Below are 71760 nucleotides of genomic sequence, written 5' to 3'. Positions count from 1 at the left end.
ATCTCTATTTTCTCTGGATGTTCAAGATCAATTATTTCTGGCAACACTGTAATAAGAACAAAGCCCGTTTCCCCAGTAACATCAGGATCTGACCTTGTACTTGGCTCCACAGGGCAGGCTGAGGTCTACTCTGGTTAAGGCCCAGAGGCAACGAGTGTCAGTGTGGGCTGAGTGGGAGACGAACTGGCTTCCCCTTGCACGGTGCCTCCCTCGAGATGCAGGATCATCAGGGGCTGATCATCAGAGGCTGAAGCAATTTCATGGGACAAGGAGGGACTGGCAGCTTTGGTTGATGAGGAAAACTCAATGAGAGTTAGGATTTTCAATGCTCTAAGTGGGCAAAGTGCTACCATATCTCCCAGTTCCAGTACTTGGGGTTAAATTCTTTCTGCTCAGTGCCCTAAATCTCACACAAGAGATCTTGGGAGGCTGTGGATTGAACATATAATTTGGCGATCCACAGAATTAAATTTTGTTGCTTTTTGACTGGCTCAGTCTTGTGGTCCTCAGAGATGAGTTTTATGTTTAAGTTTTTAATATTTTTTGTGGTAAAATATACATAAGAGAACTTTATTATTATTACTATTATGTTTATCCTCACCCAAGGACATTTTTTTCATTGCTTTTAGAGAGAGAGGAAGAGGGAATGAGAGAGAGAGAAACATCAATTGGTTGCCTCCCACATGTGCCCCAACTGGGAAGTTGAACCCTCAACCTGGGTATGTGCCCTGATTGGAATCAAACCTGCAAACTTTCGGTCTTTAGGATCATGCTCCAACCAACTGAGCCACACCAGCCAGGGATGTAACTTTACTTACTTACTTGCTTACTTACTTAATTTTAATCCTCACCTGAGGATATGTCCACTAATTTATTTATTTATTTTTTAGAGAGAGAGACATTGATAGGAGAGAGAAGCATTGGTTGCCTCCTGTAGACGCCCCAAACAAGGATCAAACTGCAAGCTAGGTATGTGTCCTTGGGAATCAAATCCGTAAAATATTGGGGTACAGGAAAATGCTTTAAGCAATTGAACCACATGGCCAGGGTAAAAACTCTATTTTTTAAGTTATATAAAGTTTGGAATTTTAGCCCCTGTTGTGCAAGCGAAATGTAAGAACTTGAGCTCCTTATTTTCTGCCTTTATTCTGCCCGGGGACATTAGAAGAAGCCACTGCGCTCCACAGTCCTCGGGGCACGGCATTCCCCAGACCGTGACTGCTTTGTCCCTCAAATCTTCCCTTCAGTGGGTTCTTCCATGCAACCATAGGGAAGAATGGAATTAGCAGAGATTCTTCATAGTTCCTGCTTCTCTGGGCACTAGCTTCTGATTCAGTTCCGGATCAGCCTATCCAATAAGTGGCCCAGGCCTCCTGCTTACTTCCTAGTTGTGAGAGAGTCTTGGAAAGTGAGTACCTGGCTTTCCAGTCTTTTAAAGGGACACATGCAGCCTTCCAACCACACTCATAAAAGGAAATTCCTCAAACGTATGCAGGGAGTTCAGATGCTGGGCAGCCTACAAACTGTCCAGGGTCTACTGCACTTCCTTATGAGGTTCTGAGGAAAATTAACAAAGATGATATGTAAATAAATATATATATCTATATATCTATATCTATATATATCTGACATCTAACATAGTACCTGGTACATATTATATCTCAATGTTATTTTCTACCATTTTCCTAGTTAATAAAATCAACAGGACTGATTCATGAAGGATGGGGCTCTGAATGTATAGTTAAACTTAAGCACTAAAATTATAATGTATGATTTAGGTCAAAGTTTACTAGGCAGGCTAGGGAAGGTTATATTAAGTCTTAGGCTTCTGGTACTTAGAAAACTTCTACTTTGGATATAAATATTGACTTTTTTTTACTCAGTTGAATTTTTTTTTAATTATGTTTTATTGATTATGCTATTACAGTTGTCCTGATTTTCCCTTTGCTCCCCACCACCCAGCACCTCCCACTCCCTCAGGCAGTCTGCCCGCCATTGTTCATGTCCATAGGTCATGCATATAAGGTCTTTGGCTACTCCATTTCCGATACTGTACTTTCCATCCCTGTGGCTATTCTGTAACTACCTATTTGTACTTCTTTTTTTTTAAGGTTTTATTTATTACTTTTAGACAGAGGGGAAAGGAGGGAGAAAGAGAGGCAGAGAAACATCAATGTGTGGTTGCCTCTCATGTGCTCCATACTGGGGACAGGGCCCGCAATCTGAGGCATGTGCCCTGACTGGGTATCGAACTGGGGACCCTTTGGTTCAGAGGCCAGCACTCAATTCACTGAACCACACCAGCCAGGGCCCTATTTGTACTCCTTAATCCCCTCATTTCTTCATCCATTTTCCCCCTCTCTCCTCCTGTCTGGCAACCATCTGGTAAGTAACTTCTTTTCTCTTGCTTTTAAGAGTCTCTCTTTATCTTTAACCTGTGGCCTTTTAATAATGATGTGTCTTGGAGTGGGCCTCTGCATCCATCATAATTGGGATGCTCTGAGCTTCCTGGATTTGCATGTCTATTTCCTTCACCAAATTAGAGAAGTTTTCTTTCACTATTTTTTCAGATAGATTCCCAATTTCTTTCTCCTCTCCTTCTGGCACCCCTATGAGGTGAATGTTGGGCCTCTTTAAAGTTGTCCCAAAGGCTGTTTATACAATCCTCATTATTTTTGGATTCTTTATTCTTCTTGTTGTTCTGCATGGTAGTCTTTTTTTTCCTTATGTTCCAAATCATTGATATGATTCTCAGCTTTATCCATTCTACTGTTGTTTCCCTGTAACTTGTTCTTTACTTCAATTAGTGTAAACTTCATTTTGGACTGGGTCATTTTTATGCTGCTGAGGTCCTCACTAAGTTCCTATAGCATCCTTATAATCAGTGTTTTGAACTCTGTATCTGATAGATTGCTTATCTCCCTTCCATCTAACTCTTTTTCTCAAGTTTTTATCTGTTCTTTCATTCGGGCCATGTTTCCTTTCTCCTCATTTCGGCAACCTCCCTGTGTTTTTTTCTATGTATTAGGTAGAGTTACTCAGACTCCATGTCTTGGAAATATGGTCTAATGAGGTAGGTGTCCTATAGTGTCTAGTGGTACAGCCTCCCCATCACCTAAGCGTGACACACGAGGTACACCCTTCGGGTGGACTGTCCCCAGTAGGGGTCATGTGAGAGGCAACCACACATTAATGTTTCTCTTCTTCTCTTTTTCCCTCCCTTCCCCTCTCTAAAATAAATAAATAAAATATGTTTTAAAAATGGGCAATGGATCTCAATAAATACTTCTCCAAAGACATACAGATATACAATAAACATATGAAAAGATGATTAACATCACTAATCATCAAGGAAATGCAAATCAAAACTAGAATAAGATATCACCTCACACATGTAAGAATGGCTATCATCAATAAATAAACAAAAAAACAAGTACTGGCGAGAATGTGTAGAAAACAGTATGGAGTTCCCTCAAAAAATTAAAAATGGAACTGCCTTTTGACCCAGAGGTCCCACTATTGGGAATGTATTCAAATAAACCAAAAACACTAATACGAAAGCATATGTGCACCCTTATGTTCATTGACCAAGATTAGAAACAACCCAAGTGCCCATCAGTAGATGAGTGGATAAAAATCTGTGTCACAAGCCCTGGCCCATATGGCTCAGCTGGTTAAAACATCGTCCTGTAAACAAAAAGGTCTTGGATTTGATTCCTGGTCAGGGCCCATGCCTAGGTTGCGGGCTCAGTTCCCTGTGAGGGTGTAGACAAGAAGCAACCAATTGTTGTTCTACTCCCTCTCTCTCCCCCTTCCTTCCTCTCTCTCTAAAAAAAAATAATAAACATGTCCTCTGGTGAGGATAAAAAAAATGCTCTGGCACATTTACGCAATGGAATACTGCTCAGCCATAAATGAGAGTATTATGCTAATCAGAGAAAGATAAATCTTATGATATCATATAACAGACAAAATAGGGACAGAAGCATAGATATATAGAACAGACTGAAACTGACAGCTGTCAGAGTGGAGGGGGTTTGGGGGGTCAGGTAAAATAAGGGTGATGTGATTAAGCAAAAATATATATGTATGTATATGTATATACACATAGACACTGACAACAGTATGGTGATAGCCAGAAGGAAAGGGGGCTGGTGGGGGTAGTTGGAGGTGGGCAAAGGGGGGATAAGTGGTGACAGAAAGAGACTTTGCTTTGGGTGATGTGCTGACAATTGTTACTTGCAGATGATGTTTGGTTGAGCTGTGTACTTGAAACCTGTATGGTTTTGTTAACTGTTGCCACCCCAATAAATTCAACAAAAAGTTAAATAATTCCACACTGTAAAAAAATAGACCGAAGAGCCCTGGCTGGTGTGGCTCAGTGGAAAGAGTGCCGGCCTGTGAACCAAAGGGTCGCTGGTTCGATTCCCAGTCAGGGCGCATACCTGGGTTGCAGGCTAGGTCCCCAGAATGGGGTGCATGAGAGGCAACCACACATTGATGTTTCTCTCCCTCTCTTTCTCCCTCCCTTCCTCTCTCTAAAAACAAATAAATAAAATGTTTTTTAAAAAGATTGAGGAGAGAAATTGATAGCAAATGGACATGGGTAAACTTTCTGCGGTGATGGACTAATTCTGCATCATGGTAGGTTTAGTCGTTGCAGGACTACATACATTTGTTAAAACTCTGAATTGCATACTTGCACTTAAAATTAATTAATTGTCTTTCTCATGAGTTATACCTCTTTAAATAAAAATAAGATATAAAAAAAACTATCTTCAGATCAATCTTAACAATTATATTGACTAAGAGAAATAAACCAGTCAGAGAAAGACAAGTACCATATGACTTCACTCATGTGTGGAAGCTAATGAACAAAATGTTTTAACAAGCAAAATAGAGACAGACTCGTAGAGAACAGGCTGACAACAGTTGGAGGGGGTGGGTTGGGGGACTTGATGCAGGGGTGGGGAGATTGAGCTAAAAAGAAATAAGAGAAAAAAACTCATGGATGTGGACAATAGTGTGTTGATGGGGGAGGGGAAGAAGTAGAGTGTAATCCTAAAATTTATATAAAAGTATAGAAGACCACAAATAGTAAAAGCAATCTTGAGACCAAAGAACAAAGCTAGAGTTATCATACATCCTGATTTCAAAATATATTATAAAGCTACAGTAATTAAAACAGTATGATACTGGCATAAAGACAGATTTATAGGCCAATGGAAAGAATAGAATCTAAAAATAAAACCAGGTATATGTGGCAACTGATCTTTGATAAGGGTGCCAAGCATATACAATGGGGAAGGAATAGTCTCTTCAACAAATGGTTTTGGGAAAACTGGATGTCCACATGCAAAAAAGAAAAACTAAAATTGAGCTTAACTTAAAATGGATTAAAGACTTAAACCTAAGACCTGAAACTAAAACTCCATAAGAACACGCAGAGAAAAGGCTTCTGGACATCAGTCTTTGCTATGATTTCTTGGCTATGACACCAAGAGCACAGACAACAAAAGCAAAAATATACAAGTGGGACTAAATTAGATGGAAAATCTTCTGTATAATAAAGGAAACAATCAACAGAGTGAAAAAGCAATCTCCAGAATGAGAGAAAATATTTTCAAACCATCTATCTGATAAGAGGCTAATATCCAACATATATAAAGAACTCATACAACTCAATTGAAAAAAGAAAAGAATAACCTGATTTTAAAATGTGCAAAGAACTTGAATGTGCCTTTCTCCAAAGAAGGCATACAAATGACTAACAGATGTAAGAAAAAGTGTTCAACAATCCTAATTATTAGGCAAATAAAAACCAAAACCAATGTGAGATATCAACTTACATCTTTTAGAATGGCTATTTTAAAAAAATAAGAGTTTGGAGGAGAATGTCAAGAAACTGGAACCCTTGTATACTGTTGGTAGTCATGTAAAATGGTGTACCCACTTTTGAAAGCATTGTAGAGGTTATTTTAAGAATTGAAAAATAGAACTGCTTTAAATATTCTTGTACAAGTTTTTATGTGGATGTATATTTTTATTTCTCTTGGAGACATATAAGGAGTGGGATTGCAGGATACTGTGGTGGCTCTATATATAATATTTAGAGGAAATATCAAACTGTTTTCCAAAATGGTTGCACCGTTTTATATTTGTACTAGCAATGTATGAGTGCTCCAATTTCTTCACAACTTTGCAAACACTTAATATTTTTTGTCTTTGCATTACAGCTATTCTAGTATAGCCATCCATATTCACACATCCAAGGTGTGAAGTGGAATCTCATTCTGACTTTGATTTGCATTGCTCTGACAACTAATTATGTTGAGAATGTTTTCAGGGGCCATTGTCCATTCATTAGATCTTCTTGTAGAAATGTCTATTCAGATTTTTTGTTCATTTTAATTGGGCTATATGTCTTCTTTTATTGAGTTGTAAGAGTTTATGTATTCTGTGTACAATCCTTTATCAGATTTATTATTTATGAATATTTTCTCCCATTCTGTGGGTTGTCTTTTTACTTTCTTAATAGTGTCATTTGAAGCATGAAAGCATTACATTTTGATGGTCCAATTTGCCTGAACATCAGCAGAGAGCCAGGTGGCAGTAGTAAAAGTAGGACATTGGCTGAAAACTCAGTTTCATGCCCTATGGCCCTCAGCTACTCTATGGCTCACTTAGCCACTTACTGAGCTGAGTAGACTGAGCAAGCTCATATTCAAGTGTCCCTTCAATCCATATTGTTTTAACAATTTATTTAACATTTCTTCAAAGAGCAGACTGGAGCATGAATGGAGACCAAAAAATAATGGGGCAGATTCATCTTTCCTGAAAGGCAGCTGAATGGCAATACATTACCATTTAGTCTTGTTCCTAAGAGGTACAAATTCTCATACCAAGCATTTTTAATCAAATGAAAGTAGTTCTGTTTAGTATACTTTTCTCCATCTACATGAATCCCAAAGGATTTTCTAACTCTGTTGCAATAGCGTGCAAAGAAAATGAAAATAATTTACATGCAGCAGAGTGAGTTAAACTAACCAGGCTGCTCATGGCCAAAACTGCTCAGCCAGGGATCCCTGGCCTTCTGGCATCTTCATGGACTGGGAGGATCCAAGTCTCACACAGTCCATGAGTCCATGATTGCACAGGGCATTTCCACTGAGAAACTGTACTGTGCACTTAACTCTCAATCAAGAGAAAGATGGAACCGATCATTTCTCATGACCCAGACAACATTATTTATAGGCTATCGTGGGATAAAAGTATCTTAATTAGATACTATCACTACGCACACACACATACACCCTATGACTACTTATATCTGGTTGTGGTATCTTTTTATCACTGGAAGTAAATGATGGTTTAGACATTTGAACTATTTAGGTCAGCATTAAGGAAACATTTATGAACCATTGCATCTGTGCCTTGGAATGCCCTTGATGAAGGGACTATTCCCAAAAATTCTGTGCTGAGCAAATCAGATAAAGATCAAGCAGGTCTTGTGACAGTAAAGAGAGTGGAATATGCTAGGCTGAATTTAGAAAGCAAAGCATCTCCAAGGGGCATAACTGAAGGATTTTCTTGGACTGCACCCCACTAGTAAGGTCAAGAATCAGAGTTCATTGCCTCACTCTTACATATGCTAGGCAATTGTTCACTGACTATGTGGCCAACTCTGGAAACATCACATGATTTAAAGAAAGATACCCTGTGCCCATCTTGACTATATTCCAGTGGACCGACAGAAGTTTGACAAGAGGAAATATACAATTATTAATTATAAATATTTAGGCGGCCAGAGCCATTGGAGATCTACAAATGGTTCTAGGAATCCCCAGTGAGACTAAACCCTGTTCCTTAGGCCTTCTCTGATGACAATTCCAAACTCCACCAGGGATGGGCACTATGCTTGTTTCGTAGCTCATTCCATCACACCTGTCTGAGGGATGTGTAAGCTGGTGGAGCTGGGTCTGGGAGATACCCTCACCCCGAGGTCCTGTGAGGGAAATACAAGGAAGACCCGCATAAGCCTCCTCTCCTGACACTGCACACGTGACAATGGGCTTCTATTTTATATGTGCATGTCCAGGGCGTAATTCACTTAGCTCTGCAGAAGGAGCCGGTGGGTGTGTTTCCCTCATCTGAACTCAGGGAAGCCTGGGCATTCCTTCACTCAAATCCTCTTCAAACGTCAACTAATTCAGCAGCAAAGACCGAGCACAAACTTGTAGGTTAATGTTGTATTTTATCGAAAGGGCATTTATGAAATAATGTTCAAATTCATGTGTTTTTTACATGAAAAGACACTCTGTATCATAGTCTCTGAAAAGACATTTTGTCTTTTAAGATGACTCTATCTGTTTTTCCTTTTACAAAATTTTCTACAGTTTTAGGAAGTATAATTTTTTGCATCTGTGTCTTAAATGTTTGATATTTCAGTGCCTCTTTGCTGGCAAGAGCTAGCTGTCACTAAAATAAATTAAGTAAAAAGAAAAGTGAGATTTCTTAAAATGTCTGTTTCATTTTTTTTTGAAAAAGAATGATATTCATTTAATAAGTCATATTTTCTGCGAGTAAAATTATTGCCAGTTTATAAGATATGGAATAAGACAATCACTATTTCAGGATTTTCTTTTTTTTCCAGTTGCTCCAGTACATTAACCTATTAAAATGTTACCAGTCTGTGTCCATGCAGGAAAGCAGAAAGCATCACTTTTTTTGACAGAAATAATAAGGAATGGCTTAAACAGGTATTGGGGGATTAAAAAGACAAATGGAGCATTCAACAACACAGAGCAGTTGCTGCCACACTTGAGACTGGAGGAGCGCAGTGAAGAGGCTGGGGTTCTTGGAACCTAGGAATTTAAAAGAGGGATCCACACAGAGCTGGAGGCCAGGCTTCTGGGGGGGCAGAACACTGAGAACTGGGTTTTATGCCGATGTAGGGACAAAGCTGGGAGACAAAGAAGTCAGTGGAGTTTTCAGCAGAAACTTGGGGCCCTCATGCTAACAGTCAATTTTCACCTAAGGATCTATACCAAGTGAGGGGCTTTGTAGGCCAATAAGATAAAACATAAGTGGGAAAGCTTTAGAATAGAGCTGCAATGCTTATGGTGGTTTATAAGACAGAGATTAGAGTTTAGGAATATATCCGTTAACTATACCCCAGAATAAAGAATGACATAATTAACAAAATGCATACTGTGATTATTTATTTAGCTCATGAGATGGCGGGTCTTCACAGTGCCGGTGTGGTTTGACCTAAATTGGGCTTAACTGGGTGGCTCAACTATGCTTTTCGTGTCTCTTTTGCCCTGTGGGGGACAGTCGGCTATCCTGGGCATGCTTTTCTCATGGGGGTGGAGGAGGCATAAGTAAGCAAATGGAAACACACAAAGCTCCTGAAGAGCTAGGGCCATGAGTTGGGATACCACCACAGCTGTCTTATTCCATTGACCAAAGCAAGACACAAGGCCAAGCCCAAGGCCAAGGTGTATGTATACAAGGGGCAAGTAAAAAAAGATTGACAATAAAGCAATCCACCATGGTGAGCCAGAGGCAAGAAACATCACTGAATACTTCAAATAAATTATAGATATATCAAGGACTTTAAAGGGGAGAAAAGTATATGTCTATATTTTAAAAAATAAAAGCATATATATGTTCTATCTTAATGCAAAAATTATTTGAAAATTTAAAATGAATGAAAACATAAATGTGTGTACACAGAAAACAATAAAAAATAAATGGTATTTTTCCAAATATGAAAAAAATTACCACAAATAAAGCAAAAATGTACATGAATTAAAACTACTGGTGAACAAATGAATTTTTATGAGTGTATAAGTTTAGTCAAAATGGAGACTGGAAATGAGAAATGTAAGTGCTCAGTTAAGATTCTTAAAATACACCAGGCATAAAGAAAGGAAAATTTTGACAGTCAATACTGCCCAGATCTCCGGTTATCCCTTTCTACAGCTCCAGTGCACTCTGCCCACCCCATCTCCACCTTTTTGCACTTTTTCCTCTCCAACAGGCAGCACCTGCAACTCTTCATCAGGGGCATGCACGGTCCCTGAGTAAGCGGAGCCACATAGTCCACACAGGCAGAGAGCCGGAGGTCCCAGGACATGGTCCACCTGTGCTAGCTCCAAATTTCCCTAGTTTTCCCTCACATGAGAATGTTTTTACTTCATTTTTCATTCCTTAAAGATATAGAATTATTGGCTAGATGTATATCTGGTTGACAGTTTCTTGTTTTGTTTTTTTCCATTTTCAAGAAAGATGTGCTATCTCCTTTCACCTCTGCGGTTTCTGATGAGGAATCAGCAGTAATGTGAATCTTTGTTATCCTTTAGCTAATGCATCATTTTTCTCTGGCTTCTTCCAAGAGTATTTATTTGTCTTTAGTTTTCAGCTGATGTGATTGTGTTCCTTTAAACCTATCCTGTTTTTGAGTTCATTCTGATTCTTGAATCTGTATGTTCATGTCTTTCACTAAATTTGAGAAGTTTTAACTAGTATTTCTTCAAAGATTTTTTTTCAGTCCCATGTTCTTTTTTCTTTCTTTGTGGAACTCTAAAGGCATAACCTCTGCCTTTAATTTTTCCACAACTCTGATGCGTTGTTAATTTTTTTCTCTCTGTTCAGATTGGGTCATTTTTCTTGATCTATTCCAAGTTCGCAGGTTCTTTCCTTTCTCATCTTCATTCTGATATTAATTCATTCAGTGATTTTTAAAATTTCCATTATTATATTTTTTAGTTCTAAAATTTCCATTTGGTTCTTCTTCATATATTTTTTGCTTGCTGAGACATTTTTTATTTTCACATTGTTTTGATAGTATTCATGATTGCTAATTTGAGCATTTCCATCTCAATAGCTGCTTTTGAAATTGTGACAGATAATTACATCTGTCATCTGGACATTGGTTTCTGATGATTCTCTTCCAATGTGAACTAAAATTTTCATAATTTTCTTATGCTAAGTAATTTTGATTTCTTTCCTGGATACCATTAACATTATGCTATGAGACTCTGGGTATCTTTTAAATCCTACAGAAAATGTTGGTATTTTTGTTTTAAATAGGCAGTCAACCTAACTCATTTCATTTCACAAGTCACAACTCATTTTCTATGTGATGTGGTCCCAATATCAATAAAATTTCCCAAAACTTTGTAGTGTTCATATCTGCCCAGAGTAAGTGCCAATCAGTAGTCAGCCATAAACTTGGGTCGTAGAGTCTCTATTAGTTAAGTTCTCGTTTTTTGTTTGTTTGTTAATTAGGATCAAATCTATGCATGTATGTCCTAGGGGTGAACCTTAGGGTACATAAGCAATTTTATGGAATCACTTTCCTAGGCCTCTCTCTGCATTCTCCCCCATACTTTATTTTTTTATATTCATTGATTTTTTTTAAGAGAGAGGAAGGGGGGAGAGAGAGAGAGAGAGAGAGAGATTGATTTATGCATTAATGGGTTGATTCTTGTATGTGCCCTGACCGGGGATTGAACTCACCACCTCAGTTCATCAGGACAATGCTCTCAGTTCCCCATATTTTTTTGATTCTCTAGGGCTCGTTTTCATGGTCTTGACAGGAACTGAAGAACTAGTTACCCTGCTCTGCCACATATTTATAAATTATATAAGGCTTATGTCCAAGCTCAAGAAGTGAGGGGACAGAGAGACATAAAGAAAACAATGGGGGTTGGCCCTGCCCTTGTGGGAACACAGCTCCACCAAAGAAAAAGGGAGGTTCTCCTTACAGTTTTGGCTCCTGCTGGCCCCTCCTCAGCTGTTTACTGCCACCGTGAAATTGCCTGAGGTATTAGGTGTAAAAAAACAAAGATAGAAAAAAATGGGGGATTTCCACATTCTCTCTCTCTCTCTCTCTCTCTCTCTCTCTGAACATTAGGATTTTCCCTTGTTTACCCTTAAGCCACAACCAGATGGCTTCTCTAAAGCTCTGTAGGTACAACGTAGTGCTCATATTCAAGTTTCCAGCTGCATTAAGTTCATGTCAGGAAATACCACAGAAAAAAAGTAAGCTCATCACCATTTCAGTTCCACTTTGAATTCTGGTGTTCTTTGCCTGCCTGCCTGCTGCTATTTCAGAGTTTTCAAATAGCTTACTCTGTGAGACTGTCCAGGTTTTATTGTTTTATGTAGTCAGAGGAAGAAATGTTTACACCACTATACTGAAATAAGAATTTCTGATTTATAGTTCTAATACCTTATTTTACTTTCCTTCTTCAGGTGCACAAATTATCTATATGTCAGATATGGAGATATTTTCTATACTTGTTACTTTCTGATCCTTTTGGTTTTACTTTCTTTGTCTCTCTTTTCATTTTTATCTTCTCCATACTGTTAGATATAGTTATTTTTCCTTGGGTATCTCATAGATAATTTTGTCTTTTTCTTTAATTTTTTCCTAAGTATGTTTATAATACATTTTAAAAAGAATATTGGTAGTCATTTCTAATACCTCTGATCTTAAAGGGATGTTTTGAAATATGCGTGATATTTATGTACTTTGTCATTTAAACCCATGAATCCATATTCCCCTGGTAAGTACTGCAGACTCTGAATGGAGATAATTATAAAGAAAATGCTCCAAACCCAAGTCTGTGTGAAGGACTGAAGGGGGTCAAGGACTCGATGGTACCCAATGAGCCCTACTTTATAATGCCCAAGCACCAGAAAGTCAACTCTTCAGGTCTGCCTCCCTGCCTTGTCCCAGGCAGAAAATATTCCCTACGCTTTATATTATAACCAGTCACCCCCTGGGGAGCTGGGGAAGGAAAGATGGGCATGTAAAACAAAAGTGAGTTAATCCCCACATTTTCTCCTAAACTCTTCATGGGAACAGGGTTACCTGTTGCCCTGACTTTACTTTGGAGGGAACTTAAGCTTCCTTTATAGTTAGTTCCCTGGCCACCATGTTCTCAGATATAAAAAGGGTTGAAATTAAAACCTGGCAAGTTTTCTCATCCTTAAAATAAGGGAAAATCTTAATTCTAGAATAAGGTAAAGTCTCTTGCAAGATTAATCTAGAATAAAAGAGAGAAAATATTAAATAATATTATGAATTAAAATGTTACATTTCTTTAGGACTATAATAAAGCAAAGACTAAAAAAATAAAAAGCACAATACTATCAATAAGTGTACTATAACAATGCTGAAAGTTTAGATATAATAGCAAATATACATGGAAGTATAATCTACCAAAATAAACTCAAGAGGAAACAAAAATATGAACACTCTTATAGGAAATAAAGAGATCTAGGGATCAGGATGGTGGAGGAGTGAGTAGAAGTTACACTGACCTCCTCCCAGGACCAAGCTGGAATTATAACTAAATTGTGGAGAAATCACATGGAACAAACAACTGAACAATAGCAATAGCCTTATAACCTTGGACAGACAGAACAATCAGCTTTAGTACAACCTAACTGGTAAGGAGTGTGGTAGAGACTTGAGAAGGTAGATGGGGTGCTCACAGGCAGCAGCCCCAGCTGGATATGGAAACGGCCAGTTGGATCCCCCTGAGAAGAGAGGCACCTAAACCATAAGCAGGGATCTCCAGCCTACAGCACCAGAACCCAAAAAGTATACAGATAACAGCCAGCTGTGAAAGCGGCAGGGTTGCTCTCTGCCAGAGACCGGTGGCTAGATACGCAAAGAGCCGTTTAAAGGGCCAACGCATAAATTTTTATTTGCAGCCACTTACCCTGGGCTCCGGCCAAGGCGGGGTACAGAGTGGGCTAGTGACACCTGAAGAGAGATTGGGGAAGGATATTCTGGGGAGAGAACTGAGAGAGTATCCAGCAGGACCCCAGTGCTGACTCATCCCCCATGCAGCAGCAGCCATCTTGCTCAGGCAGACCACTCCCCTGAGTGGCAGCAGCATGAGAGTACCCAATAACCCCGCCCCCAGGAAGGACTCTACCCTGCCCTGTGGTGTCTTTAAGCCAGTCTGCCAAGTGCAGAGTGACTAGATTAACAGCTGAAGGAGTCTGCCACGGACAGTAGATTCCTGAAAGTCTCAAACAGACTGCCTAAGGTCAGACAGAGTCAACATCTGACATTATCAGAGGCATATACAAAAAGGAAAAACAGTGGTCTCCTACCATAGAGGTTCACACCACAAAGTCAGGAAATCAAGACAGATCAATTTAAGAAGTAGAAGCAAAAGAGAAGAGCCTCACAAATAATGGGAAAACAAAGAAACACCCCCCAGTCAAAGGGAAAGGAGGAATCCCCAGGAAGAGAACTAAATGAAATAGTGGTTATTAAACTATCGAGGAAGCTCAATGAGCTCAGTGAGCTCAGAGAGAATTACCAAGAACTACAGGGAAACTATGAGGAACTTACTGAAAACTATATCAGCATGAAAAAAAGGACAATAGAAACTATCAATAAGAGACAAGAGGAAATGAAAAATACAATTTCTTAATTGAAGAACACAGTAGAAGGAATCAAAAGCAGGCTAGATGAAGCCAAGGATTGAATCAGGAGGCTGGAGGACAAGGTAGAAAAAAGCTCCCAGAAAGAGCAAGAAAAGGAAAAAAGACTCAAAAAGAATGAAGAGGCATTGAGGGAAATGCAGGACAACATGAAATGTAATAATATCCATATAATAGGGATACCAGAAGGAGAAGAAGAGGAACAAGGGATAGAGAGCCTGTTTGAAAAAGTAATGATGGAAAATTTCCCTAATTTGAGGAGAGAAAAAGTCACACAAGTCCAGGAAGCACAGAGAGTCCCATTCAAGAGGGACCCAATGAGGCCCACTCCAAGACACATCATCATTAAAATGGCAAATATCAAAAACAAGCAGAGAATCCTTAAGGCAGCAAGGGAGAAACAAGTAGTAACATACAAGGGAGCACCAATATGGCCAGCAGCTGACTTCTCAACAGAAACACTACAAGCCAAAAGGGAATGGCAAGAAATATTCCAAGGAATGCAAAGCAAAGGCCTGCAACCAAGACTGCACTACCCAACAAGGCTCTCAATTAAAATGGAAGGCAAAATAAGGGGTTTCCCAGGCAAAAGAAGGCTAAAAGAATACATCTCCGCCAAACCAGCACTGCAAAATATGCTAAAGGAACTGCTTTAAGAAGATGAAGAAAAAGAGTCTATGAATACCCAGATCCTTTCACGGTCACCAATATTTGATATAACCAATATTTTTAATACTTATTAATCTGATTGTGACCTTGATGTGTTATTTTAATTGTTACTTTATTATTTGTTAAAGCTAAATCTGTTTTGTATATTTCTTGCCTATTTCTATTATTTTTAAAAAGCTTTAAATGATTTTTTGGTATTCTTTATCCATTTTTTGATTAAATACTTATAGAATTTTTGCCCTAAAAAAAAATTAACCTTTTATTTATATGTGTTGCAAATATTTTCCTATTCTATTACTTGTCCTTTAACTATTTGTATATGTATATTATTATATAGTCTTAAATGTTTAATATGATCATATTGTCAATATTTTGCTTTATAGCTTCTGGGTTTGAATATGTTACTTCAGGGTGAAGAAAAATATTATTTTGAATTTTCTCCAAAAACTCCTTTGATTTTACATACTGATTTTAAACTCACCTGAATATATTTTGTATAATGTGTGAAATAGGGCTCTGTATTTGTTTTATTTCAAGTAATAGTGGTCCATGCACCTTATTTGTTAAATAATCCTCATTTCCCCTATTGATCTGAAATATCAATTGAATCATATATTACATTGTTAGACAGATATATACATTTGTTTCTAGAATTCTCATTTTATTTCATTGATCTATTTGATTATTTCTGTGCTGGTGTCATGTTTTAATTGCCAAGACTTTATAATGGATTTAAATTTTTAATATTTTATAATGGATTTTGACATTTAAAAAAATAAATAAAATCAATTTGTATTGGAAAAAAGAAAGAAAGAAAGAAGGAACTCCTACCTTTTGCGACATCATGGGTGGAACTGGAGAATATTATGCTAAGCAAAATAAGCCAGTCGGTAAAAGACAAATACCATATGATCTCACCTATAAGTGGAATCTATTCAACAAGATAAACTAACGCACAAAATATATCACAGGCAAGGAAACATGGAGCAGACTGAAAGTGATCAGAAGGGATGGGGAAGGAGGACAATGGTGGAAAGAAGGGGAAAGGACTAGACAAAACATGTGTGAATGACCCATGGACATGGACAACAGAGTGGGAATTGACTGTGGGAGTGGGGGTGAGGGATGGGATGGGTGGAGGAGGGCAAAGTTGGGGAGGAATTGAGACAACTGTAATAGAATAAATATGAAATTTTAAAAATAAAATTTCAAAAAAAAGAAATAAACTCAAGTACTATTTAAAAACATTCCTATAAAACAACTACAGCATAGATGGTTTTACAGGCAAGTAATATAAAACTTATAGTAGATCATTTCACATTTATTCAAGGAAGTGGCCATAAAAATTTGTATAATCATTTTTTAAAAGAGATTAACATTATCTTTTAAATTTAAATCCTTACATATTAGATACAAGTTTCAGCAATTCTCCTTCTAGAAGACATATACAAGAATGCTTACAGCATAGTAAAAACACAAAAACCATAAAAACTGACAATTTGTAAGACAGAGGATATATAAACTGCAATGTATGCACACAATGTAATTCAGCTGTTGAAATGAACTACAATGAAATACAACAATCTGAACAAATGTTAGAAGTATAACATTAAGTATACAGTGTATCTTTTATAAAATTAAAAATATTTTTTAATGAATTGGGTCAAGATGTTAAACAAAAAAAAAAGTAACTTCCACAGCTGAAGTATTCTGTGAAAGTAAAGTTTAATTGAGTCAGATGCCTGTGAAAAAAAGAGCAGTCTTGGGGCATGGAGTCCAAACCACCAGCTCGGCAGGAAAGACAGCATGTACATTACCCAGGAGTTTGCAAGCATTTTTGTACATCAAGTAAGGGGACAATGGATGTAAGCTGCCTGAAAGAATGTACACTAGCTATAGACGAAGAGGTAGGAGAAGATGAGGTGGGATAGAGGGGTGGAGCAGGCAGCTCTAGGACAGGGGCAGAGTCCACAAAAGGAAATACCTCCTCCTATGGGTTCGTCGTAGGCAGCAGTCTGGAAAGCCCATATGTAAACAAGGCTCCTGGAGTTGGGTGATGCCTGGCTGTAATTTGTAGAAATAGCCACCTGCAAATTAATCCAAAATTCCCACAGGCAATAGAAGGAATATGAGCAGTCTTTTGTCGGAGCTGGTCCACATCTCTTACCAGGTTAACTGTTCTGCCTTTTTCTCTCACTCTCTGGCCCCTGTAATTTAATTTAAAGTATCTCAGAATTTTCTCCTTGTCAGTTAAAACAATTAAACAAGAAAGGAAAAAACAATAATTAAAATAATTATTAAATAAAATATATAATAGAAGGATAGATATACTTAGAGGGATAGACAGATGAGCACATAACGAGGACCATAGGGATTAAAGATGAGAGTGTACCATGGACCAATGATTATGATAATTCCATTGTATTCACTAGGGTTCTTACAAAGAAGAAAAAAAGGAAATAAAGATCATATACTGAAAAAACTGTAGCAACAGCTAAATGTAAAGGTAGAAGGTATTCTTCTCCCTGCCTACAAAATCTGTAATGCCAAGAACCATGAGATCCTTTGGGTTCCTATTTTTTTAACATCCTTTTACCAATTGACTGTGAATCCACAGAGCAAGGAAGGAAGGGACTGGAGATCCCCTGCATGGGCCCATGAACATGAGGGGCCTTTTGGTAAGAATGGCTCAGGGCTCAGAGAGTAGTAAGGTGGCATCAGAAGAAGGTCACTGTCCACAGGTCCTGGGAGGAATCCCTTTCTGTGGAGTCTAGCTCCGTGACCTTGGATCTTAAGGTCATGGAGAGGAGCTTATTGGAGGCAAGGGGTAGAAACTAGTGCCTTCCAGAAAGCTCAGGGGAGGGTTGGGATTTTGGAGGACCCTCAGAGTGAGTGAGGAAGCTGGAAGGGAGATTGAAAATTGTGCTGAGTTTGGGGCGGAGAGGGTAGGTCACTGGTAAATGACTCTAAATGAAAAAGGAATAATAAAGACCAGTGCACAATATGCGCAGAAAATAGATTTATTGTCACTTCAAGAAAAAAATCAGAGGAAATTCAGACTGTCTAGCGAACAGTTGGAATAACGGATCAAACAAATATCTACTATTAAAATATATCAAGTTTCCTTGGACTGTTTCAGCCTCCAAGTTGCAGGAAGGAGAGGGGTGAAGAGAAAGCATTAGGCTGGAGCAGGCCCGTGATTATTTGCATATTCCTCTGTTGCTCCTCCGTGGTCTTGAGGGCCCAGCTTAGCGGCAGCCCCTAGAGCTGTCACAGCACCTGGAGCTCCCAAAGGGCTCACAGTCATTGCCGCCAGGACTCTGGTACTGGCACAGATGAAAGAGATGAGGCTTGTAAGTGGCCCAAGCAGCTCCTGCCACGCCCAGAGGTGGAGGAGACTGGAGCTGGGCATGGGGCTGGGCACTTGAGTGGCACTTTGAGAGACATTTGGGGGTGGGGCAATTGGGAGAGCACTTAGGAAGGGGCTGGCACTGCTGCTGGTTCTGCTGGCAGGACATCTCAGCTGCAGTTAAAGCAAACTTAAAGCAAAATGAGAACCAAATAAAATGCATCGAGCACAGAATAAGAATATTTTTAATTCTCAACCAATCATCACTATGCAAGTCAAGTGTTTGTAAAGCGTATTCTCATTCTAGAACAGAAGTCCCATTAATGTGTTCAGTTGACGTATTAGTTCTGCACATAGAATGTATGCTACAGACAAAGGTTGGTTTGTCACCATTTTATCCACAGGCCTCTACCTACAAGATGAATTCACAATTAAGCTGAGGCCTATCTTCTTTATTTTTTTTTAATTTTTAAAAATTTACTGATTAGAGAGAGAGAGAAAGAGAAACATCAATTTGTTTTTCCACTTATTTATGTAAACATTCGTTGATTCTTGTATGTGCTCTAATGGGGAATCAAACCCACAATCTTGGCATATCAGGACAACACTCTAACCAACTGAATTACCTGGCCAGGGCCCCATCCTCTTTAAATGCATCAAGTGTATGTGTGAAATCTGCCCAGGGGACAATTTACAGGGACTTGGAGGGGTTTCTCCCTCTCCCCCAAGCACCGTGGTCCCCAGGGTTGATTCCTACTCTCCACATACCTCCCTCTATGCTTCCACCCCTGACCCCTCCTCTTCACTCTCTCATTATTTCATCCACCGTATTTAGGATTTTCTCCATCAACCCAGAGTCCTCACTTGGGCTTGCATAGACTCACCAGGACCTGACTCAAGTGAGTTCAGGTTCCTGAGGTATCAGAGAGAATGAGGAAAAAGGGCTCAGAGACCTTTTATAGGAAGTCCCAGCATGGACTCAGAGGTGGACCTGCCTCTGGGAGGAGCAGGAGCAGCTCTTGGACAACCAAAGAATGCGTGGGGCCATTCTCCACATTCCCCTCCCCATAGCCTTCTCTTTCCCAGAAAGCCATAAAAGCACCCAGAGTTCTCACCTGTGCCCCAAAACTGGACGGCCCTTCAGCAAGTCACATCCCTTCCCTAAGATGAGCCTCCGATTCCCAAGAGCTATGATTCCCAGGAAGCTGGTCACTGGGCTGAGGCTCCAGGGTTTCGGGTCACCATGTGTCAGGCCCTTCCCATGAGATGGGTGGTCATACTTTTCACCCCCGGCTTTGTGAGGAGAATAGAATGAGAGGAGTAGGAATGAGAGGACAGAGAAGATTAAGCAAACTTTTCAGGAAGAACTGATGTTTCTTTGTATGGATACAGTAGAGAAAATGGATAAATCCAAGATTATCAAGACGTCAAGTCTCATGACCAGGGAAATGACTGTGTGATGGAGTGAGAACAAATGCTGGGCAGGGGGGAATATGGATTTGAGTTCCTAGGCAAGTATTCAGGTGGAGAGACTTAGGAGACATTTATATACCAGCCCAGAGGTAATTAATTCCCAGGTAAAAGACACTTAGAGACTCTCTTCGCTGTGGCATTATTAGTATTTATATATACATCCAATCACTTTATTTATTTAAACAACCCAGTGTGTCAGGTTTTCTGCTACACACCAGGAAAAAAAGGACTGTGTTTCTGTACTCATTGGGTCTCATATTCTGATGGGATCCTATTGAGGTAAAACTCCAAAAGCCTAAATTTCATATTTATTCCAAAGAACTGGACCAAAAACAAGTGCAAGGTGAGGGTTGTTAGACTATCTGCAAGCTCTATGATCCAAATAGTTTCTTCTTTCATTCATTTCCTTCCCCAGTTCAATCTTTCAGGCACCATAGAGCTCCTTACTCAAGAATGTAGAGAAAGCAGTCTCAGGTATCAGAAGGAAGACAAAGACAGTTCTCAGTGCCAACCAGAGAAGGACCTATGTGGGGCAAATTATAGGCTCAAATGGGCAGAGATTCTGATAAGAGTGGCTATGCCTATGATGCATCAGTCTCTTTCTTTCCATCCCCAAGGCTACCAGCCACAGCCCTTGTTTATCTCCTGAAATAGAAACTGGTTCGGTGGCCTCTGCCTGTGCACTTAGCCCAACAAACAAATCCTCCATGCTGTAAGAGTGATCATTTAGGTTTCTTTAGCAATCAACTTTAAATTTGTAAAAATAATTTGTGGCCAAAGTAAAATAGCTGTATATTATTGGAAAACAGAAAATAGGTTAATTATCCCTACATGTGCCACAACCCAGGTAATAGTACCATTGACATCCTTATTCATTGGTCCCGGAGAGCATCTGGCATTCAGCTGCCTCCCAACACATATTTCTACTTTCCCTGGACTTAAGTAGCCTTTCTCACCTTTCTCTCCATTGTTATCCTGGAATTATCAGAGTAATTCTGCGGCAGGTTAACACACTAAAACCAAAGAAAAAGCATGGCACCACACTAATAGAATTCAGGTGTCTTAGGGCCCCAAGACAGTTTCACTTGCAGAAAATGTGTATATGGATAGAGATTTAATGCATCTCAAAAAAAAAGCATGAAATATACTTTGTTTTCATCAAATCTCCTGTTTCAATTAACAGTAGTTTAAGCTTCATTTGTTTTGTTACATAACAGACTTGGCCAATAGGTCAGAGTGTTGGTTAAGATTCCTCAGAGCAGACCCCAAGACAAGAATTTCTGTGCAAGTGATAGTTTCAGGTAGGACTTCCTGAAGAAACTGGTAAGAGTGGAGAAAGTAAGATGAGGAGGAGGAAGAAGCCATGCAAGGGCAATCCCTGACAAAGTCCCTTGGAGGGTAGCTGCAGCCTCAGCTGTGAGTTTAGTCTCAGATTTTGTTTCAGTTGCAGGAATAGTCCCACACCAGTCAACTGTTGACAAATGGCCATCTTAGAGGAAGGCCCTTCTGACTGTTTATCTGAAATTTAAACTTCAGAAGGCACCTTGCACTGTATCTGGCAAGCCTGCACCAAGGCAGTGAGAATGGGTGGTGCCACAATCTGGAAATGGAGGGAAGTTAGACAGGGCTGGCCAGGTATTTCTCCTCCACGCATTTGTGGGTTCTGAAAGTGAAAGTGGTAGATAAGAAGCTGAGAGGCTGAATCCATCTGCGGGAGTCCAGAGCTTGCCAAGAAGAAAGGGGCACTGACTGGGAAGCATGAGGCCTCAATGGACCAATCTGGAAGTGATGGTAAACCAGAAATACACCAATCCTCACAAGGCTGAATCCTGTATCAGAAACCTTGCTATATGTACATTTTGCCCCGACTGGTGTGGCTGAGTGGGTTGGGCATTGTCCCACAAACAGAAAGGTGGCTGGTTTGAGTCCAGTCAGGGCACATGCCTGGGTTGCGGGCCAGGTCCCCAGTTGGGGGCGTGGGAGAGGCAACCGACTCTCTCAAATTGGATGTTTCTCTCCCTCTCTTTCTCCCTCCCTTCCCCTCACTCTAAAAAATAAATAAATAAAAGACTGTAAATAAATAAATGTATGTTTAATATTAATGTGTGGGTTATTTATTATTTTCTATGTACACCATCACATTGTCTGTGAGTAATGACCGAGACAGCCATCAAGTTCTTCTCAGCTGGATTAAACTTTAAACAGGTTTCTTTTGGACTGCAGGCCCCTGGCCTCCCTTTTCTTAGAGTATTTTCTTTAGAAAACTTGCAATTATAAATTATTTCTCCACCCCTTTGAGATGTAAATCTAATCTTCTTCTTAGCCTCTTGACAGTTTTATAACCCAAGAACATCTTTCTCAAGGACATGGAAGCCATCCCTTTGAAATGTAATCATCAAGAGGAATATTGTGAAAACTTTGCATTGAAACAGATGGTTACCAGACTTAGTGGGATCACATCATAAGGTATATAAATGTCAAATCTCTATATTGTACACCTGAAACCAATATAATATTGTATACCAACTATAATTAAATAAATTTTTAAAAATTTTAGTGTTAGAATTCTTATCTCCTAGTCTCTGTTAGTGGGTAGGAGCCTACCTTCAATAAGCACCAGTCAGCCAACACCGATGGCCTAATCACCTTGACCATCCTCCCTGCCAAAGACCTCCACTACTTTTCTGCTAACTCACCCCAGTACTTAAAAATCCTCTGGCCTTTTGTTTTGGCAGAATTCAGTTCAGTCTCACTCCTCTATTTAGTCTTAAATAAAATCTTCCTTGCCTATCCAACTTTCCGGTGCAATTTTTCCTGACAATAATGGCAGTACATATAATACTTGTTAATATTTTTGTCATATTTCACTGGCTTATGGCTATAATCTCCAATACAATACCAACAATGAATACCCGATTTCAGAAGAAAAAATTCAACATTTATTGAAACCCTTTATTAGGAAATTTTATTTCTATTTTTAGTTAGTGAAGTACTTTTTATGAATGATGTTAAATATTACCTAATCTGTGTTTCTGCATCTATTAACATGATTATATGATTTTTCTTTATTTTGTAAATGCAATAAATTATATTGGTTGATTTTTAAATGTAAATCAATGCTTCATTCCCAAAATAAAACTAATTTGGTCATTATGCTATATATTAATATTTTTAGGATTTTTAATATTTTTGCACTATATTTATGAAAACATTGGCCTGAAATTTTCCTTTCCTTGATGTTCTTGCCAGATTTTGGTATCATAATTATGCCAGCTTAATACTGTATGTTGACAGTCTCCCATTCAGAAAACTGCATGTAAAAGTGATATTTCTTCCTTAAATATTTGATAAAATTCACCTAAGAAGTCATCTACATCTGGAGCTTTCTCTCTTAATCCATGCTGTTTTCTTAGCCACACCTCCGTCAACTGATCTTCTTTCCTCCTGCTCTCTTTCAAAGAGAGATGTTTCCTAAGAAGCAACAGACACACTGAGACCTGGAGTCCCAAATTTTTAGCCCAGTGATTGGTTCCTTGGGAATCCCCAGGCTTCAGTGAGGACCCAGCCTGAGGAAAGGGTGTGGCCACACTGGGAGAAGTGGGTGAGGAGGGAGGAGAATTCCAGGAACTGCCTTCCCTCATCCTGCTCCTGTAAGAGGCTGTACCTGCTCTTTCAAGGGTCACACCACACCTCAGAGCCCAAGCCTAGGATCTCCCAGGAAAGGTGTCCTTGTCACAAGCTCTTCCTCCAGTCTGACTCCATGGGAAGGAGGTCTTATCTGAAACCAGGGAAGCTTTTCTGTGGCAGGACTCACAAGACTTAGAGGAGGTATAATTGAAGGAACAGACAAAAGGTAAGAGGATAAGGAATACAGAAATCAGGCAGAGAAGGAGCCAGCCTTGGAATTATAGCCTTGAAGGCCAATGTAAAGTGACTCTCAACCCAGCCACTCTTTAACCTGCAATGGTGGAGTTTCTGCAAGTAGCTGGGGAATCTGGTCAAGGCCATAGAGATCCAGGGCAGGGGGCTGGGGGTGGGGGGAGAGAGATGATAGATAGATGTAGATTTATGGAGAGATATATATGGACTTCATTCATAGGTAGCCCTCAGGGCCTGGGAAAGGAAGGGGAAGGTATGTATTTTGCAATTACTGTCTGGAAATAGTCCAGCCATTGTTAATATAACGAGAACAGTTTGTGGGACATCGATATAACCTGGCAGCCAAGGAGAGTGGACTATTATGCCCATGTGTGAATAACGACAACTTCACTGTACTAGTTAGAGGGGACAGTAGACGCCATTCAGTGAGCATGTGTACTATGTGGCCTTTGAATTCAAAATAACTGAGCAAGAAAAGCAATGAATCTGCATCAAATATTGCATTCAGCTTGAACATTCCTCCATGGAAACTATTCAGATGACCCAGAAGCCGCAGCTATGGGCAACTAGTGATTGGCAACCTCATCACAACAACGTATCTGCTTGCGTGTCATATTTTTTGCAGTTTTTTGACAAAATAGCAAATCACATAGGTGACTAAGCCCCACTACCATCCAAATTTGGCACCCTGTGACTCCTGGCTTTTCCCAAAACTAAAACCACCTTTGAAAGGGGAGAGATTTCAGACCATCAATGAGATTCAGGAAAATATGACAGGGCAGTTGATGGCAATTGGGACAACTGCGTAAGATCCAAAGGCACCTACTTTGAAAGGGACTGAGGCGTCATTGTTCTATGCACAATGTTTCTCATACCTTGCATCTTCTTCAATAAGTGTCACTATTTTTCATATTACTTGGCTGAATTCCTTCTGGGCAGACCACATATATATGGATATATTCCTATATGTATTTATTTAGAGAGAAAGGATCTTCTTAGAGAACTTAACCTTTTCTTTCTAACACATATATTTTACCCATATGTTGCTCACATAATGTAATTTTATAAGAATAAAAATTTGATTATTACTTGATGCACCTGAATAAGTACTGAGTACGTCCTGCCAAGATACAATGCCAATGAAACTATCAGATGTTCCAAACACCTCCCAAGTGCTCCACACCTGAGCAGCTCCCCAAGTGCCCTTCCAAGCACCCATTCTTATGTCATCTCTGTGTCCAGCTGTGGCTCCAGCTCTGGGGGCAACTGCTGCCTGAGTGGACCTTGGCCCTGCAACCCCATATTGTTGCCAGAGCTCCACTGGCATGGCAGCGCAGTGATCAGTGGCTGGGCACTCTGGCTGTTGCCAAAGGCACTGCTGATCTGGGCCTTTGCCCTTTGACACCCTTTGCCCTCAGACAGCCATCCTGAGCAGAGCACTGGCACACAGCTCAAGCCCGGCTGCCTTTGCTGGTTTCCATTGTCCCATCGCACACCGAGCACATGGGCTGGCTTCATGCTGCTGGTTTGCTCTGCACTGCCCATCCTTTCCTCCCGTCACAGCAGGTACAGAGGACACATACAACCTCATAGCCTAAGCAAGGATCGAAAGGTTCATCTCTCTTTCTGGCAGACTCCTCTAACCTCGACAAGTGGTCCTCTTGAACCTCTTCACTTGGCTGAATGGGGGAAAAGATGCTGCTCCTTTTCCCTGGGGGAGGAGAAGAAAAATGCCACACACTTTTCCCCTAAAATGATGACCCACTGTATGACAATTTCCTCTATTCCTAGTCTCCCTTCTATGGAGGCTGGAATGTGGGTGGGGGGCGGGGCAGTGAAGGCTATACCTGTATATGTTGTTTTTGGAAGAAGAGGCACTTTGGCTCCCATTGTTTTCAGTTTTGGGGGACCTAGTCAAAATCTTTATAGAACAGTTTATGGTTTTATTTTAAAAAATCCTTTTAGAGCTTGATTCAATCAGTTTTCAGTAGAAATGAGCCAGTACTCATATAAAGGAAGTAGGACCCAGGGAAAAACAAAAAACAAAGGAAAAAATCATCCTTAAATTGGAAGCCAAGGAAGATTTCCAGACTCCCTCATTCCACCATGCCTATAAATATTTTAACTGCATTCATAAGATACAGATGGTCTTGGTGGTGGTGGGGAAGATTTGAACTAGGAAGGGAATGACTGACTAGGGAAAAAGAATTCCTCACGTGTTTGCACAGTCTTTGGTTGGTTAATTAGTTTGTCACTGATGCATCTTGGTCAAAATGCTCTTCCTGTAATTAAATATACCATGTGTGCTCTAATTCAATAGTCCATTTAACAAAGACAACTAAGTGGCTGGAAGGGGCATTAAAAAAAATTTACAATTCTGCATTGCATTTTTTATTATACTAGTCAGCATAACCAGATGGTAAACTTTTCCAAAAGTTCAATCAGCAGTCAGCTAAATCAGGTTCCATCTTGACTATGGTTCCACAGGACCCCAGGGACCGCAGAGCGTCAGGACCACTAAGGATGAATCCCATGTGTGTTCCATCCTGATGCTCTGGAAGAGAATTGTTGAGGAGTCACTCTTCTGTCAGCACAGGGCATCTGCCTGTCTGCCAGTCTCTGACTCTGATGACCAAAGGGACAGGCTCTAAAGTGGGAATTATGATTCAACTTCTCCAGAATGAAAAGATGGGAGGAAATTGGCATTAAAACATCACATAGGGTATAAAGGATAAGATTAGGGAAGTGACCCAGAAATCCATTTGCATTTCAAAAAAACAACTCCTCTGAGTATCTCTGAGATGCTTTAATACCCTGGCTCTTGACCAATTTATGTGATTTGTATTATGCCCTGATTCTTGCCTGCCAAAGACCCAAAGATAGCCTGAGTTCAGACTGAAAGAGGTCTGTGTTTGTTTCTGAAAAACTATGGATGGTGGGGGGGAAAAATGTGTAAAAAATGTGTAAAAATATGTAAAAGAAGCTCCTGGAGCTTTCTGAGCTCCAGGCTAGGTTAGTCCCCCTCCCCCCACAAAGGAGCTGCATTTCCCCTTTGGGAATGTTTGTCACTGTTGTGTTTAATGCTTGTCCTGCTTGCTAGTTTCTATGCTCTCTGAGGACAGAGCCGTGTCTCTCTCCTTCACTGCTGGATCCTTGATGCTAAGTACAGTGTCTGGTGTAGAGCGGATGCCCAAAACATAGTTTTTCAATAAACAAATATGGGAATAGATGAGTAAAAACAATTCCAGGTCAGAAAGCAGGAGAAAGCTCAAGCCAAATTCTCAGATTTGTGTAACATAAGGCAAGGACAGGGTTGGCAGAAGGTGCGGGGTTCCCTGACCGCACCCCTTCCCTAGTGCTGACCGGTCCTACGAGCCATTTTCTCATGCCCAGCTGCACCAGCAAAGTTGCAGGGGCCATGTGAACACAACTATGTTTTCTTCCACTCTCTTCAGCCACACCACCCAGTCTGGCATTTAAGAAGTGCCCATTTTCATCCTTTGTAATTGTCTTATTTTATTACACTATCTCCATAACAGGGTGAAGGGTTAGGGGTAGAAACTTGATTATAAGGGCAGTATTGCTCCCAGATTAGCTCTGAGGCTAAATCAGAACACAGCACCTCATTGTGCACACAGGAAGGAGTATGATCCTGAGAACATGCATCCCGATCCAACTTTTCACCAGCTCACCCACCCATAACTCCTCCCTTCATAATGCTACAGAGTTCCTTAAAAGAGCGCATGATCACAATTGTTCAAAACAGAGTGATAGGTAGAAGGGAAGAAGGAACTAACATCCTCCCACAATGTATTTTGTGCTGAAGAACAAGTATCTGATCCTACAGACCTTTGTATACTCTGATCAAAATACTGTTTGTTTAAAAAAGAATTAGAGCCCTGGCTGGTGCGGCTCAGTGGATCGAGCACCGGCCTGCAAACCAAAAGGTTGCCAGTTCACCCAGTCCCAGCACATGCCTAGGTTGCTGGCCTGGTCCCCAGTAGGGGGTGCATGAGAGGCAACCACACATTGTTTCTCTCCCTCTCTTTCTCCCTCCCTTCTCCTCTCTAAAAATAAAATCTTTTTTTTTTTTTTTTTAATTAGAGTATATCCTTTCCACGAGGCAGCCATTGAGGAGCAGCAGGCAGGGCTTTGTCCTGCCCCACGGCCCTGAGCCTCAGCAAGGGCCACAAGGTGAGCAAGCTACGCTCTCAGCACAGCCCCAGCAGAGGGCGCCTCACCAAGTGCACCAAGTCTGCAGGATTGATCCCAGAGGTGTGTGCGTTTGTCCCCCATGAACGGCGCACCATGGAACTGCTCAAGGTCTCTAAGGACAAGGGGATCCTGCAAGTCTTCAAGAAAAGGGTGGGAACACATATCCACAATAGCAGCGAGAGGCGGGGAAGCAGGGGGGCGAGATGGAGAGGGAGAGGGAGAGGGAGGGAGGGAGGGAGGGAGGGAGCGCACGCGCTGAGCAATGTCTTACAGCCATAAGGGAGGAAACAGCCTCGGATTGAGCTCCATCCCCTCAGTGTGTAATAAAACCTGTTCAGAAAAAAAAAAGAATTACAATATAACTTAAATTCTTGACTATATAAACTTAATACCATCTAAGTTGTGATTAGTTTCTTTAGAAACATACTTTTAAAAATTTGTCACAGTGTTTGGAGGTTATAACATATTATTACAGAAGAATTTAATGATGAATTTATCACTAATATAATGAAATCCAAATGGGAAATAATATTCAATTTATACAAATTCACCATATACAAACCTCAAGCGTTATCACAGTTACTCAGTAAGTGGAATGCATACAACCCCATCAACCTCATCATCAACCACAAAATCTTTATTGACATAATAAAAAGAATTAGAGTCAGCCTCACACATCCCACAAACAGCCACAAACAGATACCTTTTGTTTTTCATTATTCTGATTTCCGTTAGACCCACAGATGGAGGTCATATTTTTGTTACAGCAGGCAGAGTTAGAATATTAACAAGGCAGAAAGGAGCCAGGCTTCTAATTAAGCCAGATTAACTAGAAAACAGCTTAACAGCCACTCCAGGGAACACTGGCATCATTTAACGTCCAAGTACACAGGAAAGACCAATTTCCAATCTCCCCAGAGAACATCCTGCAGGTTCCCCAGAGTAACCGGTGGGGGAGAGAAACAGTGAGAGGGAAAGTCCTTTATTGGGCGCACACACAAGAGGAGCCAGATGACGAAGCAGAACTATGAGGCATGCGCAGTAAGAGCCAAAATGACGACCATAAGGGGAGGGGCCCAGCCTCGCAAAAGGATAGGACAGCATTGGGGCGTAAAACCATAGAGGGCCTAGGAAAGAGGTTGGATGGGGGGAGGACACAGGCACAAACCTTTGAAAAACCAGGAACGAGGTTGGACAGTTTGAAAGAAGCCTTAGTCTATCCCAAACCCAAGGGAAAAAAGAGAAGCTTAACAAAGTCCCAAGCCTCTCATCGAGCTTTGGCCGGGGCCATGCAGGTGGAAGCAGACGGGGAAATGAGACAGAGAAGTTCTGCATCTCTCCGTCCCGACCTTCCTGGGCCTGGTGGGCGCAGGTGCAGACCGGAGGCCCCCAAAAGCTACAGTTCTGCCAGGAGACAGAGCTGAACTGCCTGGCCATGAGTGGGGCATTGCCTAAGCCCCTCCTTTGTTTTTGCTCCAATAAATCTTACCACTCCAGCCCAAATCCTCCTATGTGTATATCCCTGAAGTTGGTCCTGCGGTACACGGAACGAACCTGGTTCCTCTGCTAACATTTTGACATCATCTGCTCCTCCACCAAGACTCCTTCAGCTCCACTCTCCTCCCACCCAGAACCCATGCTTCATTAGAGGAGCCACGAGGTTCTGTTTAGGATGCTGCCAGTCAAGCCATGGTCCCAGCTCTATTCTTCCACTCCTTACTCATTCATTTCCAAGCTCCAGTTAGCTCAGCTTCCAGTTAGCTCCCTAAAACAGGAGCTAACTATTTCATCCCCTTTAGGGAGTCTACAGAGTGGAGGGCTGACACCCAGAGTGGCCTCGGAGCTGATGACTTTGCACATACTTGTGCTGCATCACTTAGCACACAGGATCTTCTTGTCCATCAGTCTCTCTGAGATGCTAGTCAAGGGCAGTTCTATTTGTTCCGCTGTTATAAGGGCCCACAAAGGATATATCCTGAAAGCAGGGCATGTGAGCTGAAAGAATAAATAAAAATGGAATGGCAGCCAGTGGGCTTGAGCCATGAATAATGGATTGTCATGGAGATTTTCTGCTTCCCTACTGTCATTCCTCAAAGTCTGTGCCTAAGAAATGCTGAAAGCCTGGTCCTGGAAGTATGTGGTACTGTCACTTTGGGTTGAGAATGAGTACACGTACTCGAGTTACGCATCATAAAACTCAGCATAAAAGGGCACTGGCCCTGGCTGGGCTCCTCCGTCCACAGTCGCCCAGCAACAGCCTTCGCCAGCCTCCACAGAATCAGGTGAGTGTCCAGCTGGGGAAAGATCCTGAATTGAAGGGGCTGAGCAGACGTGCCTGTGCTTCAGCAAGGAGAAGGGAGTAGGAAGACAGGATGGAGGTGGCAGAAAGAGGCCCATGGTGGGCAGCAGGGGAGGGGGAAGGGCAGGATTAAGAGAAAGAAGAGTTCACAGCCATGCCAGGGGTTCTGCGATACAGTGGACCTCAGGATCTCTTCTCAGTCATGCACTTGTGTCCTCCCTACACCCTCAGTGATTTTAACCCTCCTCTCATGTGTCCACAGAGATGAGAAGTCCTGGAGAGTGGTGGGGAGTTGTGGGTTGTGTGCATTGACTACCTACCGGGAATGCCATTCATGCTGGGTCTGTGTGACGGGCCTTCTGTGCGGTTGTGTGCAGTGGCCCTGGAGACCAGCCTACAAGTCTGTCAGCTTTCTTCCCTGGTAGAACAGTTAACAGAAAAAAGGACAGCTTATTAAGCCAATTTAACTCTAAATCCATTTCCATTTCTCTTCTCTTGATCTTGACTTGAGGAAAAACTGATAGTGGAAGAAAGGATCTACAGTAAAATGAGGATACATTGGCCTGAAACCTCTGCATTGTCATGCACTTTGTTTTTATTTTGCCCAGGCTCACTCACCTGCTGCCAGCAGAACCAGCAGCAATGCCAGCCCCCTCCCAAGTGCCCCCCAAAGAGCCCAGCTCAGTGCTCTCCCCCAACTCCCTCTGGCTGCGTTCTTGACTCTAGAGGCAACTGTGGCCCCAGCTCCGAGGGCGGCTGCTGCCTGAGCCACCACCAGCACTGCCGCAGGTCCCACCGATGCTGGTACCAGAGCTCCTGTGACAGTGGCAGTGGTCAGCAGCCCAGGGACTCCGGCTGTGGCCATGGTTCCGATGACTGTTGTTGACCTGGCTCATGAGATTAAGTAAAAACATCTGTAATCTTGTTACCATCCCCCGCTTTCCTGCTGAGATTTTCTTTGGAGATTTCCAAGTGCTCCCCAGAAGGTTTATTGTGCTGGTGTCCAGGAGCTCAATGCTTTCCCTCTCCGTCTCTATGTCCCTATAAAAATAATAATAAAGATTTCTCTCCCATTGCAACCTTCGTCTAACGTGTCCATGTCTTTGTCCCACCCCAGGGTGCCCAGCATTGGGCACAGAATCCTGTCTCAGGAACAGAAATGTAGCACCTCATACTCCACACAACTCACAAAGAGCCTTAGGGGGCATTTGTGTTACGATGGAGGTGGGGAAGGGAGAGGTATTGGTGGGACAGATAAGTGTGTTTTGAGTTTTTCTGTGTGAAATGAGGGATATGATCTGATACTGCATCAGGGTGTGCTCATGGAGTTCTTGTAAGAACATTGTCCTGAGCTCCCCAGCTGAATGACAGGGGTGAGAAGGACAGAGAGCGGAAAGTGGACCAGGAAGCACAAATCCAAGGAGGATGGAGGAAAATATTAAGCCAGCCATCAAAGGAAGACTGAGAAAGAGAGGAGAGGATGTAGAGCACAGCAAGTGAAGAACCTGAAACCAGGGTGGGAGGAGGAGGCAGGGAGACAAGAGTGGGACAGTGGTCTGTGCAAAGGTGCAGGACTGAGAGCCCACACCAGTGCCAGAGGAGCACTGCGGGGTGGGGGGTGGGGGGAGGTAATGTGAGGCAGCCAAGATGCCCAGTGACTGCAGGATCCTGCTCACATCAGGGTCAGAACACACCAGGCCCTTCCCTGACCATTTCGGACTTTTCACCAGACTCAGTTTCCAGAGATTCTCTTTGAGTACAAAAAAAAACCTACTTCCCCCCTCATCGGTCCTGTGGCCCCGTCACATGCAGCTCAGGGCTGTTCTCTGGGGAGGAAGAAGGGTTAATCCCTGGGTCGCCTGGAAAGGAGAGGGTGGGTAGTGAAGCGGTACTAATGCAACCTGCAGTCAAATGGAGCTCCGTCTGTAAAAATCTTTATATTCCACAAAGTCGGAGACTGGGGCTTGAGTTGGGAGTAACATAGAGTACTGTAAAGCAAAGGGAATGGGATTCACGAGCCAGTTCAGATACTTCAGAAGCTCAGCCCTAAGTGGGGCAGAGAAGGAAAGAGGAGGAGAAGCACCAGACTAGGGCAGATCCTTGCCCCTTTGGTTCTCCAGTCCTGATGTCCTGTGTTCCCCATGAGTCAGGACAACAGCAACCCCTGCCCCACCCCCGCCCCACACCAGAGCTGTGGCAGCAACTGGGGCCCCCAGAATGCTGTGACTGTGGTATCAGTGGACTCAGTGGGCTCCATGGTGGCTCAAGTAGCAGCTTCTCCCAACAGAAAGAGAAATGGCAGCAAAAAATTTAAAGGATACTTGAGTGTTAGGTAATTGGGAGGAGGCTGACACTGCCTTTGGCTTTTCCTGGCAGGACATCTCAGCTCAGTGATACTGGAGGAAATAAAGTAAAACATTGCAGAACATCTCTATCTCTATCTCTATCTCTATCTCTATCTATCTATCTCTAATATATCTATGTCTGTCTATCCTGTCCTCTTGCCCCTTTACCATCTATTACAGATCCTGCTCCCATGACCCTCAGCCCACAGTTTAGGTAACTAAAGGTAGTGGGAAAACAGAGAGGGCCTTGGGCAGAGATGACCTGACTCAAGAAGATTGCAGATCAACCCCCAAATTTTCTCCTTTCCTCCTTTGACTTATAGTCAGGAAGAAATGATGGGACATGGAGAGCACTAACAATGAAGGGTTAAATCTGAGTAGCAGATCTTTAAACTCTCTAGCCTCAGACCTTCAAAATTTCCTCAGTGGATATCCAGATACTTTTTTCTGATAGAAATTCCTAAATTGCCCAAATATGTGGCCCTGACTCTCAGGATTTTTGAAGCTAGTTGTTTATACTTTTTCTTTTGTTCATTCATTCACTCATTCATCCAAACGACATCAATTGAGGGCAAATCTCAGAAATGTGTTCAGCACAGAGTTTAGAAATGTATAAAACATGGTTTCCATCCTTGAGAATTTATAGTGTAGCAAATGTAGTAGAGACTGACAAGTAATTAAATTATTATGAGCAGGAGTGGTGCCTGCTCGAATGTCAGTGTGCAGGAAATCCATGGGAGTGGACTTTTTAAAAATTTTCATTATATTTTATATAAAATAGACATTTACATAAATTTTATTCTGTGACAGTGGCAGTGGGCTAATTGTACATAATCAGAATTACATGCAAGAAATAATCTGTAGAAGATATATTTCTAAATGACAAAGCAAAAGTGACAAAAATGTGCATTTATATACAACTGATCAAAGTAGGAGATAAAAGCATTATGAACAAAGAACATGATGCAAGTCATTTCCCCCTGAAAAAAAGGAGGGATTGGTGTGAATTACAGCAAGTCAAACGATATCCACATTAGAAAAGCAAGCCATGGCCTTTACAGATATTTTAATTCCTTAGGAGGAAATTAGTCAGAGTTATGCAAACAGTTCAGACAGATATGCTTATGTCCCATTAACCAGAGAACTTTGGGGGAAGGTGGAGATGAGATCTGAATGATAACTGATTGGAGCAATAATGATCAATTACAGTGGCAACTGATTTAGCTTCACCAATGTCTCTGGTAGATATGTATAAGTTATATAGTATTTCCCCTTACATTTTATTTCAGTTTTTAGAATGATACAAAAATTTAAGGTGACATGTAAATAACATATTTTGACAAGATATTATCGTAATAATAATTTTGAACATTCTAGTTACATGAAGGCTGTAGTAGCAGCCGTTCTCTTCAAAGCTTGAATATGCTACAACCATGGCCAAAATTTGAGTCTTTTCAAAACACTGTGAGAACATAAATTTATGTTGGGGCTTCAGGAATAGGTAGAATGAACTGGAAAGGGGATGAAGAAAGTGGTCAATGTCCCCACCATGATGGTTATAAAACATGCCTCAAAATTCTTTGACATGGCCCCTCATTGAGAGATGGTAGTCTATATTCCCTCCTCTAGAATCGGCAGGCTTGTGGCTGCTTGACCCATAGAATATGGCAGAAATGATGCTTTGTGATTTCTGAGGCCAAGTCACAAAAGGTCAGGTAGATCTCATCTGGTCCTCTTGGGAAGCTCTCTCTAAGGGAAGCCAGGAACCATGTAAGAAATCTCAGGACTACTCTGCGACCATTATTCCAGAGAGACCAGGTGTAGATGAAACTGTAGAGCCCCCAGCTGACAGCCAGCATCAACAACCACTATCTGAGTGAGTCTTCTGGGATGTCCAGCCCAGTCAACCCTTCTGGTGATTGAAGCTCCAGCTGACTTCTGATCGCAAATTCACGGAAGACTCAAACAAGAATTGCCCACCGGAGCCCTTTCTGAATTCATGAGTTACAAAATTGCGAGAAAACTAAAATAGTTGCTTTGCACCAACTTTAATGTGATTTTTTAGGTAACAGTAGTAACCAAGACACTCATTACTTTTCTCCCATTAGAAATTTATCCTCCCTCTGAAGTTTTTGGCTTTGCTGAGGAACCAGCAGTCACTAGATTCCCTTGTGAATCCCCACAAAATCAACCATTTATATGTCTTAAATTCTGCCTATGCTGGGTTTATCCTACCTACACTGGTGCCCATCACACACCAAGTGATGAGAATCCAGTTATCTATTCGGTCCACTTAAAACAATGGAAGATCATCTCTCACAGTTCTGGAAGCTAAGAAGTGGAACATCAAGGTGCCAGCTGATTCAGTGTCTGGGGAGGGCCTGCTTTCTAGATGGCAGTAGTTTCATTGTAAGCTCACATAATATAAGGGACCTTTCTGGGGTCTCTTCTAAGGGCATTAATCCCATTTGCAACAGTTCCAACTTATAACTTAATCAACTCCCAAAGGCTCTATTTTCTAATACCATCCTTTTGGAGATTAAGATTTCAACATATAGATTTGGGATGGGAGGGGACATAAATCTTCAGACCATAGCACAAATGAATTCAGAGCAAGCAAATATAAGTCCCTGCCTAGAAAGTGCCTACTTGGATGTCATCACCAAGTGAGGAGGAACTAAGTCTAGTTCCCATTGAATCCCCACTGCCTTGGATGGCACCTGGCACACAAGATGTGCTCAACAAATATATGTGTTATGAATGACTGAATAAAGAGTTAATGAGTCCCAAGATGCTTCCTAGTCAAATACAGAGAACCAATTTTTCCTTCACACACTGGGACCTCACATGCTGGGAACCACATCTACTGTCAGAACCATAGCTAATTATTTCTGACTTCCTGTGATTGTCCTGGTATCTCAGGCCTGCACTTGGCCAATAGCATGAATCCTGATGATACTTTGTGGTTAGGGGCTTAAATTTGACCTAAGTACTTCTGAACCCCAAGCTTTGTTCTTGAGTTTTCATATTAAAAGACAAATAATAAAAGCTAACATTTAAGTAATGCATACTATTTTTTGATTCCAAAACTGCCCCAAATCTGTGGTGTCTTCAGGGAACCCCGTCTCAGGAAGGTTAGTGATTTTACTACCGGTAGAACACTGTCTCTTACAGGTGGAAACTGGGTTCCTGTAGAATCTAAAGAAAAAGAATTTCCTGAGGCCCGCATGGGAGGATGTGGCCTTGTGGTATGGGTTATTGATGATGTAAATTAAGGGCGTTCCCCTCCTTGCTTCTCAGTGTCCCATCTCCATCCATCTCACCATGGGAAAAGTCCAATTTTGTTTTCAGCAGTGCCAGGATGAAGACCACTGCCCAGAGTTTATGGTCCATATCAAGGTTCAGTCCAGTCCAGCATCTGGCTAGCTTAGCAAGGGTTTCCACTTGTAGTCCATTCCAGATTCCCTTCTGGAACCTGTATGTGGAGTTGCACGGCCACGGGCCATGTGACTGTTAGGGTCACATGCCACAGAAAGAAGAGGTGAGTGCACTATGAAAGTGCAGGTCACGAGCAAGAGAGAGCTTAGTCCTTTTGGAGCCCACACTGTCTTCTGTGGGTCTAGTAGCTAGCTGCTAGACCTACATGGCTATGTTCTCCTAGGGAGAGAGCACATGAACTCATGGGTGAGTGCATCACCAGGTAGGGGAGAGAGAGAGCACTTCTTTGTTCCCCTGGGATTATATTAGCTTGATTGTGAGATAGACCAAGTGCTTTCTAAAAATGACCAATCAACTTCCCAAACTTTGATATGCTTCAGATGAGTCCACCTCCCAATCAATCCCTCCTTTCCCCAGGCTAGACTGACCGGCATCATTAGTCCAGCACTTCCTCCTGAGCCATTTGACTTCTATTGCACAGGTGTCCAGGAGAGGAATTTCTCCTCCTCCTCCCTCTAGGAATTTGGTGCCAGGCCAACAGCACTCCAAGACAGATATCCCTGTCCCCTCCAAAGATTAGGTCTCCTAGGCAGCAATCCCCTGGAGCATGTGAAAGAGTCTGTTTATGGCACAGCTTCCTAGCAAACTCAGTGGAATGCTGTCCTAGTATCTGCTTCAGCTTCCTGTTTATTAAACTCAATGTTTAGTTCCCTTTTCCCTCTTTCCTAGCTAAATATCACTGTTAACAATTTCACTGGCAGAGCAGATTGGGCTTCAACATCCAGTTAGGATTTATTTTTGACACTTTTTATTCCAGTTTCTTTAAAGCCTATATGTCCAAGAATATTGGAGCAAAACTAATGTGCAGTTATCTACTTGTTAAAAAAATGAAATGACAAAAAAAAACAACCCCAAAACAAACTTGTTTCAGGTGAATTTCCAAAGTGCCACACAATTTTTTTATCCTCTCTAGAGTTTCCATGCTCAAACTTTGATTTCTCTCAAAAATTTTAACTTTTTACTGCAGCTGCATTTATATGACATCCTTTCATCTTTCTAAAGTCATTTCAAGAACCACCACAGCCTAAGTGTAAAAAAGCCCTGATCTTCTACACCATTATTTAAAAAATCTAGTGATCCAAGCAAAACAGCACTCTTGGTTCCCATCGAGAGTGACCATTTCAGTTTGGAATATTGGTCAATGTTGAGGAATGAGCTCCCCTAGGTGGGAACCAATATAACTGTAACATGGTTGTGTCTTTTAATGTTGTTGAGATTGAAAAGTATCATTCAACAGCCATAAAATAATGAAAATGAGTTCCATTTTGTCTCACATCTCTTGGAGAAATGCACAGGTTTCCAATCTGTAATCCCATGAGACATTTCTATCTTCTTTTTCTTCTCACTTTTCTCAGAGCCTCCCTTTGCTGAATGCCCCATCCATTCTCTTGAGGAAAACCCTCAATTCCAGTTTCTTCAGAGTTTACTAACTTTGCAGCCCACCTCTCTTTCTAAAGGCAAGCATTTGTAGGTTGACTTGATCTTCCTCCCTTAGACCCTCCAAGTACTCTGCCCTCTTTGGTCTTCTTCTTCTCAATTTCTGGTCTTCTCCACCACCCCCAATGTAGAGAGGGGATCCAACATCAGAACATCCCTTCCCACCATATGACACAAGAAGTCAGCCCTTTGCTCAAAATGTTCTCAACAACCACTCTCCACATGGCCCTCCTCCCACCCTCCAAGCCCCTCAGGACCTCCCCCTGTGAGAAAAATCCAACCCATTCATGTTCCAGCCCCAGATCAGGAATGTTCCCTGGGGCTGGGATGCTGGACCTTCAGGAGCCAAAGGAGGGAAGACCCCTGAGCAGCGCCGGGTGGAGCAAAGGACAAGTGAGAGGCAGTTGGAGAGAATAGGCTTTATTGTTCTACCTAGTCCAGCGTAGGTGATAACAATGAGAGGCGGAGAGGAGGGGTAGCCCACAGGCTCGGAAAATACTTGTGTAGCATCCTCTGGGGAGTGCTCACTCCTCCTCTCTCAAGAACATTTTAGCAAATCAGCCTGGGACGACCAGAATGGGGTATCCAGGAAAGGCTGCGTCTGGCTGGGGCTCTTCCTTGGCTCTTTAGATTCTTGTTTTCTCTGAAATCGCTGGTCGCAGCATCCGAGTCCAGGTCAGCAGCAGCCCCCGGAGCTGTGGCCGCAGCCCGAGGCCCCGTCCTCGCAGGAGTCGGAGCTCTGGAGCCGGCATCGGTGGGACCTGCGGCGGTGCCTGTGGTGGCTCAGGCAGCAGCCGCCCTCGGAGCTGGAGCTGGGGCCGCAGCCGCCCCCGGAGCTGAGGGCACAGCCAGAGGGGGCTGGCGGTGAGCACTGCGCTGGGCTCTTTGGGGGGCACTTGGGGGAGGGGCACTTGGCGGAGGGGCACTTGGGAGGGGGCTGGCACTGCTGCTGGTTCTGCTGGCAGGACATCTCCCCAATAATTTGACCTGGAACAAATAAAAGACACATTTTAAGCACAAAAGGGTCAGAAATTTCAATGTCTCCTCCCCACAGGTTTTGTCAAACACTTGTCCTCCATGACCAAACTGCTTTCTAAGCCAAGCTCTGTGTGGGGGGCGGGGGGGGGGGGGGGGGGGTGGTAATGGTAGCACAGAACGGGCATGTGCATTTGAATAAAGCATCCTCAACAATGTTGGATGGACCCACGTGCATCCCTGACAACATGCTCAGAACAAGAACGGGAGGGAATCCTGAGGACCTGTGGCTTTTGGGGTTGACAGGCCCCAGCAGGTGTCTGAGTGGCTCCTTCCTTACCATCACCCTCCCCCCGCTGCCGCCCACTATGGGCCTCTTCTGCTGGTTCCATTCAGATCTGAGACCGTCTTTCTAACACTCCCAGCTGAGGTCCTGTCCTCTTCCAGACACTCACCAGATGCAGAGGAGGCAGGAGAAGGCTGCTTCTGAGAAGGCTGTGGATGAGGAGCTGAGGGCAGGAGCCCTTTTATCCTGTGCTGGGTTTGTGACACATGGCCCGAGCATGCTGCTGCTTTCACAAGCAGGGGGAGGTGGCAGCCTGGCACACCCCCAGGACTAGGCTTCCAGCCTTTTCCCTGAGCACTTGCATAATGTCCAATTAATGAGGTTCGACCAGGAAGCCTGCTGACTATCCACCTAACTCCCCTTGGCGCTGCCTGGGAGTCTGGCCCTCCCCTTCCTTCCTTCCTTCCCTCATCTGCCATGCCTTGGCTCAGCCTGTCTCAGGTACTTTTCTGGGAGCAGGGGTGGCTATGAAAGAATTCTCTTCTTGTATTCTACCAAGACAGACCCACAAAGACAAATGAATAAATCATAAAACAATTCCAAGTGATAAATGTAATTTAATGTACACAGCATCTCCAGGCTGGCCCAGTGACCATGGCCTTCAGATGTCACCTACTCCTACCTCCTGAGCGCCTGGCAATGAGATGTGGGCAAGGGATCCGGACTGGTGCAGGACCCTGGCTTGTGGAGGGAGCCCTCGGAAGACATCATGGCACCCAGGGAGCAGCACGGAGTTCCTGAAGGGAGCAGAGTGGGTGGTGTTGATGGACAAATAAGGATATTGACCAGAGTGACCAGTGTTGAAAATGTGTGTGTTTTTACTGAATTTATCTAAACTCAAAACTATGGCATGATTGAATCTATTATAATATTTAGCTATGGTCAAAAATATAAATATAATTAGGAACACAAACTTTAATAACCCATATATAATTTAAGTAATTTTTGCTATTGTGATAATATTATATTATGGTTTTACAAGGTTTGTCCAGGAGGTATCCAGCCATGTAATATGAAAAACAGAGACATTTATTGAAGAAGATACAAGATACAAGAAACATTGTACATAGAACAATGACGCCTTCAAACTAGGCACTTTGGGAACTCACACAGTTTTCCCAATTGCCATCAGATGCCCTCTTGTATTTTCCTGAATCTTATTGATGGTCTGAAATCTCTGCCCCTGCAAACATGATTTTAATGTTCGGAAAAGCTGGAAGTTGCGGGGCGCCAAATCTGGGCTGTAGTGCAGCTGAGTCACCTGTGTGATTTGATGTTTTGCCAAAAAACCCTGCACAGGATATGATGCATGAGTGGGCGTGATGTCATAAATGAAGCTGCCAATCACTGGTTGCCCATAGCTGCAGCCTTCTGAATCATCCGAATAGTTTCTGCAGAGGAACGTTCAAGCTTAACACGAAATTTGATGCAGATTTGTTGCTCTACTCACTCAGTCACTTTGAATGTGATGTCCACACAGTACATAGGCTAACTCACTGACTAGCACAGTGAAGTTGTCATTGTTCATACAGGTGCATTCCAATCCACTCTCCTTGGCTGCCAGGTTACCTCGATGTTGTGCAAACCACTGTCATTATATTAACAATGGCTGGACTTTTTCTGGATAGAGCTCATATATTTTCTTACAAAGAAAAATGTTCGTGGTCTGTTGTTAACTGGTAAAAAGCAGGTTGTAAAGGAGCACAGACAGTTAATTAAATGATTTTGAATGACCTCTTTTTTTATAAGACATGTGTTTTACTCTTTAATGACCATTAAAACCTATAAGACTGGCTTCCTGCCTTTGGTCAATTTTGTTTTTCTCACTTCACTCTAACTTCACTCTATAACTCAACCGCATTAAAGTGTAATGATCCCATGAGTGAGACCCGATGGAGGAAGGACTTATATTGGGCCTCTGCTGTTAGGCAGGAAGGAGGTGGTGCAGACAGTGGGGGAAGGAATCGCGCCCTCGCTGACATCCTCCTGTCTCCAGAAGGGGCTCTTCAGCCCCTCCCATCCCCAGGCCCCATTTTCAGTCTCAGCCTCTTTTCAGCTGTGGCAGCCATTTCCTCAGATTGTGAGAACCCCACAACAAGACGCTGGATTGGAACGGGAAAATTATGTGATGAAAAGAGAAGCTATTTTTCATGTGGACTCTGTGATGAGGATGAATGGGGAAAGATTAAAGAGAAACTCATTCCTATTTTCATCTGCTTTCCTGGATGGGGCAAGCTCAGATAATGCCACAAAAATAGGGGTACCCTCCCTCCTGGGATACCTAGAAAGTTCTAGTTTACAGCTGGTGTCCCAATGCAATTACTCAGTAGTGTCCTGCTTTGGTGATAATACAGAGAGAAGAGATGGAAGTGGTGCAAACATCACCCATGGGGCCCCTCAGAAGGCCGGGCCTGTCTTTGGGTTTGCCCTCTCCTACAGACTAGGACTTCCTATTGCCAGCTTCCTCCAGAATTTCTTCTTACTCAGTCATTAATTTCCAAGCTCCTACATTTAACAGACTTTAAATGAGCAATGGCTGTGGGTCAAGCATCCTGCTCAGAGGGGTTTAAAAAGCCTCCTCTCCCCACCTCTATCCTACTAGGAAAATCATCCTCTGCTCTGATGGTTTTCATAAAATTCCTAGCTTCGTACCCCCGCGTGATGGTGTTAATAGCAAGGTTTCTTGTACAATTTCCTAATATGCATACAGAAGATCGGGGACTCCCCTGGGGCTCTCTTTAGAGCTCTTTAGGAGTTGAGGATATTTAGGTGCTATGGTTTCAGGGCTGGACTTGAATTGAAATTCTAGTACCAAGAAAAATGACCAACTAACCCATGTTAGAGCCTGAATCTATATGGAATGTTTTCAGTGGTTGTAAGGAAGTAGTTTACTTTCCAGAAATGTTAGACACCACCTAAGAGGGAAATTGGTACATGGATGAGAATGCACAATAAACATCCTCAAAATAAGCAGTTGGGTGGTATTTCCATGCTCCCTCACTCCCTTTCCCTGAAAGAAGCTGATCCTCCTGTTCTGGAAGGTGGCTTCACACTGTCCTGCCCCTGAGATGAGGGAGAGCAGTTTTGTGTTGGCTTCATTTCTTATTATTGATGAATTGAGATTTAGCTTCTCTGAGTACATTTTAAAGAGGCATCAGAAATGAATTGTGTTTCCTCTGATATCTCCACATTACAGGTGCCAGGCTCCTGAGGACAGGCTGCTCCCAGCACTGACCCTCAGGGAGCTCCCCTCCTGGTCTGGGAGGAGGAGGAACGGCCATGGCCTCCCGCTGTGCTTCTGTCCTGGAGGACATCTGCTCAGCTCGCAGGCCTGTGAAGCAGCCGCTCTGTGAGAAATGGGAGGGGTTGTGGAGAGGGCCTCCTTGCTGCGGTGGACAGAAAATCAGGCAAGCAACAACTCCAGGACTAAAGGAGGGGCTGCGGAGACAAGGAACCTGGGACAGAGCCTGGAGGAAGCCAGAGAGGAGTCACTGCGTTTCAGAGAAGGCAGGGAAGTCTTCCCATCAAGAGCCGCCCAGAACTTTGGAGCTTACCCAACCACCGAGATGGATGTTACTCTTCAGCTGTTGTTGCCTAATTACTCAGGATTGTACCAATTTGGACCCAAAACTACAAAGTGCTTGCTTCTATTGAACCATAAGTCACAGAAGAAAACTATTTGTTTTTGCAGACATCTGAACCCCTGAACCAGTAGTTTCTTACATGCTCCACAGAATCTGTGGTTTCTCTTTAACATACACCATGGTTATAATTCACCATTTGTGTTTCTTCTCTGCTAGATTATCAGCCCTGGAGGACAGGCTGTTGTCTCCCCCGTGCTGAGCATGGTGCCCGGCCCACCGCTGATCCTCATTTAAAGTGTGTTAAATGTAGGAACTTGGGAATTAATGATTGAGGAGGAAGATCTGCCAATAGGAGAACCAGGACTGTGGGAGAGGACAGTGGGTGGTGTCCTCCTCCTAGTCACATGTCAAGGTCAGGCCGGACCTTGTGAGGGCCCCACTTCCATCTCTTCTCTCTGTTATCATCCAAACCAGAACACTACAGGTAGATTGCACTGGGACACCAGCTACAAACTAGGACATTGAGATTGTGAGCTGGCTGAGGACAGGAAGAGCTGGGTAGATGGTGTGGTGACAAGCACTGTCAGACTGGCCTTCATAACGATGTGACACTTCCCTTTGCAGATTCCAGCAAGTTAAATGGAGATAATTTGTGACTATTTGGATGGTCATTTTCAACCACTGTGATTTGGGCAAATATGTTTATTGTGATCTCATCTTGTATGTACAGGCTGAAAAAAAAAACAGCTTATATTTTGCTTAGACATTACATGAGACACTCAATATGTAAAATTATGCCATTTTTGGAAATGTAAAAAAAATCCAGACACCAAGTCTAAGAAGAATATAGCAATGGTTGAGACAACACTGCATTCACTAAAGAGAATTCAATGAAAGGAGGAAAAAACATATGATCATCTCAATAGATGCAGAAAAAATTTTTGAAAAAATCCAACATCAATTCATCATTAAAACTCTCAGAACCTGGAATAGAAGGGAACATCCTGGACCTGGTAAAGGGCATTTACAAAAACTCTACAGTTACTATCACACCTGGTAGAAAGAGTGATTGACTTCCTCCTAAGATCGGGAACAAGGCAAGAATAAATCTATGGAAAAGAACATCGAATCCAAAATGGACTCAGGATATATGACTGATTTATTTTAAACAAAAATTCAAAGGCAATTGAATGGAGGAAGTTATTTCAAGAGAGGGTGCTGAAAAAATTGGACATCCTTATGCATAAAAATGAAAGGTACCTGATATTTACATATAAAAATTAACTCAATGTATACAATGGTTCTAAATGTAAAATATAAAACTAAGAAACTTGTAGAATAAAATACAAGAAAAAAACTTTGTGATTTTGGGTTATGCAAAAAATTGTAGATTTGGCAAAAAAGAGGGCATTTCAAAAAAAGACTGACAATAATAAATTATACTTCATCAAAATTAAAAAAATTCACTTTTCAAAAGACACTTAAGAAAATACAAAGAAGGTTCACAGTCTTGGAGAAAATATTTGCAAAAGACTTATTTGATGAATTACTCGTCTATAATATATAAAAATGCTAAATGTTAATAAGAAAATAGGCAAACATTAAAAATGGACAATATATTTGAACAGACATTTCAACAAAGACATATAGATGGCAAACAAGCACATGAAAAGACATTCAACATCATTAGTCATTAGGGAAATGCAGATGGAGAACAACATGAGACACCAGTTTATGCACATTATCATGGGTAAAATAAAAAATAACAATGGTAGTAACAGACAATACCAAGCACCATCAAGATCATGGAGCAACTAGATTCTCATTGGTAGCCGGCAGGGATGCAAAATTGTACAACCTCTTTGGAAACAGTTTGCAAGTTTCTTAAAAAATGAAGCATACACTATTTGCCCCTGAAACTCTATTCTTAGGTATTTTACCAGAGAAACAAAATTTATGTTCACAGTAACACCTGTAAGTCAGTGGTAATAAGTGGCTTTACTCATAATTGCTGCAAACTGGGAGCAGCCCATGTGCTTCAGCGGGTGAATAGATAAAAAAAGGTAATACATCCATACAATGGAATGCTGTTTAGCAATAAAGAAGGAATGAACTACTAATATATGAAACAACAGAATAAATGTCAAGTGTATCATTCTGTGTGGGGAAAAAAAAAAGCCAGCCTTTGAATGCCACATAGTATATGATTCCAATTATGTGACCTTCTGGAAAAAGCAAAATTATAAAGAAAATGGATCAGTCATTGCCAAAATGTGGCATGGGGAAGGATCGGTTACATATGGTCATGAGGAAATATATTGAATTGATGGAATTGTTCTTTATCCTAATTGTAGTGGTGTTTCCACAGTGGTGTATGTTAGTCAAAACTCATAGAATTGTATACTTTAAACAGGTGATTTTTTCGGTTTGTAAACTATACCTCAAGAAATCCAACTTGAAAACAAATGATATAGTACTTTTTAGGAATACGTACAGTCAATGTGATAAAAATGTACCAAAAGGAAGCAGGCAATGATAAATACAAGGTTCAGGATGGTGGTTACATCAGCAGGAGCAGGGAAGGGATGAGGAAAAACTAAGTAGATACGTATGACTTACTACCAAAGTGCTCATTTTCACTTTTGTGGTGGATTTTTGTGTTTGTTATTTAAATAATGGAATGACAATAGATAGATAGATAAGGAGATAAATTAAGAGGGCCTTGCATGGACTAATGATAAGCATATATTACAAACCAAAGATTTGTTCATCTAAAACTATGCATTTGATATCTGATAACAAGACAAATAAATGACAAACTCCAGGAACAAATAGCTTCCTAACACACAGTTTTCAGGCTCATCTTCCCTTCCCCTTTTCATGGCATCAGTCATAAGTCACAAAGGAGAAGGGCAAGTCCTTATTTGTTGGCTCGTGTACTACTAATATGCCTTGCGCAGAAGGCTCACCCTGAAGCTGGACCTCAGACAAAGCAATTCCTTTTCCAGAGTTAACATATGTGTTATTCGGTCACACAATCCCCACTTTAGGCCAGCCAGGTGAACTTCTTCTCTGTGTCATTCCAGATTCCTCAGGATGTCAGGGCTACTAAAACATCCGTAAAGGGCCCCCCATTTGGAGCCACCTCACGCCCTGGGCCATGGGTTCAAATAACTTCTTCTGTCATCTCAGGCTCATGGTGGACTCCTCTGAGGACAGGGAGGGCTGTGACGTGGGGGAGGTTCGGTGAGGGAGGTGTGGGATGAAGGCCCTCCACCTCAAGGAGGAGAATGGGAACATCAGAAAATGGAGACAGGGCCTCAGGGCTCGGTGTGAGAGGTACTTCTGCTGGCAGGTTCTGAAATAGTTTGAGCCACACTGACCAAGCCACAGCCAAAGTGCAGCCCCAGAGCAACGGAAAGTTGCACATTCCTGGGTTTAAAAATGGCCTCTGTACTTATTTCTGGAAAACCTAGGCTTGAACTCTGAGATGGCATCAGCCCCCGTTACACCTACATTTTTGCCTTAGGGCTCGGTCTTCCCCAAAGTTGGTTGGTGTTTATCCTCTCTGCTAGGCTGTATATCCCTGAAGGCAGAGAACATGCCTTCCCTTCACTGCTGAAATCCAAGCTGAGCAGGATACTTACTGGCCCTGGCTGGGACTCAGCATGAGCTTTGCAGATGAAGAACCATGGGAATGACTCCAGCAAGAGTATTCTGGGAGATAAGACTGGGTATGGCAATTAGAAAGAAGAGAGGCTCAGAGCAAACTCGAGGCTGAGGAGAAAAGCCATGGAGTCCTGTCTCCGGCAAGGGTCCTGGAGGAGGGTCCAGGCCGAGCTGGCAGGGCTCCCAGGCTTTTCTGAGGGCACCCTTTCACGCAGGCTGTCCCATCCCTGTCTGCCTGCCTTAGGCACACAGGGCAGAGGTGGCTTCCCCCACTTCCAGCTCCTCCTCAGCCTCACCACGTAGCTGGGCATATCCTGGAACAATCACTAGAATGAGTGAATGGCTGCTGTTAGTGCAGCACTTAGACTGAAACTAAGAACACTCAGAGGAGAGCTACGGTCTTATTTGTAAGCAGAGAGGACGTGGAAACCTGCCTGGCTTTCCCCTGCCTGCTGCGAGACAGCCCGCCGCCTCGGCCCAGGATGCTTCGTGTTCCCACAGAGACCTCGAAAGAAAGTTTGGAATCGCCGATTCAAAATGAGTAAACTGTAGATTGGAAAGAAAAAGAAAACTGTAGCCTTCACTATTAAATTAGTATTTAAAAGCAGATAACCAATTCTTTAGGCTTGTAGCATATCAGAAACATTAGCTCTAATGAAGCTTTATTTAATTTCATTTAATTAAATTTAAATACGTGAATGTTAAAGTCCCGATGATCTTTTTATAGTAAATATGAAGTACTACATTTTATTATCATTATTTGAGATAAAATTTGATGAAGAACACATCTGTAATATTACATTAGACAAAAAAATGGGAAAATAGCACTCAGTTTACCTGAAACTCAGCCGTTACGAGGTCTTAGCTGTTATGAGGTCAAATGAGGCTCACAAACCACCTCCACCATTGTCAGCTTCATGATGACTAACCATGTTTGCAATTTTGCAGGTTGCATTATCGTTGTTTGCATAATTTTTTGTCACTTTTCCAAGCACATGAACCATTTCCTTATATCAGTTTCTAGAATTAATAGGGCACATGCCAGTCAGGGAGAAATGGACACATGGACCACAATGAAAAAGATCTTTTTCTCGCCATCTTACTCCTCCCCCTCCTATAGTCTTCTTCCTTCTTCTTCTTAATAATATCAATTGGGGCAAATAGTCTTGCCCCAGCTAGAGTTGTTAAGTCCCTTCTCCACTCTAACTCCTCTGCTGCTCCCATGCTGCCATGTGGGGACCATGAGGCCTGGTTAAGAATTTTTCTGTCTTAAACAGGAACAGCTTCAAACCTCCATTCCTCAGGCCACATCACATTCACACAGGACAATGATTTTGTCCAGCCATCACCACCCGGAGAACATCTGAAGGCTCCCTCTCCCTCTGCCACCTGCAGTGCGATGGAGCAGTGATCCCCAAAGCTGGACTCTAAGGCTTCAGATCTTTGTAAACACTTCTATTTTAGTACTTATTTCATCAGATCTGCTGTAGTTTCTCGCCTAAGCGATGGTCCATTCAGGCTGTGAGGTACTCAAGGGAAGAAACGTGTCCTATGTAGCTCTACATTATTACTGCTAAGTGAAGTCAAAGAACCTGTGCCAAAGCATGGAAGTGAATGAACGAACAAAGGCACAGCAGCAAACCCAAAGCAGACTGGAACGGGAAATATTTGGCAGTCCAAGGACATCCTGGTTCCATCTTATTAGAACTTTAGGTTCCTGACCAGGAAGACACTGGAGGCAGGCAACTAGGAAGTGTGTGGGGTTGTCACCTCCCCCTGGTTGTGAAAGCACAGCATGCTCAGCCCATGTATCACAAACCCAGCACAGGATAAAAGGGCTTCTGCCCTGGGCTCCCCATCCACAGCCTGCTCTGGACCAGCCTTCTCCTGCCTCCTCTGCATCCGGTGAGTGCCCAGCAGGGCACGGGGCTCCAGCTGAGGTGCTCCAGAGGAACGCCAGGGTCATAGCAGAGGAGAGGGAAACAGAGGGGTCTGGAAGGAAATCCCACAGAATGGGCCCAGACAGGCAGCAACGGGGAAGCGAGGGCAGGGGGAAGTCCCTATGGGTGGGTGCCCAGTTACTTTGGCAACATTGGGTGCTGGGTGCAGAACACAATGGCAGGCATCTTGCTTGATGAAAACTAAGCCCCTGTTAGTGGCGGTCTCCGTCCTGCAGCCTTGGCTCAGGAAGCAGCTGGTCTCAGAAATGAGGGGTCCAGGAAGCCAAGAGCCAGGAGACGTCTTGGCTAAGAAGAGGAAACTTGGCTTCAGTCTAACAAGACTGAACTGTGGGTTCCGAACTGACAAGGTGCTTCTGTTTTGTCCAGGCTCCCTCACCTCCTGCCAAGATGTCCTGCCAGCAGAACCAGCAGCAGTGCCAGCCCCCTCCCAAGTGCCCCTCCCCCAAGTGCCCCTCCGCCAAGTGCCCCTCCCCCAAATGCCCCCCAAAGAGCCCAGCACAGTGCTCACCGCCAGCCCCCTCTGGCTGTGCCCTCAGCTCCGGGGGCGGCTGCGGCCCCAGCTCCAGCTCCGAGGGCGGCTGCTGCCTGAGCCACCACAGGCACCGCCGCAGGTCCCACCGATGCCGGCTCCAGAGCTCCGACTCCTGCGAGGACGGGGCCTCGGGCTGCGGCCACAGCTCCGGGGGCTGCTGCTGACCTGGACTCGGATGCTGCGACCTGCGATTTCAGAGGGAACTGCGCTGGACGCTGCCTTCCCCAGACACCCCATCATAGTTTTCCCAGCCTGAGCTGGGATGTTCCAGGGATGGTCCCTCCAGCTCTCTCCAGAGGAGCTTGCTGTCTGCTGTCCAAGTTCTCACATCCCCCGCCCCCTGCACCTGACAATGATTGGCAGTGTCTGTGCCTGATGACCCTGTGAAAAATAAAGCTTTCTTCCTCATTACCATGGGCAGCTCATGTGTCATTTCACTCTGTCCCTCTTCTCAGTTCCTTGGCCAATACAACACAGCTGTGGGAGCAGAATCTTCACTTGAGACCAAGAAAAAATAGCAGATATCAGTCTCCCCTCCTTTGCATAGCAGGGAAATTTTAGGTTGGAATGGAAATTCAGAGAAACGTGAGAGTTGTAGTACTTTGAGTCCTTTCAACTGTCAGTGAAAGGATTGATTTTTCCTGTGAAACCTGAGTAGGTGTTGATAACAACCTGGGAATTGCCAGTGTATGATAGCAAACTTTTATTTATTTGGGTAAGTTGTGTCTGGGTCCTAATTAAGAAACAGGGAATCAGGAGTCAAGGAAACAGAAAATCACCGGAAAAAGGAGACATTTGCCTCAGGAAGAATTAACTCAGTGGACTCGACGAAAATGCAGGAGAGATGAAAGGTGAGAAGTATCTTCGTTAATGAGGTCTCCGGGAGCCATGTGGCTGGGATTTTAATCAAGGAGATAATTGGCACACCTGAAATGAAAATTTTAGAAGAAAGAAAAAGTGCTGCTGACATTATAAGTGGATGTAATCTAAGGAGTAAACATTTATTAAATTTTGAGCTCTACACAACCATGAACCTCAATAGAGTCCCATGTTTGGGCTTAAATTATAAAACTTAGATGCTGCTGAGGGTGAAATAATGTTCCTGTCTATGAACCAAGAGTAACATCTCACCTGGACTGCCAGGAAGCCAGAGCAGGTGTCGTAGAGCTCAAGCTGCAATCAAGTGGCAAATATTAAGAGAAATTGATGTTAGGGACTGAGTTTAACAGCAAATGGGGTGGGGGAGGGGGAACTGTGGATAACCTCATAAGTTCACTAACTTAAAAAAGGTTTTATCAACCCTGGAAATTATTAGAATTTAGGGATTAAAAGGACGCTAAGAGGAGCCTAATACTAGAACACAAACCGGGTCTAATAAACCGAGAAGTGATTGTTTGGAGCAGGAGCCACAGCTCTGGCCCTGGGTTTAAGTTCCATTAGAAATCACCAGACAGCGCTCAGCCAGGGGCGGGAACCGTGTGAGTCCCAGTGAAGGGGAGGGCAGGCCTGGCACCCAGGAAGGGCTATGCCCCGCCTGACAGGGCCTGCACACCTCGAACACAGGGTGTGAGCACTGCCAGCACACACACCCTATAGCGCTGTGCAGGCCTGAGACAGCACGCCACAGGCTGGGCTAACTGGAGAACCAGAGCACAGTCTGCCAGGGGCTGTAGGAAAAGAGTTGGAGGCTCAGAAGTGCCTCTAAGTGCTACTCTAAAGAACTGACAGAGTTATGGCTTATGGTTGAATCAACTCTGAATGATAAGAAAAGGGAACAGGGTCAACTTATAAAGCACCTGGCTGGGACATTGAAGAGATCTCAGGGAGCTAAAAGTCATAAAGAACATTTTGGCTATTGTAAATTGTGCTGCTATGAACATTGGGGTGCATAGGTTCTTTTGAGTTGGTGTCAAGTGCCCATCAATAAATGAGTGGTTCAAAAAACTGTGGTACATTTACATGATGGAATACCACACAGCAGAAAGAAACAAAGAGCTACTATCCTTCGCAACAGCATGGATGGAACTGGAGAGCATTATGCTTAGTGAAATAAACCAGGGCATGAAAGACAAATACCATATGATCTCACCTATAAGTGGAACCTAGTCAACAAAACAAACAAGCATGAAAAAATATAACCAGCAACATTGAAAGAAAAAGCAAACTGACAGTAATAAGAGGGGTGGAAAGAGGGGGGTAACAGGGAAAAGAAGGGGAAGGAACATGTATAAAGGACCCACGGACAAAGCCAAAGTGGGGAAGCATTGAGGGTGGGAGGTGGGGGTGGGTGGGCAGGGGAAAGTGGTGGCAGGAAATTGGAGACAAATGTATTTGAACAATAAAATAATAATAATAATAATAGCAGAGTCTTTAAGAAGGAAAAAAAAGAGAACATCTTTAAAATGGAGCCAAAAAGGGAGGTCCCAGCAGCAAAAAACATAGATTCCCCAGACCTCATCGGGGTGATGTCATGTCCTAGCCTTGGGCCTATTTACTCACTCAGCACATTTTTACTGAGAGCCTATTATGTGCTCATTTCTGGGCACTAGGGATGTAGGAGGGGATCAGACAGACAACGTTTCTTCTCTAGGGCAACAATTTTTAACTGCTGTGCCGCAAGAATTTTTAAAACACGCAATGCCTAACTATTTAATCGGGAGCACTGACTTCTCTTCCCTTAGATTATCAAATAAAAAAATGACAACAGCCAATACAATAACAGCCATCTTTGTGAATGAATTAAAATTATAACTATTTTGTGTCAGATTGGCAAAAAATATATATATTTTTGGTGTGCCAGAGAATTTTCGTAATTAGTTTATGTGTATCATGAGATGAAAAAGGTTGAAAATTGCTTCTCTGGGTACCTTACACTCAAATGCACCTATGGGTGACGGTTTCCAATTCACACACGATGCATAGTGAAACAGGGTGGCTCTCTATTCATTTGGTCTCTCACCCTCTGGGACTGAGTGAACAATGGTGTTAGTTTAAGGAACCCAGAGACGACCCCCAGCTTGGGCAATATATTGACACTTTGAGAAAATGGCTTTGGTGGTAACAAAAAAGGACATGAGTATTTGCTAGCTCCCACATCAAAAGATAACAACCAAGAAAGGCAAAGGGATAAGCTGTTCATACCCAAGGGACAATGTCGGCACATAAGCAGGCCTCTGACCCCTTGCTCTTCCCAGTCGCCACCCCCACGCCGCCCCGCCATGCCACAGCCACAGTGAAAAGACATCTTCCCAGGGGTGCTCTTTTCTTCTCATGAACATTATTTAGTTGATCACCTAATAAGGAGTAGTTACCTATAGGTCATCCTATAACAGGAAAACCAGATACATACTTTTCATCAATGTTTATAAAAAGTACTAATGCTTTGTCATTATTGTAAAGACTATTTGTGATTTAAAAGATTTGTCTCATTCTTACATGTAATGTTTCAGAGGGCAATGCATCTCTAATGTTAAAATAAAATGTGATGGAAAAATACCACACAGCTTAGGTAATGGTAGTTTCCAGAATTCTTGGTCAGTCGCTCCTACTTCAGTGTACACAAGCTTCCCCATTTCACCCTCATCATCACCACACCCATTAATACGAGTCATAGCTCAGCCAATCTCCCTAAGCCGCCTGAGCCAGCTCGAATCACTGCCTTCCCAAACGACTTGTGGAGCTCTTAGAATAAATATCACAGTCACTAAGTTACTGACACCATGGCCCTCAGATGGGTCTTAATTAGCAAACCACTTCCCTGAAGTTTCTACAAATTTTTTGTCTCTATCTGTGATTTTACTCCTCACATATCTGGTCTATGGTATATTTATCACTTTACAGCTTTTTCTTTCTCCAGATACCAGCTGTCTGCTGGAGAGGCAGGAATTCAAACTCAAGAACGTCTGACTCTAAATGAATGCTTAACAACCCCATTATTTGGCCCCCTGCATGTGCCTTAGATCCCTCCAGTGTCCCCTCAGCAACATCCCCCTCAGCACCAGTGTTACCTCTCCCTCATGGGGAGGATCCCAAGTTCTATGATTTCCTCTTGGCAATGCCATCTGGGCTGGCCACCCGTGGGCAGGCCAAGGTGCGCCTCCACTCCTGCTCCCACCACTTGTCCAAGCACTGTTCTCGCAGGCCCATGGCTTCATCCCGTCTAAAACCTCTAAATGAGAGCGTGACAACACCCATATGCATCCTCCCCCTCAGACTTACTGCAGGCAAAAAGGGACTGATACCCAAAGGCTCTCACCTGGGGCCCCTGAACAATCCCACACACACGTTACAGTACTGACCACATCAGATTATGCTTATTTAATTACTTGTGTGTTTGCCCCACTACACTGTGTGCTACTCAAGAGAAGGGACAAAATACTCATTTTGGTGTGCCACTATGGCAGTGCAACACATCCTATTGGAATAACTGAGTGGAATGATGGATGGATGGATGGATGGATGAATGGATGAAAAAATGTAAATGGCAGGCTTACAGGAAGGCTAAGGCAGAAGTATTTGAAGAGTCCTGTGACTTTCCTCACAGGATTATTGTCACTCTAATTGCTATAGTCCCTTTTTCTATACTTGCCCTTTGATCAAGCACTGACTTGACTCGACATCCGTCCTGCCCAGGGATCCTATGTTTCTTCCAAGGTGCCAGCAAATTTCTTTCTGGGACTCCACCTCTCCTGGCCTCACTTTTCCACCCATTTTCCATACACAGCTCACCCTGAATGTCCATTGTTCTCAGCTCAGGAACCACCACCAAGAACAAGAGTTGATTATATTAGGTGCCTGATTTTCCTAGAGAACATGCAGGAAAAAAAGTGGGCACCCAAAGAACAACGGACTTTGTAGTTAGTCACTTATTTTACAGCATTTATCACAGGAAATAGACTCCTCATTCACATGTCGCTCTGTCTAGCTAGACAATTATTTACTCTAGGTCAGCTTTTGTGTCACATTTTAGTATACATTCCACTGCAAAGTATGAACATGGCATGTGGCCCCTGTTAAGTACATGTGTAGGCCTAAGTAGAAGGTATCTGAGCAAGTTCCAGGGCCTCCTGAACTCTTTAGTCCAACATACTGTCTTGTGCCCAGGGCTGGGCTGGGAGTGCTAGGGGCTCTCACCCTGCCCTAGCAACACACTGGTACTATGCATCAGACAGAGTCCCTGGCCTGAGCTTCTCAGTCCACAGCCTATTCAGGATCAGCTTTCTCTGGATTTCATGAAATCATCTGAATGCCCAATGAGGTCAGGACCTGAACTAGGAGGGCTGGGAAGATAAGCCCGGGCCTCCAACAGAGGAGAAGAAAGCTGAGGGTCCAGAATACAAGCAGCAGGAAGAGTATGGGGTTAGTGAGCATCAATATGGGATGTTTCGGGGGTTCTATGGCCTACAAGGGCCATGGGTCCTCAATATATCCTCATCCTCTTCCTACACATGTTCTGAGAGATGGGTTCATCCTACTAGTTATCCTTTAAAAAGCTTTAATCAACAGGGTTTATTGTTTTCCATGATTACATGAAGACAAGATGCCATAGGAATCCAATTAGAAAAGAGTCATTGTTCTCTTCTAGCAAAAGGCCAAAGAAGAAAGAACATCTTTCTAGGTTAACTCCAAGTTCCATTTCCTTTTCAAATATCTTAGGTCAGAAGTAGAGCCCAGGGTCTTTGAAATCCATCAGAGAAGAGATGTTGGCCAGAGGCTTCTGCAATACCTTGTTTTAGTCTTTCTCAAGTCACTAACTCCTGCTGAGGTGCTCTGCTAGCAAAACCAGCAGCAGGACTGTCCTCCAAGTGGCCTCTAATGTGCCCAACCCAGTGCCCAGCCCATTGCCAGTCTCCTCCTGTAGTAGCCCCAGTCTGGCAGCTGCTTCCTGAGCCACTATGGTCCTGTCTCTCCACTAACATCGGCACCAGAGATGCAGCAGCTGTGAATGTCTCTAGAAGTAGGCTTAGAGACTCAGCAGTGCCTGTTAAGTGCCATCAGAATTCCTGCTGTTGGCAAATCTACTCAGAGGTGTAAAAAACGGGACCAGAATCAACTAATAAAATTTAGGTTTGAGACCCCAGGACCACTACAGGAAGCCAGAGGTGATGTGAGTTATGATTCTACCACCGAAAGTTGCCCCTGACAAGTGAGTTCTCAGTAACTGTAGACAAATTTTTCAGTCCTCATCTGGGATTTCCCAGGCCAAACCCAAACTCATTTGTTCAATCATTCACTCAACAAGTATTTATGTAGCACTCATCTAGATATTTGAATAAGTGAGGAAAAAATGGGCAAAGACCTGCTCTCAGGGAACTGACATCCGGTGGGTCCACTGGAGGTGTCTTCTGATTTCCTCACAAGGCAGTGGATTCAGACAAAGGTGGTTCTATATTCAGTTGGTTTCTCATCTTTGGGCATTAAACAGATACAGGTAAAAGGCTGCTAAACCCAGTGAAGACACCCATCGTGAGAAAAATTTTGAGAATAGATATTGTTGGTTTGGTGGTGACAAAAAGGACATCTAGTGTCTGCCTGTTTCCAAACCAGAGGTAAGAACTAAGTAAGGCAAAAGGATAGATGGCTGGTACTGATGATGACATGTTTGTGTGAAAGTTGTCCTGTGCTCGTCCCTCCCCAGTCTCTTGTAGTCAATCCCCAAGTCTCAGTAAAAAACCACATTCACATAAATATCTTGAAAGTTCTTCAAGTTTCTCCCTGGCTAAGATATATGGGAACAACTTTAAAAGGATGGCCACACCTACAGCCTTCCCTGTACAGAGATTATCTGAAGCACTTAACATAAAAGTGTTTTATCAAAATCTGTCATTTTAAGATACATTTGAAATGTAAATGATTTGCCCCATCCTTAGGGAGTTTTAATATATCATGATTCAGGGGAAATATAGATCTATTTTTATAATAAATGTAATGAGAAAATGCTACAAAGCTGATGGATGTTACAGTGCTTTCCACAATCTTGGTCCACGTTAGGTCAGGTGTTTACAGTCATCACCATTTTCAGACTCATTTTCAGCATTCGTATTCGGGCTAATCTCTTTTGGCCACCCCAGCCTACCTGAACTGCTCTCTGCTCTGAGTTACTACTCCTGGGTCTCTTAAAACCAATACTACAGTCACTACAATACTGGCAAACGGCCCTTACGTGATTGTTAGTTTGCAAGTTATGACACCATGGCCTTTGTAGATTTCTTATTCCAGGTCTGGTTTTACTTGTAATAGCTCTGGCTCATCATGCCTCTATATGAATAGCCTTCTTTTGCCCTCAGACACCTCTGCCTTAACAAAGCTATTAAGAGAAGAAGGAAGGAATTCAAACCTGGCAGTTTCTTTCTCCAAAGTAAATGCTCTTGATGAGCATATTATTTTTTTTCCAAGATCTTAGAAGCCTTCAGGGCTTCCCCTCATCCTCTCCTCCCTTCCACACCAACATTTTTTCTTCCTCCTGGTGGATGCCCAGGTGCCCATTGGGTACCATAAGCCCTCTTACTTGCCTCGCCTGGTTTTTTTGCACTTGGGCTCCACATCTCTGGCCAACTCATTGATCATCCCAAGTGATAGCAGGTGATAACATCTGGTGCATCATTCACTCATTCGCTGAAGAGTGACAGCGTACTGACACCCCAAAACTCTGACTTCAGGCACGAGGACTTCCCACACACACATATTACAACATCCTCACCTGGCTCATGTTTATTTCATTACTTGCTTGTCAGCCCCACTATACCATCAGCCTAAGGACAGAGTAGCATCTTCTTCATTTCTGAACCTCCTTTACCCAGCACAACATATACTACCTCAATATCAAAGGTTTGAAAGAATGAATGACTTTTATGAATAAATGAAGGGAGATTAAAAAGGGCTCCTACAGGAGTACTGAGGCACAGACATTTGGACAACCTCAGGATTTAGATCACTTATTTCCTCAAAACTCTTGACACCTGCCATGAAGCAAAGAGCCTGGGGCTAGAGAGTATAACAAACTGTCCTTTAATTAAGACTCACCCTCACCCTCTTTCAATTCCACCACTCATTTGCAGCCTGTGAAACAAAATAGGAAAAGAGCTCCAAGATTTTGTCAGTTCTCAATGGAATCAGAATTCCTCAACTTATTACTTTCTATTTCCCTACTCCTCTTTGCTCAAGAATTTCCCCTATGCTGTGGATTTTTTTTTAAGTTGATACAATCAATTGCAATTATTTGCCTTTTTATTTCATCTAGAGTTACTAAACTTCCTCCAAGATGTTCTGAAAGCAAAACTAAGAGTAGTATGAAGCCTCTCCCAAGTGTCTCCCCAAGTGCCACTCAAACATCCTGCTCAGGGCCCACCTACAGTCTCTTCCTGCTGAGCCTCAGCTCTGGGAGCTCCCTGCCTTCAACTATAAGAGGTTAATTGGGATCTACATGAGATCCTTAGGTATGTGGCACTATCTGAATATATTTTCCCATTTTCCTTAAGAATGACTCAGCTGCTTGCCATGGAATGCAGTTGGTATCGGGAGGGAGGAGACAGAACTGACAAGGAACTGTGAGTTATAAGCAAAGGGAGAGGATTTTGTGCCTTTTGATTCATCCTTGACTTCTGGTATGGAATGTCCAAAATGTACTCTAAGGAGCTAAACCTGAGATCCTGCGCTGCCCATTCCTCTAAAAGCAACTATAATGATTAAGTCATGAAATTCTCCTAAGATTCATTCAGTCAGACCAGTCTCTGTATTTCCTTGGTGTCTCAGGACTACAGGAAGCCAACACTTCTTGGGATGGGACTCCTGAGATCGGTGACTCCTAGGGAGTTGCCCTCATGCTCCAGGGAAGTGACCAGGCCATGATCTTACTGTGATTCTCTGTCATCACAGGATGGGTGCTCTGTGTGTGGCGCCTGCAGAGGAGCACCTGATCTCATGAGGAAAAGGAGGGGTGAGGGACAGGAGCAACTCATCCAGGTGGAAGTGAGATTAATGAGCTCCACCTCCAGATCTTGTGTGGAAACCTCCAAGACAGGCAGCCAGGGATGGGGCTAAGGCAAAGCCTGAGAGATATCCACTGATGTTTCATGAAGGACAGGAAAAAGGTCATTAACAAGGACATTTTGATCCTTTGAAACTATCCCATTGACGGTCATTAACAAGGACATTTTGATCCTTTGAAACTATCCCAAAGTATGCATGTGTTAATTTTTTGCAACTAGTACTTCCTCCTCTTTCCTCCACCACCCCACCCCACACCATCTTTCATCCCCACTCCTTCCACTGCCAGTGACTCAGAGTTGCAACCCATGGTGGAAAAATGGCTTCCATCCTCATGCATAAGGATAAGGCTAGCTTCTAATAATCACAAGATATGAGAAAACATTCATATCTACGACATTGTTTCACATGCCCCAAGGCACTTGAAATCTATATGGGGGCCATTCATCACAAGCGTTTAATCTTTTAGACTGTACCCCCCACCCCCGAGAAAAGATACATCTCTCCTTTTTTCTGCTCGATCCCTATTGCTGACCATGGTGCCCTGGCCCATAATCATTGCTGAGAAAAGGAAAAACAGTCCCAGATTGCTGGCAACAAGCTGGGCTGGTTCTAGTAGCAAGGCCACATTTTCTCTGATTGAATATAACCAAGTTCACGAAACTCCAACATCAGACAAGCTAACTTTGTGACCATGAGGGAGCAAGACAAAAATTAGACCACTCTGAGCACCAACGAAATAAAAGCATTGTCCAAACCACAAAAATGACCTAGCATCTCTTTTTCTCAGCTAACATGAGGCATTTTTACTTCTTTACCAATTGTAGCTTTAGTCTTGTCCATTAAATCTTGCTTTCTAGCTAAAAATTAAGATACCTGACTACAGAAATGCCCTCTGCTTTCTGAAAGCACCTAATCCGGAGCAAAACTTGACTTCCTTGAACCTTCCCCAAAATTACCGAATACAAGCCCAAATTCTATGACAACACCTCAATATTTCCCCATGGTGTACTGACTCCCTCATTTCAACAAGCCAATCAGCACAACTTTGTTCTGCTGTAGGTGTGTTTGCCAGTAGTCTTTGGATGGGAAATATTGATGATGTTCAATAGAAATTTATTAAATGAGGAATATAAGAATGAATGACTTAAGAAGGAATTTCATGGTGGGGCTGGTAGTGGCAATTAGGAAGCAGAGGGGGCTCAAGGTAAATATTGAATCTATAAGAGAAAAGGCAGAAGGCAGTGTCTCAGTCCATAGTCACAGACCAGGGACCACGCTGAACCCTTTAGAAGGTCCAGAGTTCCTCAAGAGCACACTTCCGTTAGAATGCCCGTTTCCCACCTGGCATTCTCTTAGCCTCCACTGACAGTAACTGGGAGGAGGAGCTATACACTGTTCAACACTCTATGTCCCTCTTCAGATACATACCCAGTCTGATATGAGAAAGCACCCATTTCACCCTTCATGAATAATTCCTTTCAATACAATATCAAGTGGTGGGGTCCTCAACATTACAAAGGAAATGGACACTTTAGCATAGTTCAGCATTAAACCTACAGATATCGCCTCATCAAGAGACTCCTTCTGGAAACAGAAGAATACCAAAGTAGGGTACAATGCCAGATCTAACCCTTCCCCCCTTTCTCCTTCCCAAGTCACTATTTCTTGTGACCCAGTTCAATTCATTCTCCCACAGCTATTTCAAAATAAATCATGGGATCCCCTCACTTTAAAGTGGGTAAGTCGTAAAGTACAAACCCGTGTAAGGAATTTTGTGTCTATAAGCAATAAAGTACAGAAAAGAATAACACATATTTTCCATTAAAAATTTTATTAAAAATTACCATTTAATTTAAATATAAATGATTAATGTTTGCTGTGGTACTGAATGTAATCTTTGGAAACAAATAACAAAATGCAGTAATTGTGAAAGCAGACATGAAGTCAATGAGAAATTAACTGCTAGTACTATAATAGAATCCAATGAGAAAACAAGGTTCAGATTTTATAAAAAGTCATCCTTAGAAATTATGAGATCTGTTCTATTAAATGTGATGCACATAACATCACCACCATCATCAACCTCCCCATTAGCTACACATTGAACAAATCATTTTCATGACTCCTAATAATTACCTTAAATACTTTACATTCATAGGTCATTTTTATAATCAATATTATGCATCCTAGAGGAAAATAAATATGAAAAAACTGGATTTTTTATACTAAATATGAGTCTCATGATCTCAACCATTGTATTTATATAATTCTACCTTTGCTTTGGTTCTCTTAGGAGCTCCACCTGCCCCAGGCAGGGCCTGGGTCCCGTCCCCCCTCCATTACCCAGCACGTCTCATTCCCAGGGGCCGGTGGTCTCAGATCATCAACATCCCCAGAGCTCAGGAGCTGATTATACCCAACAAATCATGACCCTTGGGACTATGCAGAGCAATAGGGAACTAATGTTCAAAAGACAGAGGTATCAAAGGACAAATCACATAGTATCAAACATAAATGTTTACTTTTCTGATGTCTGTCCAGTTAAACTTGAAATGCTCAAGGTCAGGAAATGTGTCATATGCATCTCTACATCCTCACTGCCCAGCAAAAATGCAAAGGGCAGAGCCAAAGTTAAAGCATCTGAGCTGAGTGAAAGGAGAAACAGCAGGTCCCCAGCACCCCTGGGGAGCAGTGGTCAAGATTTCCTAGTTCCCTCTTGCCAGGCATCTTGGCATGTGTGCAGGGAGAAGCTGGAGACCTGGGATGGAAGTGTGTGGAGATGTCACCTCCCCCTGGTTGTGAAAGCAGCAGCATGCTCGGGCCGTGTGTCACAAACCCAGCACAGGATAAAAGGGCTCCTGCCCTGGGCTCCCCATCCACAGCCTCCTCAGGACCAGCCTTCTCCTGCCTCCTCTGCATCCGGTGAGTGTCTGGAAGGGGACAGGACCTCAGCTGGGAGTGCTGGGAAGACAGCCCCAGACTTCAGTGCGGAGGAGGGAAGTAAAGCTGTCTGATGTGACGGCAGCAAGAAGAGAACCTTGGAGGGCAGCAGAGGACAGAACAGGGACAGTGAGCAAGGACTCTCTGAGGGATGCATCCGGGTGTGAGACATGCTGAGCCCTGGCTGTCAACATTCCCCCGGCTCTTTATCCTGAAAGATGCACACATGTCAGAGGCATTCTCCAGAAATTATTATTGGGGTGTATTTGCTTACATGTTTCTGTGAAGACAGGTGGATGTGGAGCCCAGTAAGAAGATATTAGCATTATTTTTGGAAGGAGAATTTTGGGGCAAGTACAGGAAATATCTTCTGGTCAATTTAACTCGATATCAGTTTCCATTTTCCTCCTGAACATCATAACTCAGAAAGCAGCTGGTATGAGGAGCAGGGGCTTTACAAGATGTTCATAGAGGAGACACTGTTCTGGAGCTTTTTTGCACTTTTTCCTTTAATCTATCCAGGCTCCCTCACCTCCTGCCAAGATGTCCTGCCAACAGAACCAGCAGCAGTGCCAGCCACCTCCCAAGTGCCCCTCCCCCAAGTGCCCCTCCCCCAAGTGCCCCTCCCCCAAGTGCCCCCCAAAGAGCCCAGCACAGTGCTCACCGCCAGCCCCCTCTGGCTGTGCCCTCAGCTCCGGGGGCGGCTGCGGCCCCAGCTCCAGCTCCGAGGGCGGCTGCTGCCTGAGCCACCACAGGCACCGCCGCAGGTCCCACCGATGCCGGCTCCAGAGCTCCGACTCCTGCGAGGACGGGGCCTCGGGCTGCGGCCACAGCTCCGGGGGCTGCTGCTGACCTGGACTCGGATGCTGCGACCAGCGATTTCAGAGGGAACCAAGTTTCAGGGGCCATCCTCTGCCTAGCGTGTTCCCTCTCAGTCCTTCCCCGAGCCCCGTGGTCCTTGCTGAGACGGCTCTGCAGAGCGGCCTGAAGTTTCTCAGTGTCCCCCGGCCCACTGCCCAGGGCCCCACAGGACCGCCTCAAGCTCTGCCAGGGCTTGCGATACCCACCCCATCAATTATCACCCCCGTGTCTGACCCTGTGAGAAAATAAAATTTTCTTTTCCTCAGCACCACTAGGCTGTCTTTGACTTTGTTCCAACCCAGGGTACTCTGTCTCTCTTTTCTGTTTCTCAGGCCACCACTAACTGCCTTGCAGAAGAGACAGATCCTGACTCTAGACTACAAAAAACAGTAGTTCCATTTCCTCCAAAAGGACCTATGGGGACATTTTATGTTGGGACAGGAGAAGAAAGGGAACTGGCTTCAACCCCACAGCAAAGAAATGTCCCCATAACATGATGTAGGAAACAGTCTGACTCAAACCTAGACCCTGATGAAAAGTGACCTTCACCCAGAATACAGAAGGAATCCCAGGATCCCCAACTAAAAGACAGGGATCCAGGAGGCAAAGAATCCAAAACCTACTAGGAAAGTCATTGAGAGAACAGGAGAATAGAGAAAGGCCTCAGGATGACTATTAACTCAATTTCTTCGATAAGGATCTGGGAGCACAATGATGAGAGATAAAACTGAACAGGTTGTGCCCTGGCTGGGTGGACCAGTTGGCTGGAGTGTGATCCTGTACACTAGAAATTTGCAGCTCAATTCCCAGTCAAGGCACATGCCTAGGTTGCAGGTTCGAGCCTTGGTCAGGGCATGTCTGGGGGACAACCGATCAATGTTTCCCTTGCATCGATCTCTCTCTCTCTCTCTCCCCCACTTCTCCCTCTCCCTCTCCCTCTCTCTTACTCTCTCTGCCTTCCTCTCTTTCTAAAATCAATGGAAGAAAAACCTGCCCTAGGGTGAGGATTTAAAAAAAATTTTTTTAATAAATTTAAAAAACTGAGATGCAGGGAAGAAATTTGGGCTATAAATAAGTGTTGGTGAGAAAATTGGGAAGAAAAGTGGAACTGATAAATGGGCTGGTTTTAAAAACAAAGATAATCATAAGATCAAATATTTCCTTAGCACTTGCTATGAGCCAGGCATGATTTTAATCGTTTGGCATACGGTTCCTCCATGAATCCTCCCCGCAACGCTGGGATGTGGGCACTCTTATCTCATGTTCCACACATGGAAACATAACCATCACACATTTTCTCAACGTGCCCCAGAGCAGTCAGGGCCAGAGCCATGAGTGCAACAACCATACTGTCCTGGTTTCCCTTAAATAATAGAATTCTCTCTAAACTACTTCTATTCAGCCCAGCTCAGTGTGCTCCATGTTGCTTTTTTAACTCTGTATCGCTATGATTCCAAACCACAAAAGCCATAGCTGCGATAGGACCCCATCTGAGGAAAAAGGTTGTCCCTGATTTTAGACAAAGTGATACCATCAACTGACCATATCCTGCTGGTCAGTTGTCAACTGACCGGCCCACGTGTCAACGCCCCCATGAAACCTCTTTTCCCTGGCCCTCCGCCCACTCCCCCTTCCCCAGGGCCGCGCAGAAGCCGCCCCACTGTCAGGATTGCGGCTGTTGGCTTGTCTGCCTGTCTCCTCCACTGGAAAGTGAGCCTGGGGGCCTCTAATTCCCCTCCCTGCACTCGCTTTTCTGTAAATTCCCTGCCCTGCCCACTCCTTACACGAACTTGCTCATAAGATCCACAGGACCAGAACAACCTCCACAGGCTTGGTGGCCAGCGGGGGGCTGGCGGGAGCCCTGTGTCTGTGGCCGGGCTCGGCATCCGTGCTTGGAGACCTCTGAAACCTCTGTGCCGGATAGGTCCGTCCCCACAGCCACCCAAGAACCCACATCGACTCCAAAACACAAAGGCTATTCGGAGGCGCTGAGGCCAGGGAACGGTAGCCCTGGGTCACAGACAGTAAATCCGGGAGGCGGATGAGCACAGCGCTGAGGGATCGGCCACAGCCGCAGCTCGGGCCACGCCAGCGCGCCGCGAGGCCGCCGGCTGCTGGCTGCGAGGGTGACCAGAGACACCTAGCGGCCACCTGCGGCGGTGTCCCTCAGTCTCGCCCCAGAGACCGCTTCCGAGCTGACCACGCAATCTGCAGCTCCAGGGAGCAAAACTTACCCTAACGAGGTTTTAAATAGTTTGAAATGTTTATCTTAAAAAATAAACTAACTATAAGTGTTCATAGATTTATTCAAACTTATTATTACATTAGTGCTCCATAATTCCCATATAGGGTAAATATAACAAGTCCTAATGTGTTAAGTAATACAAAATTAAAACAACTATGGGACATTTGCACAATGGAATTCTACTTGGCAATAAAAAAAAAAGAGGAAAATTTTACTCTTTGCAACAGTATGGATAGACCTGGAGAACATTACACTAAGTGAAATAAATCAGTTAGAGAAAGGCAAATACCACATGATTTTACGCATATGTGGAATCTAACGAACAACCTGACCTAACAAGCAAAACAGAGACAGACTCATAGATGGAGAATGGATGACAGCTAGTGGCAGTGGCACTGGGGGGGGGGGCCGTTGGGGGGTGGAGGGACTGAGCAAAAAGGAAAAAGGACTCATGGACAACAGTGTGGTGATTGCTGGGGTGAGGGGAATATAAGGGGTCTAAATGGTAATGGAAAAAATATAATAAAGATTATATTAAAAAATTATTTCCCAATTTCAAAAAATTGAGAAAGGACAAAAGCGATTTACAGAAGAATTGTGAATGGCCAATAAATACAGGTTCGACATTTTTAATTTTTAAAAAGTTTTTTTTTTCCACCTATCTTTTTGTAATTGTCAGATATGGGTACTTGAGGTTGTAAGGAATAAGCATAGTGGCCAATTGAGTGATGTATCCAAAAAACTTAAAAAGTCATTGGATTTAACAGAATAGTAACTTTCTAGAAGAATGCCCTGGTTCAATCATCAGAGATTTTGCGTGTGTGTGTGTGTGTGTGTGTGTGTGTGTGTGTGTGAGATTACTGAGGAGAGTAATGAGGTAGAACCTGCCTCAATGTCCAACAATAAAAGAATCATTAACTAAAATACTGTGCATCTGTAAAATGGGTGAAATACTGCTCGGTCATTAAAACTACTTTTAAGGATGGACGAATGGGAAAAAGAAGCGTAGACGGTCTGCAACTGGTGTCAATTTCATATTCACACACTCAAGTTTGTTCCTATCTCCAAAGTTTTCAAAAATTTAATAAATGTGCATTGCTTGAGTTGTAAGAAAATAACTTTGTTTTTCAAACAAAGTAATTAGGAAGGGTGAGATTACTAAGAATTGGGGTCCTGAGGAGTTTCCCTGGCCCAGGATGTAAGGGCTTAAGACATCAGTGCTGGTCAAGTCGCCCCTTTCATGTTATGCATGAAAAAACAGCCTCTCTGCTCTCCCCGGGGCACTCGAGTCAAGGACCTCCTCTCCTGACCCCTGCTGCAGGGGAAAGGGCAAAGAAGGAAAGCGAAACAGGGTTGCGGCTCAGGGCGCAGCCTCCCTGATGCCTGGGGAGGAGGGCCCTGGGCTGGGCAGGCTCACAGGCCCCGGCACTGGCCTGTTCTGCCCCAACAAACTCAGGCAGCCATGTCACGCTGGCCCTAACTAACCTCAGAAATGACTGACTTATCTGGCCTTCTTTGCAGCAGGGCTTCTCACTGCTCTCTACTGTTGTCATTGTTTTAAAAATAACAATAACAATAATAATTTTAGAGTACATGTGGGAACTACCTAGGACATTGAAATGCTCTGCTTTTGAAAGTTTATTTCAAACAAAAACTCAGCTGTTCTGGGGACAGCTTCCTAGGATTTTGTCTAAGCAGAAGAATGATTCTGGGAAAGGTCCCTCACTCTTTGGATTTATTGTGAGCCTGTGTTGGGTCGCTTTCTTTGAAGGCAGCAGGAGGGAAGCTTCTACAGGTTTTCAACATTCACCTTATAAAAAGGTTGCAGGTTTCTCTGGCCCAGCACAGGGAGCTTCACACTTTGGGTTCCCCAGGTCTCTAGAGGGTGAGGGGGGTGGGCAAGGGGGTTTGGAGGAAATCTTTTGCTGATAAACAATGCCACAGGATTTTTAGTCTCTCGTACTTGTGCACTCACCCAGTTAGGAAACTGGTAGTCTCTGTTTTGTTCCCAGTTGTCAGTACTATAGTCATTTTGAACTCATGGGACGTTTTACAAGTTTTTATTGTTAAACGTACCCAAATTACAAACTGAGACTTCACAGGCTTTACTATATTATTTTCTGAACTGCCATCAATAATTTTGAAACTACTCTCTTCTTGTAAATGGTCCCACATTTGCCTGAAGGGTGATTCCATGAATGCCATTTGTACCTCAACTCCACATCACTACAGCAGGTGTTAGCAGAAAATGACAGCTCTAGGGGATATTTGTTTCCCTAACAACAAACATACACATACACATACACATACACATACAGACATACACCAACGCTTATTCATACATATTCACCCACGTGTTTTTCTAGCTCCAGACACCAAGCGTCACTTGAAGTCCAAAAATAGCTGGCATGCTCATATCCCATAATTCTAGAGTAGGAGGAGTAATCACTGAAGCAAGCAGTCTGTTTAAGTCGGATGTGTAACAAAGGGTGACTAGATGGCAGTACTTCCTTGGTGAAATTCTTCGGGGTGGTCTGTAGAGGGCGGTATGGAACAGGAGAAGGAGCCCAGGCTTGGGATTAAACAGGGCAATGCTGCCTCCTCTGTCATGGGTACGGTAATAACAATCCATTCCTGCCTACACACAGGTGCTAAAAGTAATATTAAGAGTTAAAGAATCTGTGGGCTAAACTAAAAATTGATTAAAATGATTATGTATGAGAGAGATGGGACAAAGCAAAAAGCTGGACTTTGTTGAATATAGTTTGTTTTATAGTTTTGAATTCAGAATAATGCAAATATTTAATACATGATTAAAAACAAAAGTGTTAAATTTAAAAATCTCTAAATGCTGAAAACAAACTATAACAAATGTATCTTACTGCATATGAGGTTAATGATATAACTACAATGACAAAGAATTACTTCAAATAACTTTAAAAGCAGTATTTTGACTACATCTCTATTCCAAGGACAAAAAAGGGTCTCAAAGAAACCATTTGGAAAATATTATCACTACCTTGTAAGATAAAAAAATAAAATTTTCAAATTAAGAAAGTTCAGAAATAACATAAAGGAAGTATATATTCCAAAATGTTAATTTAAATTAAAATATCTTTATTTATTCATTATTTTTCTTTAAAAATGAATTTCCTAGCGTTGTCCATTAAAATACCCAGGAGCAATAAAAATTTAGTAGTGTTTTTCATCTATGCTGCCTATATTAAGGTCTCTAAATACCAAGTCCCACTCAAAGAAAGCAGGACTCTTTGGACAAATGCCTGAGGCTAGAGCTGAGGCAGGCGATGCTCAAGGTGAGCCTGGGACACCTTGTTTTACCGGAAAGCAAGGAAGCTATGGTAGACCACCAGGGCTTTGTCAAAAAGACACAGGAAGCTTAAAAAAGCGGGGAGGGAGGACAATTTGAGAATCAGAAAGAATAATCACTGCAATTTATCAAGGCACATCAAAAAATAGAGAAATCCATAAATCCATAATGATACTTCCTTTTTAAAAAATGGTTATCTTTGGAAAGTGCTAGGCCACCAGCCCCTTATTCTGAAATTTGGCAATAGAAAATATTTAGCATTTTTTTCAGTCTTTCCTGTCTAAGCTGTATTTCCAGTTTCCACATAGTTGATGAAGAAAGTTCTTTTGATAAAAATAATTTTACTTAATAAAAGAGGGATGACTACCAGAAAGAGAAAATCAACATTTATCAACCCTTAGAGAAATAATGGCTCTAGCAACAACCATCAGTATCTGTTTTTAGCATTAGGTGAAAGGTTTATGGGGAACTTAAAATGAATGGATGGTGCTACCACTCAAACCTACAGGTTAATGTTAACATCATTAATGTAGAACATCCAGATAACATATGCCTACCGAATGTACAGTAAGTATATCACATCACATTTGATCTTCGTTTGCCCCCCCCAAATACACACACACTTGAATTTAATTCAAGCTTCTAGGTCTAATTAGCAGTTCACAAGAAATACTGGGGAAAATAGAAATATCGCAAGAAAGTTAAATGGCTCCAGAAGGGACTAAACAGATGAAATCAAAATATGAGAAATTCTTCAAGCTAAATTATCTGGGTTCTTTTTAAAGTAAGTGATATTTCCAAAGTTTGACGATTGTAAACAATGCTGCTATGAACACAAGGATGTATATATTCTTTTGAATTGGTGTTTGGGATTCTTAGAATATATCCCCAGAAGTGGGATTATTGAGTCAAAAGGCAGTTCCATTTTTAATTTTTTGAGGAAACTCCAAGCTGTTTTCCACAGTGGCTGCACGAGTCTGCATTCCCACCAACAGTGCACTAGGGTTCCCTTTCCTCCACAACCTCGCCAGCACTTGTTCTTTGTTGATTTGTTTATGATGGCCGTTCTGACCGGTATGAAGTGATATCTCATTGTGGTTTTAATTTGCATCTCTCTGATGGCTAGTGATGCTGAGCATCCTTTCATATGTCTCTGGGCCCTGTGTATGTCCTCCTTGGAGAAGTTTCTGTTGAGACCCTTTGCCCATTTTTTAATTGGATTGTTTGTCTTCCTGGTGTTGAGTTGTATAAGTACTTTATGTATTTTGGAAATTAACCCCTTATCAGATGTATTATTGGCAAATACACTCTCCCATTCAGTAGGCTCCCTCTTCATTTGGTTGATGGTTTCTTTTGCTCTGCAAAAGCTTTATAGAAACAGAGGCGTGGATGCATGAAACACACTGACAGCTGCCAGATGGGAGTGGGAGGGGTGAACTAAATGAAAGAATGTGAAGGGATCAGCCGAAGAACACATGTGCATAATCCATAGACACAGACAACAGTGTGGTGACGGCCGGAGGGCGGGGGAGCAGGGCTGGGTGAAGGTGGGCCAAGGGGAGGGTGGGACAACGGTTGTGGGGCAACAGTAAAGATCAAGTTTCTAAAAAAGTAAATGATGTTAAAGAGGAGAGGGGCCACTACAGATTAGAAGACATTTAAAAGGCATATCAACCAAATGTGTGGTCCTTGTTTGCATCCTGATTCAAAAATACCAACTTGAAAGCCACAGTTTTTAGGTAATTGTGAAAATGCAAGCATGAGTGAGGTGTTGTATGATATTAAAGAAATATTGTTAATTATTAGGAAGAACAATGGCATTGAAGGTTCATAAGAAATAAAAATATTCCTATGTGTTCAAGATATATACTCCAATATGTAAGGGTGGGGGAAAAAATGGGAAGTCTGGGCTTTGCTTTAAAATAGTTCTGAAAAAAAATAGTAGTGTGTGTGTGCGCGCACACAAGCTTGCGTGTGTTGGGGTGAGGGAGCAAGAGAAGAAGCAGTATTGGCAAAACGTTTCTTTCTGATCTGGGTTAAGGGGAATTGGGGGCCGACTATCCTATTCTACCTCTGTTTGTGCAGCTTTGAAATGAGGGCCAAAGCATAGGAGTAAACCTCAAGACAGGGAGCCAGCATGGGTAAGGAGGCCAAGAAGCAGCACTCTAAACCATCGTGGGAGGAGAGCTTAATACAAAATGTAGCAATTCTACAACTATACATTCATTCACCTAAGGTTTATCCTGTGGCTATGCCGCACATGTATCTACCCTGCCTAAATGAACAACTGGACCTTATCACTTTCTATTTCATTACCTTGTTTTATTGTCTTCATAATGATTATTACTGTTCGTGATGATCTTATTGTGATCTGTTTGTTTTCAATCTCCCTTTCTCCCTTCAGAGGTTAACATTGAGTGCAGGAACTGTATCCCCCATTCTGGGTCCTCAACACCTAGTACAGTGCTAAGCAGAGTTAAAGTGCCTAGTAAATATTGAATGAATAAATGAGGTGCATTACAACACATTTAATTATAGTAAGAAATCTAAGGCAAGACAATGCCCAGAAATAAGGAGTTGGTTAAATAAACAGTGAACTATTCATAAAATGGAAAACTATTCTGGCATGGAAAAGATGGTCTGAATGAGTGTTTATTGTCATGAAATGATACTATATTACTCGGTGAAAAGTTCAGATAAAAAAATTTAAAAATAGCATTCACAACATGGATATATTTTTGTCACAAAAAAAAAAGTTTGCATAGAGAAAGAGTTGGAGAAACACACAACCAGGTCTGAAAATGAGTATCTGTAGATGGTAGAGTTATGAGTTGCTTTATCTTTGTTCATTTATATTTTTCTATTTCCACAACCAACACAATTATTGAGTAATTTTTAAAAGTTATATTAATAGTAAAAACATAATCAAATATTTTCTAACATTAAAATTTTTAAAATAAAATACACTATTCTCTGAGGCCTTGAGCTCAAGTCCTATCTCCAGATGTGTGCAAGCGTTAAGCAGGTTACTGCAGAGGGACTTTTTCCTGCATTGAATGAGGGATCCTACTACACAGGCCCTAATAATCCTTTCAAAAGTTAAAAGTATTTTAAATTTTGGGCTATTTATCCTTAATTGGTTTTTAAAAACATATTTTTAACTAAACAGGTAGTACATGAATTGCTTCCACTTTATGATTAATTGTGAATTTGTTACGGAATGGATATAATGTCAGAAATGAGCCCAGGCATATTTCACATGTTTCTGAACTGGGTGGAGTGTAAGTTTAATGTGCTGCTTTGTACTGAGAATGTGCCACACCTCAATGTAATTTCTGATGAGTGCAAAATACAAAGCGAGGATTAAATTATAGAGTTTATGCTGTCAGCAATCAATCAACAGTTGTTTTTGAACAACTTCTACATACAAATTATGGCACTGAGTGGACAGGAAAATATTGAGACAAATAGGACACAACCACTGTCCCCAAAAAGGTTAGGGTCTAGTAGTTGTAGAAGAAGTCTGCTTTGCTTAGGAATAGAATGAAAATCAACAATTGGTCCCTGGGTTTGGCTTTTCTTGAGGTTCTAGAATCAAGTACCACTGATCCATCCACAATAGTTACCAGGGCAGATTTAGCCCCAACAAGAGCAGAAATGATTTCCCTGTATTTCCCTCAGCACAGCTGAGACAGCCTGGAACTTTCAAATAGTTAGCTACTGGTTCTGGCAATATTGCTTATTAGATAACTTTAAAATCTTTATGCCATAACCATCTCAAATGTTAGATAAAATATAATAAATGTTCTTTTGATTCATAGCTATGCTTGCAAGAAAGTAAGAAAAATTCCCAAGTTCCATAATTGAAGGAAGAATTGAAAGGCAAAACCAGCATAGGAAGCCCATGAGTGGATATGGCGGCTGCCTGATGGACATGATGGCGAGCAAAGTCATTTTCTGGGGGAAGGGAAGGGACGGGACGGGACAGGAAGGCAAGGGAAGGGAAGAGAAGGGAAGGGAAGGGAAGGGAAGGGAGGGGAAGGGAAGGGAAGGGAAGGGAGGGGAGGGAAGGGAAGGGAAAGGGAGGGAAGGGAAAGGAAGGGAAGGGAAGGGATGGGATGTAAGGTCGTGAGGAGAAAGAGACAATGTTGGAAGCAATAAAGGAGACACCCTTAGTGGAAAGGGTGGACTAGAAAAAATATGCCTTAAGACACGAGGAAGCTTGTCTGCCTTAGCCTGGGTTTATGACTAGGGGAACAGGGAGAATAAACCTTTAAAATGAATAACCACAGACATGTGCCTCATAGCGGTTTCCTGTTCTTCCAAAGGATACTGCACATGTGGTCTGTGAACCCCAAGGCTAAGTTATTAAAATAAAAATTGGTTCCAGGCAGATGACCTGGGGTATTTGACAGAAACAAACCCAAAATTAATCTAGAGGGACTTGTTTTCAGCATAAGCTACATAAGATGACCACAGTAAAGTCCCACTGGACACGAATTCATGTTGGATTGTTTTCTTGGGCATTTTGTAATTTTGAATTATGAGCTTATCTTTAATGAAAGTCAATATTTTCTATAAAAAGTAGGACTGGACTACCAAGAAATTTCAGATTAAAGAATTACCTGATAAATATTAGAAAAACAAGTATGTTTCAAATTATTAAAAGCAATAAATAATATATTTAAA

General features: G+C 42.7%; 5 protein-coding genes across 5 annotated transcripts; 3 read left to right on the top strand and 2 right to left on the bottom strand.

The window, feature by feature from the left end:
• Positions 1-18395: 18395 nt before the first annotated feature.
• Positions 18396-18665, bottom strand: LOC129062123 (late cornified envelope protein 2A-like). The gene has a single exon (XM_054562880.1). It carries the CDS (start codon positions 18663-18665, stop codon positions 18396-18398), a length of 270 nt encoding a protein of 89 aa, XP_054418855.1.
• Positions 18666-28156: 9491 nt separating this feature from the next.
• On the top strand, positions 28157-31248 carry LOC129062122 (late cornified envelope protein 3A-like). Its single transcript, XM_054562879.1, has 4 exons — positions 28157-28213; positions 29436-29502; positions 30307-30345; positions 30971-31248. The coding sequence occupies exons 1-4, from the start codon at positions 28157-28159 to the stop codon at positions 31246-31248; spliced, it is 441 nt and encodes a 146-aa protein (XP_054418854.1).
• A 7070-nt stretch (positions 31249-38318) lies between these two features.
• Positions 38319-38612, bottom strand: LOC129062311 (late cornified envelope protein 3D-like). The gene has a single exon (XM_054563195.1). It carries the CDS (start codon positions 38610-38612, stop codon positions 38319-38321), a length of 294 nt encoding a protein of 97 aa, XP_054419170.1.
• Positions 38613-48564: 9952 nt separating this feature from the next.
• LOC129062282 (late cornified envelope protein 3D-like) lies at positions 48565-48873 on the top strand. The gene has a single exon (XM_054563131.1). The coding sequence runs from the start codon at positions 48565-48567 to the stop codon at positions 48871-48873; it is 309 nt and encodes a 102-aa protein (XP_054419106.1).
• A 12307-nt stretch (positions 48874-61180) lies between these two features.
• Positions 61181-61489, top strand: LOC129062281 (late cornified envelope protein 3D-like). Its single transcript, XM_054563130.1, has one exon. The coding sequence runs from the start codon at positions 61181-61183 to the stop codon at positions 61487-61489; it is 309 nt and encodes a 102-aa protein (XP_054419105.1).
• The last annotated feature ends 10271 nt before the right edge of the window (positions 61490-71760 follow it).

Source organism: Pteronotus mesoamericanus, unplaced genomic scaffold (assembly GCF_021234165.1).
Source record: "Pteronotus mesoamericanus isolate MK-2021 breed Mesoamerican mustached bat unplaced genomic scaffold, CSHL_Meso_final scaffold_705, whole genome shotgun sequence".
NCBI classification, from domain to species: Eukaryota; Metazoa; Chordata; class Mammalia; order Chiroptera; family Mormoopidae; genus Pteronotus; species Pteronotus mesoamericanus.
This window is presented reverse-complemented; position numbering and strand designations above follow the sequence as displayed.

Coding starts and splice junctions, on each gene's coding strand:
- LOC129062123 (XM_054562880.1), bottom strand. CDS start 18,665: ATGTCCTGCCAGCAGAACCAGCAGCAGTGCCAGCCCCTTCCTAAGTGC.
- LOC129062122 (XM_054562879.1), top strand. CDS start 28,157: ATGGAACTGCTCAAGGTCTCTAAGGACAAGGGGATCCTGCAAGTCTTC. Junction 28,214..29,435: donor TGCAAGTCTTCAAGAAAAGG/GTGGGAACACAT, acceptor TGGTGGGCGCAG/GTGCAGACCGGAGGCCCCCA. Junction 29,503..30,306: donor GCTGAACTGCCTGGCCATGA/GTGGGGCATTGC, acceptor CTCCGTCCACAG/TCGCCCAGCAACAGCCTTCG.
- LOC129062311 (XM_054563195.1), bottom strand. CDS start 38,612: ATGTCCTGCCAGCAGAACCAGCAGCAGTGCCAGCCCCCTCCCAAGTGC.
- LOC129062282 (XM_054563131.1), top strand. CDS start 48,565: ATGTCCTGCCAGCAGAACCAGCAGCAGTGCCAGCCCCCTCCCAAGTGC.
- LOC129062281 (XM_054563130.1), top strand. CDS start 61,181: ATGTCCTGCCAACAGAACCAGCAGCAGTGCCAGCCACCTCCCAAGTGC.